We start from the raw sequence: 72,089 nt of genomic DNA on the forward strand, positions 1-72,089 counted from the left end.
GCTGCAGCACCCGCTTCCTCAATGGTTCAATGTCGTGCACCACTTTCTGCGTATGTACATGAAGGGTCTTGTTAATGAACCCTCCCCCTCCTGGAGCGCTCCCGAGCCAGTACTGGAGCTGACTGGCATTTCCACTTTGAGGGGCGTGGCTTGTGGGGTGGGGTTAGCCTCACGAGGGGCAGGGTTACCTCACGATAAGGGTGGAGCTAACCCCAGATAGCTTCAATCTGTATGGGTGAGCAGTTCCTGAACGCTGCTCCTGTGACCTGGAGACGGAGCACGGTGACCCAGGGGGGGTGGCAACAGGGGGCAAACGGGTAACGGGGGATTCTGCAGATTCCCTCCAAGCATTCGCAACGGGAATGCCGTGAAAAGGGACCCCCCCCCGGGTATCAAGTGGCCATGGTGGCCGGAGTGCCCCTTTTTAATGAACGATTTGCAGAGAGGGGGCAGCTTAAAGAAGTAGGGACTTTGCTGCTTTCTAGGGACTTTTGGCAGGTTTTGTACAAAGGCCAAAAGATAAGAGAAAAGGGAAAATGATGGAGGAGGGACAAAGATGGATGGCAGCTCTGCGTGGGTGACGGGAGGGAGAAGCGGCTTCCATCGCCGGGGCGTCACCGAGCGCGTCTGCTCATTAAAGCGTCTTCACCCCGGAGCTGACAGGCGTGGAGCGCCTAAACCCATATGACAGCCGCGTAGCGCCGGGCAGCCGATGCTTCAGTGCCGCCGGGGGCCGGGAACTCGCTTCATCTTCCTATGTATGGCTAAAAATAAAAAACTCCTAAATAAATAACTCAGAAATGATTGCGAATGCACAAAATATGGAAATTCCGGGATTTATTCAGCCGGAGCCCCTGAACGAGCGTTTCCGATAACGCGTATTACGGGGTGAAGGATTTTCCTGCTTTTATCACTGAGCGCCATTATATGCAAATGAACAGATTTGTAATTTGCATACGGCTTCGCGTGGCGATGAGGACATGGGGGATGTAGGGGCCGGATTGGGGATAACGAGACCGCTCTGGCACTTTAAGGCCAGTGGCTGCCAATGATGTGAGGGCCACACGTCAGCGTATCCCCTCGGCGGGGGCCACATTGCGGCTCCGAGGGCGGGTGTGTATGGAGCAATGTACGGCCAAGGCACACCGGATTTTTGACCCGCGTCACAGGCGGCCGGTCCACAGGTTGCCATGGTAATAAGAAATGCTTTAGTGGTCACCATAAGACCACTTAAGGGAAAGGTGGGATGCCCCCCGAGCGTGAACTCCGGGGTGGCTGCAGAACAGTCAGGGGCAGGAAGCCAGAACCTGCACAGTCCTCTGGTAATCAAAGGGTTAAAGCCCAGATTTAATATACCATCCCTGGGGGGGGGAGTGTGGGGGGGATTTATCATTTTTTGGCAGGGAGATAATAGATTTACAAAGATAAATGCATCTCCAGAAACACATAATGCGATGCATCGAGTCGTATTATGGATACATTAGACTGGAGAGAAGTTCATTCGCTGGAAATTGAATTACAGGTAATTTGGGGACTCGAGAGACCTCTACAAACATTATCACCCATTCACACAGATCCAAGTGCCGGCCCCATGAACCGCGCGAAATGTGTGTGGCAGATCCAGAATGTTGATACCCCTCAGAGCCAAATTACCCCCCCCAACCATATTTTAAAGCTGGGCGGCCCCTTTTAATAGCTGTAGCCTCTACCACTTCTGCTGGGAGGCGGTTCCACTTATCTACTAACCTCTTAGTGGAATGTAGGATCTCACTTTAAAGACTGAGATTTTGCTTAAAACACGAGACCCCCCCCCATCCAGTCTTGCCCCGGGCGCAGTAGTAGTTATTGATGTCAATTTGTTGGGCGTCCATGGTAATTGGTACAGGCGGGGGGGGATTTAAACGCGTCGGATCCGTTTATTATCCCGGAGTCGCTTCCTGCCAGAACCAATTACAAAGCGACGTGAAGCGGCTTCTACCGCGAATGGTTAACGATTGTTTGATGAATATAAAAAAAAAAAAACAGAATTAAACATCAAAAAAACCCCAAACTGACTCATTTTTACCGTCCAACCAAATCTCAGATGAAGATCAAATGCAGTTGAGGTTACCATGGCAACTTCATCTATCAAATTGCTCGTAACCTGCGTTCTTTATAAATATCTATCTGGACGCAACCTGCTGGAGGCTCCATCTTCATATAAAAGAGATATTGGGAACCCGCGTCCGGGAGCCACGCGTCTTTAAATGCCCTCTACCACTTCTGCTGGGAGGCCGTTCAAAAGCCCTTGTGTATAAAAGATGCTTTATTATCAGGCTATGGAGGATCATACCTGGGAACTGTCAGGGTCTCGGGGCAGATTCTCGGGGTCACACAGTCTGACTCCTTCCTATCCGCCCCCCCGCGGGGTTAATATATAATATATATAATGCCTGTGACATTAAACTGAGCGATAAAAACAATTCTCAAAGGTGATTTTTTTTTAAATAACCGATTATTAAATTGCCAAATTAAAGTCACTTTTATAAGATTTTCTCTTTTTTTTAAGCGAGCGTCCAGCAGGGGAAATAACTTATCGTTTACAGCGGGGGCGTCTTACGTATAGCGCGATCTATTAGAACACGCGTGTTATAAGCAGGTAGTAGGGGGTTTCATTTCCATAAAGGTTTAAAGCTCCATTTAGACAATGTACCTTTTAAAAAGCTCCCACGCGCTTATTCCTCCCCACGGGGGGGGGGGCTTTCTGTATCCGGAAAGGCAGGTACAATGGTACTGTATCAAGCGATTACTGCAGATGCGGAGGCGTAGTACCAACGGGCTATAGCTTAAAATCTTGGATTTCTGCGCATGCTTCATGGCATCATTTATATTTTGATTGATATAAAAAAACAAAACAACACAATATTAATAGAAATAATTCACTTAAAATTCCATTAAATTGAAATTTTTCCCCCTTCTTTAGTGTTCGCTGAAATGTATCAAAATATATTGTTAGTAAATCCCATTAAATCCAAATGTTTACGTTGAACCGAGTAGAATTTGTAAACAATGTAAACAATGTAAACAATGTGTCGAGGGTAATAGCGGTGTTTGGATAAAGTGACCACTAGATGGCGCATTGACTTCACATGTAGATGGCAGGGGAGGATCGGATTCTAAGTGGATCCAGTGGATTTGCAGGATCTACTCTATGGAGTAGGACCACGTAGTAGTAAATTGGGAGCAGTTTGGTTCAGGTTTCCACAGTTTTGGCCATCGTAGGTTCCGTAACAAAGTTTTTTTTAGTTTATGCGAGAGCCGGATCTACATAATATCACCGGATATATATAATAAGGTGTTTCTATAGCAATAAAAGAATATCGGGGGGAAAACGCTCGGTTTCTGTAATTTTCGGTACAACCCATCGGGCGTCATTTAGGATTTTCCTGTTTTCAGTAATAGGAGTTTAAAATAATAAAGCAAAAGGTTATGCATTTGGGTTCCCTGAATACGCTAATTCTTATTTAAGATATGGATTCGTTTGGGGAGGTGTTTGGCCGGCGCTCATCTGGTGTCACCTTCTAGCAGCGGAATTCCCTAATAACAAGGGGGGGGAATCATAAGACCACCCAATCAAAATCAGCTGGGCTGGACTGGGGGTAACAAGGTGGTCCTAACACTTTAAGGCCAGGTATAGCCAGCACCCAGTCTGCCCCTGGAGGATGAGTATAGAGTATTGTCGGCAAACGGCCAGTCCATGGCCAGCTATGTTATTTTAAGGATAGATCTAGACATATGCAACAGCATTACGTTATTATTCCTCCCCTCTCAGACTTTGCTAAATATTGACTTTGATTGCACATGAGATGCAGAGCACACAGAGCGTTGACCTGTTTATAATGATATTTTGGAAACAGAAGCTCTCTGCCGCTCAGGGACGCAGGAAAGCGATGTCTACGGCGTTAAAAAAATGGTGTTTTCTAACAGAATTGATCTTCATGTGTCAGAGTCTGCCTCGACGCGCAATTACACTCATTTGAGATGTAAGCGTGGAATGGTATACCCCAAACAGGGGCCGGGGCTGCCGAGACAATCAGAGGATAACCCAGAAACGGCATTAAGTTAAAAATATGGCCAAGTTCATTCAAATTAGGACAATCCTAGTTTTTTTAAATAAATAAATAAAAAAAGCACAGGTTAAATAAATAAAAAAAAGCCCAAACAGCATCGGTTGCTTGCTTTCCCCATACTAGGAGTGCCCAAAGTGCCCGTCATGGTGTATAAAGTAATGGGTCGGATGGGGCACTCATAAAATAATGAGAAATAAAGAGAAATTGTTTTTTAATGTTGTTCCAGATGACGTGAGGCCTTCATCCTTGTGGTCTCTCCCCCGTGGACGGGGTCTCTTCTCCAACAAGGTCCTCTCTTTGTTTTTCCTCTCTACCTCCGAGTCTGTTTAGCGGCTCTGGATTTCTTTTATCTCTTGGAGCGGACAACCTTAAAGATATTTCACTTTGGAAATGCCTTGTTACTGGGGCGAAAAAAACCCAGATTGAAGGAGGGATGACTGTATGAGAAATAGGTTCTCGTTGAGTTTTGACAGTCTCGTTACACCGTCGGCGTCGGAGCATTGTCCTTCACTGCTTCGGCTGGATTTAATAATAACACTGTCGGTACAGATGATGTGGCAGAATGACATGCAGACATCATTACCGAGGACAGTCATCTAGCAATATTTTATTTGATGTGTAAAATGTTCTGTGTCTAACAGGATCGCCGTATTTATTACACGGAACCAACAAATAAATAAATAAAACGGGGCTGTGTGGGGAGGAACAATGTATTCGCAAGATTCGTGACAAGGAGAGAGGATGTAAGTTTTGGTAGAAGAGCTGCCACCAGGTCACCTAACTCCAAGTGGGGGGGGGGCAGACCTTTCGTTATCGGCTCTAGTCTAGACTAGAAGGGGACCATAGTCATGTTCCAAAAAAATTAGGACACCGGTAAGGGTATGACTTTCTATCTAGCCATGAGAGTCTGTGCCAAGAGAAGATGTCCCATCTAGACCACTAGATCCCATAGAAGATGTCCCATCTAGACCACTAGAAGATGTCCCATCTAGACCACTAGATCCCATAGAAGATGTCCCATCTAGACCACTAGATCCCATAGAAGATGTCCCATCTAGACCACTAGAAGATGTCCCATCTAGACCACTAGATCCCATAGAAGATGTCCCATCTAGACCACTAGAAGATGTCCCATCTAGACCACTAGATCCCATAGAAGATGTCCCATCTAGACCACTAGATCCCATAGAAGATGTCCCATCTAGACCACTAGAAGATGTCCCATCTAGACCACTAGATCCCATACAGATGTCCCATCTAGACCACTAGATGATGTCCCACCTAGACCACTAGAAGATGTCCCATCTAGACCGCTAGATCCCATAGAGCTCCATCCTTGTGTAGAAAGGTTTATAACAAATGCGTTGGCCAAGGTCAGTGTGGCCCATAGTTATATAAATGATCTTAAAGTCCTCTTTTTCCAGAACGTGTTGTTTTTGTAGACCTTCATCGACATCTCATTCAGCGTGGCCGCTTCTGACTATGCTTTTGCTGCCCGGTCTCAACCCTATCTTGAATCTCATATTTTGTTAACCCTCTGGGAGTCTTAACTCTTCCTTAGAACCTAGGTTTCTCCAGCCTTAACCTTCTTATGAGAAAATTAAGAAGGTGGGGGGGGGGGGGAATCCCAGCACACTCCATATATTACCAAAGTCCCACCTTTGCATCAAAATGTGTAGGGATGCGACATACGCTTTGACCCTCCAGATCTTCATCAGGACAAACATTACAAAGGACATGATTTTTTTTTAATATATGGACTGTTTTGGGAACAATGGAAAAAATCTCCAATTTCCCTCATTGTATTCTAAATCCTATCTATTTCCGACCGGGTACATCTTGACATCTTCGCAAGACGCCGGTGGCACGAATGGAGCGATTTTAATAAAGAACCGCAGTCGCTGACAGCTGTAGCTCTATTGTTCTAAATTCGGGAAAACTGAATCATCTTTTTTGTTTTTTTTTAGATAATCCGCAGTTCTGATTTACAGTGTCGGGCTCAGCCTGCTCCGTAGGTGGGTAAAGATTAATTGATCCAACTGGAAGTATGTCATGGAACATCAGCGGATCGCGTGTTTCCCAGAATCCCTTCCAAACAGATACTAACCTGCATCCTTTTGATTTACTGACAATAGCTGCAAGATGATTGCGCTACGTTGTAAATCAACATCGTACGGATGATTGACTTCTCTCCGGTTAGAAATAATGCATTCCGAAGGTACAGCTAATTGACTGTGCAGAATTCTGGAACGTTATTTATTTCGTTCTGGGGAGACTAGACATTCTTCTTCTTTTTTTTCAAAATTAATATTAAGTAGAGAAGCCCCCAAAACATGAGGTTCTTTCAAAAGGATATTTTCGGGTTCTAAAGGGACAACTATGCATTGGGTTTATGTTTGGCCTTTGTGATCCCCAAGGAAATAAAGCAAGTTTGGGGTAACCCCTAAAACTACCAGGATAGTTACATTACTTGAAATTACATGCTTCCCAACTTTTCCTGTTCAATGACCATCTTTCCTCCCCTGATGCCTCTCTTTCCTCCCCTGATGCCCCTCTTTTCTAAAAGGTCAGAATGTTTGTTGGGTATGAGGGTATCACAGGGTTCTACAGCCCTAAAAGCCCCGATAATGTGTATAGAAACAGCAGAAGATATAACTAACAATAGAATCTTTTTATTAACGACTACGAGCATCTTCAGCTCCTCGGGGGCGTAAACCAATGGCACGAGGATATGATGTCATAAACTGGTGTCCCCAGTTAATCAACTACCAACAAAACAGAAAAAAGCTCTGTTATTAGAGGTGCCTATATCACACTTGTTTATTTACAGTATGGATTGAGGGCCAGAAGAGCTGTAACGGGGCTACGGGCTCATGGCGAGGGTATTACAAATCCAGATCACCAGAAGATGAATCAATTAAAGCAAATAAACAAGGCAGCAAATCACAATGAGGTGGTTATTATGGGGGACTTAAACTATCCCGACATAAACTGGGAAACAGAGACCTGTGAATCTCATAAAGGAAACCGGTTTCTGACTATAAGTAAGGATAATTATCTGTCCCAAATGGTACAGGACCCGACCAGAGGGGGCGCCCTACTGGACTTAATATTGACCAACAGACCTGACAGAGTAACTAATGTGCAGGTCAGGGGGCATCTAGGAAATAGTGATCACAATATGATACATTATAACTTGTCCTTCAATTAGGGAACTCTTAGAGGAGCCACAAGAACCATGAACTTTAGGAAGGCAAAGTTTGATCAACTAAGAGAAGCCCTTAACACTGTAAATTGGGAAAATGTCCTCAAAAACAAGAGTACAGACACTCAATGGGAGATTTTTAAGGATATCTTAAATTCTCAATGTGAAAGGTACATACCGTATGGGAATAAAAGAGTCAGGAACAAGAGAAAACCAATGTGGATAAATAAAAATGTAAAGGGGGTAATAAATGGCAAAAAAAAGGCATTTAAGCTACTAAAACAGGAAGGCAGTGAGGAAGCACTAAAAAGCTATCGGGGAAAAAATAAAATATGTAAAAATCAGATAAAAGCAGCAAAAGTGGAGACAGAAAGACTCATTGCCAAAGAGAGTAAGACAAACCCCAAAATGTTCTTTAACTATATAAATAGTAAAAAGGTTAAAAATGAAAGCGTTGGCCCCTTAAAAAGTAATGAGGGAGAAGTTATAGACGGGGATCAGGAAAAAGCTAATCTATGAAATATATTCTTCTCTGCTGTATTCACAGAGGAAAATGAAATGCCAGGTAATATACAGCAGGATGAGATAAATGCCCCAGTACATGTCGCCTGTCTAACCCAGGAAGAAGTGCAGTGCCGCCTAAAAAAAATCAAAATAGACAAATCACCAGGTCCAGACGGCATTCACCCCCGCGTTCTAAGGGAGTTAAGTAATGTAATAGACAGACCCCTATTTCTAATATTCAAGGACTCGATAGTGACAGGGTCTGTTCCCCAGGACTGGCGCATAGCAAATGTTGTGCCAATATTCAAAAAGGGGACAAAAAGTGACCCGGGGAATTATAGGCCTGTTAGTTTAACTTCTGTTGTGTGTAAACTGTTTGAGGGTTTCCTAAGAGATGCTATTTTGGAGTATCTCAATGAAAATAAGTGTATGACTCCATATCAGCATGGGTTTACAAGGGATCGGTCCTGTCAAACTAACCTGATCAGCTTTTATGAGGAGGTGAGCTCAGGACCGGATCGGGGTGAATCGCTGGATGTCGTATATCTTGATTTTTCCAAAGCATTTGATACGGTGCCACATAAAAGGCTGGTACATAAAATGAGAATGCTTGGGCTGGGGGAGAATGTGTGTATGTGGGTAAGTAACTGGCTCAGTGATAGGAAACAGAGGGTGGTTATTAATGGTACATACTCTGAGTGGGTGACTGTTGCTAGTGGGGTACCACAGGGGTCAGTTTTGGGTCCTATTCTTTTTAATATATTTATTAATGACCTTGTAGAGGGATTGCATAGTAAAGTATCAATCTTTGCAGACGATACTAAGCTCTGTAACGTGGTTAACACAATAGAGGACAGTGCACGATTACAAATGGATCTGCATAGGTTGGAGGCTTGGGCTGGGATGTGGCAGATGAGGTTCAACACAGATAAATGTAAGGTTATGCACATGGGGAAGAAAAATCCAGGCTGGGAATATGTATTAAATGGGAAAACACTGGGGACGACTGACATGGAAAAGGACTTAGGAGTTTTAGTTAACAGTAAATTTACCTGTAGCGACCAGTGTCAGGCAGCTGCTGCTAAGGCAAATAAAATCATGGGGTGCATCAAAAGGGGCATAGATGCCCACGACAAGGAAATAATTCTACCACTGTACAAGTCACTAGTCAGACCACACATGGAATACTGTGTACAGTACTGGGCACCAGTGTACAAGAAAGATATAGTGGAGCTGGAGAGGGTTCAAAGACGGGCAACCAGAGTAATAAGGGGAATGGGAGGACTACAGTACCCAGAAAGATTATCAGAATTAGGGTTATTTAGTTTGGAAAAAAGACGGCTTAGGGGGGACTTAATAACTATGTATAAATATATAAGGGGACAGTACAGAGATCACTCCCAGGACCTATTTATACCCAGGACTGTATCTATAACAAGGGGACATCCTCTACGGCTGGAGGAAAGAAGGTTTCTACACCAGCACAGACGGGGGTTCTTTACAGTAAGAGCGGTGAGATTATGGAACTCTCTGCCAGAGGAAGTGGTAATGGCAAACTCAATAAAAGAGTTCAAAAGGAGCCTGGACGTGTTTCTTGAAAGCAATAATATTACAAGTTATGGATATTAGATTAATAGGGACAGAACGTTGATCCAGGGATTTATTCTGATTGCCATATTTGGAGTCGGGAAGGAATTTTCCCCCTGGTATGGGGCAATTGGCATCTGCTTCATAAGGGGTTTTTTGCCTTCCTCTGGATCAACACAGTAGGGACACAATATGTATATAGGTTGAACTTGATGGACTTTGGTCTTTTTTCAACCTTATGAACTATGTTACTATGTTAGGGAGAGAAGACAATGCTTGCAAGCTGACGATGCGTGTTTATGAGATGTCTAATGTGTGAAGGTTGTTGGTATTTTTATTATGGGTCCGGGTTTATTAGGATTCTGTAACGTCTCCATACAGACTCCGCATTTGTTATTGTTATTATTATTATTTGTAAAAAAACTAGCTCCGAGAAGCGAAGGCGCCATGTAGGGCCATACAGGACATGACCCGATCTAGCAGCTACAGCCATTGGTAATCTCTGCTGTCGGCGTCTTTGCTTTTAGTCCAGGATAAGGAAAAACGGGACGTGATGAACCCTGCAACCCAAGATATCAATAATAAAATAAATAAAATCAAGCGCTGCGTAAACTGTTGGCGCTATATAAATAAAAGATAATAATAATAATAATAATAATAAAACAAAAAGAAAGCAGGTGGCCGGCCGACGAGGTCCTTCAAGCCATGCAGGTTTCATTGGGGTTTCTTGGTGGGGTCCATGGGACCTCGGTCAGGTTTCCTGGCTTCCTCCACCTTTGCAGGTCTCTTAATCCGCCTAAAGCCGTCTAGTCGGTCTGCCTGCTACTTGGATGGAAATAGGATGCGGGGCGGTGATATTAATACAGACTCGGCGGCGATATGACATGGATGGAGAGATCGGATTTTGAAAATACAGTCTCTACACACGATAAATATTACTCGGCTCCGAGCTCCCAATCAATATTTAACACAGGAAAGCAAAGTCTCAGAACCGTTATCCATAAATCTTCAAGGTGCTGATGACTTACAGATGACAGACATGACCTCCGGCATTGGAAGAGAGGTGCGTTTATCACGGGTCCCTGGATATCGGCTATGCCTATTACCTCTCGGGGGTGGGGGGGCTGCAGATTCACAGCGTGATGTATAATATCCCGTAATACCCAAATCAACCCAAGCGTGAGATGTAATCCGGGGGGGTGGTCCTAAACCTAAACCTGGGTGGTCTTCAGCCCTGGGGGTTCGGAGATCCTCTGTATCCGAAATGAACTTCGCTCTTAGACAAGCGGGCGAAACATAAAAGTGCCACCAATGTCCGAAAATGAAATGCAGCCACATGATTCTTGTATGTTTCTGATAGTTGCAATAAGTTGGGCCGTTAACCCCTTGTCACCCCTGGAGCCGCGAGGGTTCGATCTGTACGCCCCGGAACGGTTACTGAACACAGACTGAATCAGTAAAATGTATAATTGATGAAGGCAGCCGAACCATAATGCCGGCCGGTTAACTTTAAAGCAGAAGAAACTAATTGAATTTCTACCTGGCAGGACGAGGCGCCGGGCTCCGGTCTACGGCTTCGCTTCCCAGACCAGCGAGTCGGTTATCTCGTTAGAAGAAATGACAGATTAGTTAAAAATGGAGGACAGACAGCGCTAAGTAACTGTTATAGATTAAAAAAAGTCACTTTTGATGTTCATAACAACAACTTTTCATGGGCTTTGAACGCCCCTTGTGTTGAAATTGGGTGGGCATTGTACACCCCCCGGGGAGCTTTTGAACAATTTATTTTTTTTCCCTTAATTTTTATGTATTTGCAGGGGGTATCACCTTGCAACACAATTAATATTTTATTTTTTTTTGGAGATTATGGTCTTTTGGTCAGGTCCCAGTTGCATCTTGTTACATCGCATCTAATGAGAGACTCGATTGCGGTATTAGCTGATGGGTCTCTTTCAGTGTTGCAAGATGTACTGGCAGTCTGTACCCTGGAAAATGCCTTCTTCAAAGGATCATGGGAATTGCAGTTCAACATCTGATCTCCTAACACCACTATGGTCCACGGCAAGCAGAACAATAGAGGAAAATCTATTTTCATCATACTATGATGTAATAGGTGTCATAGGGTTTCATTTGTGGATGATTCTATAATATTTATTATAGTGAAGAATAATTTCCCAAACATAAATAAATAATAATAAAAAAAATGATGGCACCCATAAACAAAAAATGACAGAGCTACATATTTAAGTATATGGAGGAATCATAAAGAGGAAAAAACAGAGGTTTTCGTTTTCCTGAAGGTGACCTGATGTAATTTTTATATAAAAAAAAAGAAAATAGGGAAAAATAAACTTACAGTATGTAAAGTACACTGCATACAGAGGAATGCATAAACGAATCACACCGATTAAATATTCATGAATCCGAATGTATTTTGCTTAGATCGGTTGAGTAAAGAGGTTGTCGGAGAGAGTAGACGGCTCTGATGCGGCTCTGATGTCCTTTTTAACGTTGCATTGATAGCAGATGCAGACCTTCCTGTAGTAACGTTGGTTAGACACAGATCCTCAGATAGAAATAATGGCTAGAAGTAGACCTTCAAGTAGTAACATCTTCTAGAACCAGATCTTCAGGTGGTAAAGTTGGCCAGCACCAGATCTTCAGGTCATAAAGTTGGCCAGAACCATATCTTCAGGTCATAAAGTTGGCCAGAACCAGATCTTCAGGTCATAAAGTTGGCCAGAACCATATCTTCAGGTCATAAAGTTGGCCAGAACCAGATCTTCAGGTCATAAAGTTGGCCAGAACCATATCTTCAGGTCATAAAGTTGGCCAGAACCAGATCTTCAGGTCATAAAGTTGGCCAGAACCATATCTTCAGGTCATAAAGTTGGCCAGAACCAGATCTTCAGGTCATAAAGTTGGCCAGAACCATATCTTCAGGTCATAAAGTTGGCCAGAACCAGATCTTCAGGTCATAAAGTTGGCCAGAACCAGATCTTCAGGTCATAAAGTTGGCCAGAACCAGATCTTCAGGCCATAAAGTTGTCTAGAACCAGATCTTCAGCTAGTAACATTTGGTAGATGCAGACCTTCAGGTGGATTGCGGTTGGCTTGCTGCAGTCCTTCATCTGGTGGTATTGGCTATACCAGAATCAGGTACCAGAGCTCGTTGGGATGCCATGAAAATTCTGAAAGCCTCATTTTTATTTTTGGCAGGAAAGTTCCGATCTTTCAATTTTACCAGGTATTGGGGGGAAAAACGAGCTGTTTCACTGTATCACTCGGTTGAATTAAAATATAAAAGTTGTATCACACGTAGGCAACAACGTTGCCATGAAATGCTTTAAAAAGACCCACAATAAATGTAATTCTGTGTAAAAATGTGCTCTACTTCACGATGTGTTTGCGAACGGCAAACCAAGTGTGACATGTGGGATGTTCGAACAGGAAGCAGCCATGTTAATACAGATGACCTGGCATCGCGCCCTCGTGGAACCGGTTCTGTGGGATGAGCTGTACGTTTGTTCATGCCAAATCTTCCAAGCCTAGAATGAACTGCAAGCTATTTAGAGCATAAAATGGCTGGTGTGGCCTGCCAAAATACCCCCCCCCCCTTCCATAAAAAAAGAAACAGACGCAGACAATGGCTGTGGTTACAAAGAACACTAATTTGCCCCTCTGTTCGGTAAACCGACCGGGCTGGAAACAAAATGCGGATTCCATCATGGCCGGACTGGAAACGATCCAGCCTGAAAAATGCTTTTTTTTTTTCTATTTATTTGGTCACCATAGCAACCAAAGGATTTCTTTTTTAAAGCTTTTTCCATTTTTTCCTTTTATTTTTCTTAATTATCCGGTACATTATATTCAATCACCATTTTTTTTTACCTTTTTAAAAATATTTTACATTATTTTTTTTTTACCTTTTTTTTAGAGTTCAATTTCGCAATAAAAACCAAAGCAACCTCTCGAAGGGGTTTTTTTTTTTACAGAAAAGGTAAATATATTGCAAGAACTGCAGATGGTTATAAAATAGGAAATGATGCCGGGGTTATCTGCGTGTGAGCTGCAGAGAAACGCTGGATTATTACAGCCGTGGTGACAGGTGTATTATGTATTACACCGGGAGGAGAGAGCGGCGATAGGAAGAAAAACCCTCCGAGTAGAAGAATGTGGTTTGGAAGACAGTAGAAACGTGAGGAAATCTGATTAACCTGTTTGATGCCAGAGGGTTATGCAGAGAGAAAGTGAAGGGTCATCAACAAAGGAACTGGTGGTGGGAACAGGAGTAGGTCCTACTTTGACGAGGTGGCCAAGGGGGTCCTCAACATCTCCTCACCTTTAGGATGTATATTGACCTTATGGGTTCCCATATCTCCATGAAGACTCCAGTGGTTCCCCTGGACCAAGAAGATCCAGCCCTCCTATAGTTTTAAGGAAAGAACAGGCTTAGTATCCCAGAAGAAGACGGTTGGGGGCCTGGGGTTCCTCTGTGACCTTACAACGACACAGGCACCAACAAGGTTAAAGCAGGACACCTTGGGCTTTTAACTCAAATCCCATCTAGTCCTAAAAAAATAACTTGGGCTCACGCTATAATACAATCATTGGCGAGGGGATGAGAGGTCTCCCTGTTCCTTTAAAAAGGGCCACCCGGGACTATGGCCATGAGACATGATGGCCCTCAACACAGGCCAGACGTCAAAAAGCACCAAGAATGTCCCACCTGAAGATCAAACTCCATATATACTGGAAATCCAGATACTACCGCGGACCGCCGTATATACTTACAAAGGGCTTTTATTTATATCGGGTCCTCTAATAATCATGCCGCAGAATCATGCAAAATCGGGGCATTTCAATGAACGAACAGCTGAAGCTTTCATTATATATTAAAAATTGCACCGTGCGTTCTTCACGGCGACCAGAGTAAGATGTCCATGTCACCTAGAACAAAAAAATAAAAATGGAAGGTTTAAAATTAGCCTCAATTTATCTAGGATGCAAATTACAAGCTTGTAATGGAGCGTCACATTCAGCCGCTCTACCCGCGAAATTAATGACCACGTAATGTGCTGCCAGATCCATCGGAATTAGAATTTAGATGATGTATTATGGAGAGCCGACTGTTATATCATGACGGTAAAGCCGGGGAGACAGACACTAGAATTAAAAGACTTTCGGAGCTAGAGTTAAAAGATTCTTTTTTTTGTTCTTGATACATTTTGTGTCAAAGGGGCTACTTTTTAATCCTGTCCTGCATTCTGGCAGAAAGAAAAGCTCGTATCCGGATAAAAGGCACAAAGCGAAGGCTCGGCCGCGCTGACCGAAAAATCTTCCTCTCGCACAACGCTGGCCCTGGGTTATCATGAAGTTTTAATTAAGTCATAATCCCGCGGTTTGAGAGCCGGCATTACAGCGGGGTGACCCGACTTCTCTGTTCCGCTCATGGTTGGGGCAGTGATCCGTTCTGGAATTTCCCAGGATTGATTATGCCCTATTGTGGGCTATTGGGGTACCTGAGCGGGGCATTTAGAAGAAGAATAATGTTTTGGGTTTTTTTACCCCATTTGATTTATAAAGCCGTTTCCGGCTGTTTCTATACACATTATCGGGGCTTTTAGGGCTGTAGAACCCAGCGATACCCTCATACCCAGCAAACATTCTGACCTCCTAGAAAAGAGGGGCAGCAGGGGAGGAAAGAGGGGCACCAGGAGAGGAAAAAGGGCCACAGAGGAGGAAAGAGGGACATCATAGGGGAAAGAGGGCATGAGAAGAAGAAAAAGGGACATCAGAGGAGGAAAGAGGGCATCAGGAGAAGAAAGAGGGACATCATGGGAGGAAAGAGGAGCACAGTGATTTGTGGGTTTAAGAAGGTACTGTCTAAAACAGAGACACCTGGGAGATGTCTAATCCTTCTGTCGGTGGATCTGTCTCTCTCCTCTCCTGTGCTCTTGCATACATTAAATCAAGTTCCCGGGAAGCAGCCATCGAAACGTTGCTTGATGGAACGCACGCAATTAGTTTAATTTCCACTGCACCGCTTAATAAGACACGGCTTCTTAACTCACCGCGTCGCAGAACTGCTGATCTCACTTAAGCCACGAGAGCGATGATTCCTTCTATCAGCGAGTCGGGAAATAAATCACTAATATTTGCCAGATCCATGTCATATAATTAAACAAAAGTCCCGCGAGAAATTTCAGCTGCCGGGAAAACCGTCGAAGAAGCCACAAGGATCTTGAATAATCTCAATATTTTTCACGATTCCCGGCTCATGTAACGAAACCTTTATTTATGGAGAATTTGGTTCGTCGGAACAGCCGCCTGGAGGATAAACCGCGTCGGACTCATCCAATTAATTAATCAATGAAGCATTTTAATTTGACTGTATATGCAAATGCATTACCTGGGGACAGAAGGATTTATTTTGAATAATTATGTCTATGTATCAATGTTCCCATCTATATATTGATAAGGAGTCATTGGCCGAGGGCTTGTGGGCTATTACATCATTTGACACACTTATGCTCCAACATAGCGCATGGCACGATGCAAGGGTGGATATAACATATAGGTGGCCCATGTAAGGACTTTTTAGTTTACTGAGAGGTAGGTGGATAAGTGGAACAGCCTCCCAGCAGAGGTGGTAGAAGCTAATACAATTTAAGCATGCACAGGATAGGCAGAGAAGAATGGGGGGGGGGGCACTGATGCAAGATAGAGAAGAGAGTAAGTGGGAGTTAGAGGGAGAAATTTTTTTTTTTCCAAATAACAAAAACCCTCAAAATTTCTTGACCAAAAACGAGATTAAAAAAAAAATTGTCCAAATTGTTTTTGGTCCAGATGCACTTCTAACATTAATAAAAAACAAACAAAAAACTACTTATCTATGATGTAAGAGCCAACCCGAGAAGAGATTTCCTACGGATAAAAGTCTTTGATCCACCGAACGAGAATAAATCGCCCCCCTTTAAGCGTTCCTCCGCTTGCGATCAATTTTCTCGCATTTTATGGGCTTTTTACTTTAAAAACAGAGGGAAAAAAATTAACGAGTCCGTTCTCATTAAAGAAAGTAAAAAGAAAACGATCAACTTCCTCCACTTCAAACGGATCATTGTTCTATATTTAAAGAAACAATATAATTTCTTACACAAAATGAAACAATGTTACTTTCATGTGAGACGTGATTTATTATATTTTTTATATATATATTTTAATATAATAAAAATATAATTAATTATTGTTTAAAGTCATTGAATATTAATATGTATAATTTAATATAAATATATATTTTTTCCATTAAAATTCTAGCTGTTCTTCCGTGATGTCGTCTCTCCGGAGTTCACGCCGTCCTTGTTCGGGTTACTAGAGGTTACTAGAGTATGGTCTTTGGGTTCCAAGTTCTCATGACGTCGGGCAATGTTCATCCAGCAGTAATGTGTGTGAAAGTTGAGGATCGGGTTCCAGGAGACGCTCGCTGTGAATATCACCGGGTAACGGCTTGTTGTGTGTTGGAAATACAACGTCCTCAATGATTTTTATTCCCGGTCGAAGGTTGAGTGTCTTACGCAACTCACCGCGGAGATCACCTGTAGAGATATCAGCTACCAGGAGCCAAGGGTACTCTGTTATTGCCATAGTCCTCTCTGTATACGGTTAGAGACGGGAACCCCAGTGGAACTCCAGCTAAAGGGGCAGCCAGTCACCCTTGTGGGACGTATAAATGTTTTTGTGACTTTGTAGTATGTTGTGTTAATTTTGTTCCTATTTTATGTTTTTTTTTTACTGTGTGAGGATCTCAATACTCCAAAATCTCTGTGATCCTCCCCTGATGCCCCCTCTTTCTTCCCTTTTCCCTCCCCGATGCCCCTCTTTCTTCCCATTTCCCTCTGTCCTCCCCTGATGCCCCTCTTTCTTCCTTTTTCCCTCCTCTGATGCCCTTTCCTCCCCTGATGCCCCTCTTTCTTCCAATTTCCCTTTCCTACCCTGATGCCCCTCTTTCTTCCCATTTCCCTCTGTTCTCCCTCCTCTGAGGCCCTTCTTTCCTCCCCTGATGCCCCTCTTTCTTCTTGTTTCCCTCTTTTCTAGGAGGTCAGAATGTTTGCTGGGTATTAGGGTATCGCAGGGTTCTACAGCCCTAAAAGCCCCGATAATGTGTATAGAAACATAATAAAACCCATTATTCTTCTAAATGCCCCAGTTACAACAAAAACTGCCAACAGTACAGAGAGCCAGGTGACAACTCCCGCTCCCAGCCACACCTCTAACCACTAATGTGACCCTCTTTGGCAGTTTGGAATGTTGTATGGTATGCTGTAATTAGTCTCCATTTAGGACTGTTCCAACTAAATGAAGACTGTTGGCACTTATGAAAATTACTGAATCAACCCCTTCTAGTCGTTCACAGAGAGGTTATATACAAGAGATTTTATGCTGAAAATGTTTCTTAAATTAAAAATAGAAAAATCAATTTGCCGCCTGGGGCTGAGAGGGTGTGGGTGCGCTCAGCGTGAGAGACAGCAAAATATTAACCCACGTGAGGACAGCTCCGCTGCGGGCCAATCGCCCTCGCTCAAAAACACGCTACGTCTGGACTGAAGTCAGCTTTTGTTTCTGAGTCATAAAGGATGAGCTGTTCAAAAGCAAGTTTTAAAGTGATACGATCCTGAGGGAGAGGGTAGAGGGGTGGAACAGCCTCCCAGCAGAAGAGGTAGAGGCTAAAACAGTGGGGGAGTTTAAACATGCATGGGATAGGCATTTGGCTCCTGAATCAGGTGCATGGGACCCAGGTGTTAGCTTGTGTGAGTGTATGTCTTTAGCATGTGTGAGTGTATGTCCTTAGCATGTGTGTGTTACTGCATTGTGTTAGGGTGTATAGTGTCAGCATGCCTGCGTGTGTTAACATGTGGTGTTAGTGTGTGTGTTACAGTGTCAGGGGTGAGGAGAGGAGGGAGATTGTGTGTATGTATAAGTGTATGGTGTTTTGCATGTTTGTATGTGCATGTGTTTTAGTTAAGTGGAAGAAATACTAACCCCCAGGACTGATTGGAACAGGCTCCCAGCAGAAGTGGTAGAGGGTAATACAGTGAGGGTATTAGATATGCATGGGATAGACATACGGCTCCTGAATCTAAGACGAGACCAACGACTGATTAAGGTTTGAGTCTTTACAGCAGGAGAAACGGGCAACTGGACGGGGGCCGATCCGCCGGCGGGTTCTGCTTTCATGCTGGGGAGTAGCATACAGGGGTATAAAGGGTAGTTTTTGCAGGGAGTGGTATAAATAGGAGATGGTATATATTTTAGGGGATATGACAAGCTTCCGCCGAGTATATTTTTAGGTGAGGGGTTGTTTGGGGTCGGCGTCCCTGGTTGAGGGTATCTTGGTGCAACCAAGTGAGACGTCTGTTGGCCGCCAGCCATATATTTACCCCAGGGGGGTATTTGTGCTGAAAGCTGTGTATAAAAGAGGGATTGTCTTCCCTGCTAACCAGCGGCAGGCGGTGCGTGAAACCTCTCCAGCTTTTTTATTTTAGTAAATGCAGCTGTCTGGGTCACTGCAATAAATTACACGCGTGTCACATGGGACGCAAACATTTACACGCGTGTCACATGGCACAAGAAAGCCGGATCCATTCCCCGGGTTGGGGCGGAATAACGGATATTTTGTCTGCGTCTCTCTGATTCACTGCAGAATTCCCTCCAGTTTAAAATCCCCCCCTCTGGAGCCAAATCCTCCCAGTAAACACCAGCCACTTACTGGACGCTCTCCCAGTACACACCCCACCTGTTACTAGACTGCTCCCAGTACACACCCCACCTGTTACTAGACTGCTCCCAGTACACAGACCCCCTCAGACTGCTCCCAGTACACAGACCCCCTCAGACTGCTCCCTCAATACACCCCTCTCTCTCCCTTAGACTGCCAGCCCTTCACATGACACGAGGCGACAGCAGGGCGGGAAATCCCGTGTATATACCCTCCCCCTGTCACTAGACCCTGCTCCCTCCTCCTACACCACTCCCCCCTGTCACCAGACCCCGCCCCCCGAGTCACCGCCCTCCTCTCCTCCCTTCCTCCTCCTGCCCTTCCGTGATCTGCCTGCTGAAGTTCTGTGTAGTTTGGGAAGAATTACCCCCCTGGGTTTGTAAGAACTGCAGCCTCCGGCCCGGGTCAGGATCCCGATGCCACCCAAGTGACCCGGCCTGCAAATTACCCCACCTGCGCCTTGAGGGGGGGAGAGAGAGGGTGATGCTTCCACCTGCCCGCACTATCTGCCCCGCTGCCCCTGTCACTGTGATTGGCCCTCTTCTGCCTCTTCAGCAGCGCTTCAGTTCCGTGCCCTTGGCTCCTTACCCTGCCCTGCTGTCCTTTTAATCAGCCACCTGCCCCACCTGGCCTACTTGCCCTGGGCCCCCTAATCCCACAGACCCCCCCTCCTTATTCCCAGTCTCACACCTTTCAGTCTTCTCTTCCTTAAAATACCCCTCTCTTCTCTCCCTGTGTCCCCCCTCCCCTCATTCTGCCCCTTACTAAAATACCCTATTGCCCCCTTGAGTGCCCCTTATTGCCCCCATGGAGCTGTGGTGGATTTTCTGGCTCTCCCTGCTCTTTCTTCTCCCGCTCCTCCTCATGGAAATGAGCGATTTCTTCAAATTCCACATTAAGATCGCCTCCTATTGTGCCCTCTGCCTCATGCTATCTGCCCTGGCAGCGCCCGTGTGCCTCCTCAAAAGCGGGGGCAGGAACGTCAAAAACATGAGGCAAGTCCTGGGGGGTATTATGACTGTACGGGGGGCATTTAATTGGGATCGAACCCAATCTGACCGCACGACTCCGCCTTCCGGGGTTGTAATGACTGATTTAACGAATTTCTGAAATTTACCAAAATTTCTTCCTTACAGGTTTGTTTGTTTTTTTGCCTTAAATGCAAACTTTTATATATATATATATAACATGGGATTAAAATTACGCTAAAATATCTTCCTTTTAAACTTCCAGGATACTTTGAGTTTTTCTTTTTTAACTTAGAGAGTTGTAGATAAGTGGAGCAGCTTCCCAGCAGAGGTGGTAGAGGGTAATAGAGTGAGGGTATTAAACTTGCATGGGATAGACATACGGCTCCTGAATCTAAGACGATTAAGGTTTGGGCCAAATTCGATGTTTTCTGTGTTCCAAGTCGTTTGATGAAGTGCGGTCCTAAGAGCTTGCGATCTATTGGGCTTTAGGTCCTGGAGGTCAGATTAAGTTGTCGGTCGCAGAGAAATCGCCGTCCGGATATAAATGCTGCTCGCAAGGAGTCTGCTTTGGCAACGTTGAGAAATGACCCTCCTATACCTGCCGACTGTCCTGGATTCACTCAGTCAGTCTGGGGGTTTGGCCTGCTGTAGAACGTGTGTTATGTAAGCGCGTGTTTAGCTGTCTGCCAGCCCTCGCGGTTTCACGTTTGTTGCGTTATGATGTCATTATGTGTTTTGAGGTTATTTTGTTAGTGTTTTGCTGCCGTCGTCTGTTCCTTTCTCCCCGCCGGGGTGGCTTCCCGCTGCCACGTTTCCGTGAAGCGAAGCGATGTGAAGACGCGGCGGCAAAGTGTCATTTCCCTTCTTGTCTCTGTGATGTCATGATGATGACATCACACCTCAGACCCCATTTGGTTTCCAATTGTAGCTTTGCAGATTTGTTAAAGCCCCCCCAGTCATTTTATACACTTTAATGCATATCATAGCTGAGGTCTCTTTAAATTTTCATGGCGCCCCCATCCAAGAGTCAGGGGTGGGGGGTTTCGGCAGAATGACCCCCCAATATGCACCCCCCCCCCCGGTGTATATGCATGGAAAGCGCCCTTTAAATCGGGGAATCCGATCCACAGAGGATTTTATCCAGGGCTTTGTACCACCTTTTGGTGAACGGACGGGTTTTATAATCCGCGCGGCGTCCCCCGGCCCGTGCCGGCAGCGGGTAAAGCCAGTTCGGTGACTCTGGAGTACAACCGATGTCTGTTTGTTGCCCCTGGGGGGAGGGGCAGTTCTTTTTTATATACTGCAAGTTCCTAAAATAGTCGTTACGTCTCAGAATGTTAGTTTTTGATACTGTAACAAAAAAAAGAGGCGTGACGGGGAGGAATTTAGACGTCGCTCGCTAATATTCTATACAGGGAGCTATTATCAAACAGGAAGTGAGGGGTGCGCCCAAAAACTGCTTCCCCCTGTTTTTAGATTTTATTTTAAGGCAAATTTGGTGCCTTTTGGTAACAAACTGTAAAATCCATAAAGAGATTTAACAAAGTATCTAACACTAGAGGGTCAGAAGCTGAGATGGAATGGAAGAAAGTTTTAGTTTACTGAGAGGGTGGTAGATAAGTGGAACAGCCTCCCAGCGGAAGTGGTAGAGGGTAATACAGTGAGGGTATTAAACATGCATGGGATAGACATACGGCTCCTGAATCTAAGACGAGACCAACGACTGATTAAGGTTTGAGTCTTTACAGCAGGAGAAACGGGCGACTAGACGTGTTTTAGTCCAACTTCCCCTTTAATCATTCTGCCGTATTCTTCAGTACAGTCTGACGGAGGGAAATGTTTTGTTATTTTTCCTCCCCAGGGCCTGTTTGCGTCGGATGCCCTATGACTTTTTCTCGCCGCTCAATAAAAAGGCATTACCCCCGAGATAATTATTCCCGCGCAGAATCTCTGTGAGCGACGGCCTTTCTTACACCTGTCATTGTACAAGGGGAGAGGAAACACGGGATCGATGCAGGGGTCGAAGGTCACGGCTCGCCTACTATAAATAAACTAATGAATAGCAGCGAGCGATAACGCCGAATTACACAATATTAAGCGCTTCGCACTGATAACATGCGTGTTCTCGCTGGCTGTGGCTCAGCCGCTTTTGTCGCACGGGGAAGTTTTTCTCTGTGGCACCTCCTCCCCTGAGCACTTCGCGAGATCTTGTGTTACAAGACAGGAAGTGAACAGCGCATCAGAAAATGCCTTCCCCCCCCCCCCTTTTCGACAACATAAATCCCATCAAACCGCGGCCACCTCTGCCTGCATTTGCTCCCGACGCTAAAATAGAGCGGAAATATTGTTACAGATTGTATTTTCCCTGAAGAGACTCCCTCAAGCGGCTTTATAGAGCGCTAAATAGACCCCGACGTCTGGACAGCTCGCTAAATATTCATGCCGAGATCACGCGCCGTCTTCAGGGTAAATAACCGCGTCTTCCGAAGGTGATAAATTGGCAGAGACGAGAATGTCGCTTTTCTCTCTCTTTTTTTTTTTCTCTCTCTCTCTCTCTCTCTCTCTCTCTTTTTCGTCCGGGATCCTCTTCGCAGTTTGAGGAAAATGAAATATTTAACGGTCATTTACTGAAAGTAATTGCGCAAACAGAGTTCTGCCAAGTATCTGCAAATTCACCCAGCGTGAAGGAAATTATTTGGTGAGCAATTAACGTTTCAGGATTTAGCAATTCCTTTCTCGTTGAGACCTTCTTGAGGGATTTCGAGAGGCCTTTTAAAAGCGAGCAGGGATTCGCGGTTGTGAAACGAGACGGTCGTGCAGAGCGCCTTTCATTCGGGGCGTTTTGGGGGCCCCGACCTCCGGAGGGTTAAAATCTTTGTACTAGTTGGCCCTCGGAAAACTGAACCTATAAATGGGAACGGGGTCCGACGGGGACACGGAGGGGCCACTGTACAAAAGATAGACGTTTAGAGATCTCGTTATTGATATAATTATTAAAATATTTAAAATACAAATTCCGATGGAAGTAACATTTGTAAAATAGGGATTATTACCCTAAAACATCTTGTGACGGCCCCGACACATACCGTTCCATACCGACCAACCGTCCTGGTTTTTTGGTGGGACAGCCCTGATTGGTGGTCACTGTCCCGCTTTTTGAGGTCAGTGGGGGGATCAAGGGCTGGTTGTGAAGATCCTCTCAGAGGAGATCAGAGGATCTTCACAACCAGCCCTTGATCCCCCCCACTGACCTCAAAAAGCGGGACAGTGACCACCAGGAAGCTCTTAAATCAGTGGAGGCTCCTCAGGTGAGCTGGGCAGATGGACATGTCCCTGACCCCATCCGCTTCTGGTGTGGGTTCCTCATTACCCGCCCTCCCCCAACATAGGTGTCCCGTCATTGACTTTCCCGCTACTGGGCGTACAGCGTGGTTTTTGGGTTGAGCTACGACGGGAAAGTCCTCCAGGAACCGGCGTGAGACTTCATCATATCTTACAATTGTGTTTGAGTCACCAGCTTTGGCCCCATTTCATGCCTCGTCACCTACTTTTGATTAAGAAATAGCAAGTTCTGGAATGCGGATATGATCAAGAATCCACCAGCCATGAGCCGGCACTTAAAGAACCATCATCGATCGGCCAAGAGGGTTGGCCGTAACACCTTCAAAATAAGTTATATGGAGAGTCCGCTTTCCGTTCAATTTTAAATTCTTAAATAGGAAAATTCTAAAAAAAAAAAAAAATTTTATAAATATATTATTACTTTTGCGGAACGTTCCATCTTTGTGTGTAACATTTAAAAAACATTCTGTTCCGCAGGGTGATCAAGAGCTTTGTACGAACGATGAAGTATTTTTACGGGCTGCGCTTCGAAGTGAAAGGATTGGAGAATTTTAATGTCGAGGGTCCTTGCGTCATTATATCCAACCACCAGAGCGTCCTGGACATGATGGGCAAGTGACTTTCATGTTCATTTTTTATTTTTTTTTTATTTTTTATTTTTTGTTCAGTTCTGAAAATTACTTTAAGCCTTCGATTTAAGGGTTTTATAAGAAAACATTAATAATGTTTATTATTAAATAAATATTATTAAATGTATTATTTATTTATTAATTTAAAAATGTCCTGGAGATAAAAGAAAATAAAACAGAAAAAAATTTAATTATTATGTAATTAAAAAGTAGGTTTTTGGGATGGGGTGTAGATTGAAATTTGGCAGATTATGGCAATAATTTGAAGTGCACGTGAAATGGGTTTGGGGAGGATCAGAAGTGAGGATGTGTTTAATATTTTGTTTTTGTTTTCTTATATTTTTTTTGTCCCAGTTTATTAAACACAATATTATTAAATTGCCTTATGTAACGGAGTTATCCGGTTAAGTGACTTTTTGGAGATAATCCTGGCCGTTACTCCATCTGTTACGGTCCGAGGATTAGCCCCGATTAACTCCAGACATGGTGATACATTAAAGAACACGTTGGATTTATAAGAAAACATCTTCCTAAAGGATTACACCCCCCCCCCAAGAATTCAATTAAAAGGCACCCAAAATATTTCTTGGATGGCCAATTAAACGAGCCAGCAACCATTGTGCGACAAAACCAGTAACCTCACCAGTATCAAAATTACTTTTTTTTTTAAAGACCCTATTTTGTGCGAAACGCGTAGAACCAATTTTTAACTTTTTTTTCCCCCCTTTCCTGTCTCACATGTTTTTGACAAATATATATAATATATAATATATTTGCCTTTTGATTTAATATCCATTGTTAAGCTCATTTATTTTTTCTTGGTATTTTTTATGTAATATATAGAAAAATAAAATAGTTGTAATATAATGAAATATTAGTGTTCTGTATATATATCTTTTCCCAGTGCTGGTGACTCATTTTCACCGGAATTGTGAAACTTTTCTATTATCTCAAGCCACAAAGCTCAGTGATTGGCTGGGAACCCCCCCCCCCACCTGACCTTGCAGACAATCTTAATAATATATTTAATAACCCCAATAATGCCTTAAGCTCTCTGGCGGTGTCATTACCTCGAGGGTTTTTAATTATATAAACTTAATTACAAGAGATGTGGCCATGCGGATTTCGCTCATACCTACTTCTGTTTCTCTTGAAATATTTGTGGTGAAGACCTGGAAGCCTAAAGGCTTCATCGTTCCAGAATTCCAGGTTGATATTGGAGGCAGGGTAAAAAAATATTGCACATATTTTAAAATTGGCGGAAAAACAATGCATTTTCCCTGTATGACCTTATTGTTGCTGCGCATGACGTGTTTCTACTCAAAAAGTAGAAACACGTGTCAAATCCTCTCGATGCCCACTTTTACTGACTTTTTATTCTCTTACCAACCCAGGTTTGATGGAAATCCTGCCGGACCGCTGCGTACAAATTGCTAAAAAGGAACTACTCTATGCGGGATCCGTCGGCCTGATCACCTACCTCGGCGGTGTCATTTATATCAATAGAAAACGCACAAGCGACGCTAAAAGCATCATGGCGTCCGTCGCACAAGAAATGATAGACGACAATGTAAGTACAACAGCGTATGATAATCCACAAGAAATCCAGGCTTTAAAGGAACCATCGATTATTTTACAACGGTTTTTTACAACGATTATTTTAACGGTCCTTTACGTTCGTCCTTCCAGTTAAAAGTCTGGATTTACCCCGAAGGGACGAGAAACATCAGCGACGACTTGCTTCCGTTCAAGAAGGGAGCTTTCCACCTTGCGCTTCAGGCTAAGGTAACGCACATCACTGTTTTCTCCCACGAGCTGCATTTTGCCCCCTTCTTAACATGCAAAGCGCGTATATTTTGGGATTCGGAGAACACTGTTCAGAGAGACGCTTTGCATATTAAAACCTCCAGCACAAAAACCACAGATGTTCAACTCTCATCGCTCCTGCCGCTCATCGCTCCTGCCTCTCGTCGCTGAAGAACATTAACATTAAGGTGGATCTCCCAGCTTCCCATCACCAGCAGGTAGACCAACAAGAGCCCCACCGGCCACATGTAACCCGCAAGGCTTTTTGTTTGGCCACCCCCCTGTCTCATAGAGTCTGCTCCCCTACCGAGTGATTTAAAGCGGGAGGCAGGCAAAGTTTTGTTTTTGTAATTAAATTATGAAGAAAAAAAAAATGTTGACATTATTATCGCTTTAATACCAACGGAATCTTGGCACAAGCAGCAGAATTCTGTGTGGTCCTCTCTATTAAAACGTGGGAGAAATTGTGTTGGAAATAATTATGGGATAATAATAAACACTTGGAAGGTATGGGATTAATATGGATCACCCACCAGAGCTCTTTAGAAATTTAATTCTGGTCCCGCTTTTAAATACGGGTAAAAAAAAAAACCTATAAACCGCACAACGGCCAGTACGGGGCTGGTACGTAGATGGAAACGACGGCCATCGTTTCCGTGATGGAGCTGCAGGGACCATTAAGTGAAATGAATTGGTGGCTTCAGCGCCGTTCCAACAGACAGATGGACGTGTTGGGAAAAAAAAAACTTTAAATGTACGGGGTAATCAAGCCTTATGCTAAATTCTCTCACTGTATTAACCTCTACCACTGCTGCTGGGAAGCTGTTCCACTTATCTACCGCCCTCTTCGTAAAGTAAAACTTCCTTCCATTCCATCTCAGACCCTGTAGTGTTAGGTTCTGGTCTCTTGTTGTAACATTTCTCCTCCTTTGCAATAAACTTCCCTGCTGTCCTTTGCTAACGTTCACAAGATAGGTAACATTAAGGGCTTTTATGTACAAAGAAGCGGAAGTCAGCTGGCTCCGTATCCTATTGGCTGGGCAGATGTCCGCTGCAGCCAATAGGAACATTTAGGTCACCGATTCCGGGAGCATCAGGAGCTCTCATTGGTGCTGCTTTGTTCGCAGTTAAGAGAAGACCACCTTGTGCTAAAAAAATTGTTTGGAAATATACTGAAAATCTAAAAATATCTCGTGAAAAGGATCTCTTGCGTAACTTGGTGTTTTTTGTGTGGGTCGGGTTTCAGGTTCCTATCATCCCGGTCGTCTATTCCTCTTTTTCAAGCTTTTACGACAAGCGGAAACTCCTATTTACAGGAGGTACGTAAATACACAATTCTCATTCCGTATGCTGAACACCTCTGGGATTTGTTTTAAGCTGCTACTGCCACCTTCTGGGCATTTAGGGTATTACGGCGCTTCCCTAATTTATATGGGTGGGAGCGCAGCCCTAAAAACACTATATCTCAGAGATATCGAGAGCCAGCTCAATGTTGTTTGCTGCAGGAATCTAAAAATATAGGGGGTTACACTACAGTATCATAATCATAGTATTCAGTCCTGTTAATAGATTCCGATACATAGCATTTGACGGCAGATCGGCCCCATTCGGCCCCCGTCTAGTCTGCCCGTTTCCCCTGCTGCAAAGACTCAAACCTTAATCAGTCGTTGGTCTCGTCTTAGATTCAGGAGCCCTATGTCTATCCCATGCATGTTTAACTTCCCTTCTAGCTCTGTGTAGTAGGTTCTAGATATGTATCCACACGAGTAGATATAAAAACCAGCCGGCCAGGATCTTCTGAAATGGAAATGTCCTTGGTTGTCTTCTTTTGACAGCTTTCCTTAGCAACAAATGTAAGTGTAGGTCATCGATACAGCCAAAACTAATGGTCTTCGATGTTCTAGGTCGAACAAAATCAAGCCAACTTTGTGTCACCTAGAACATCGAAGACCATTATTTTTGGCCATGTGTAATGTGAAATAACCTTCTTTTTTTTTTTCTTCCAGGAACCATCAAAGTTGAAATCCTTCCAAAGATTGAGATATCGGGGGTGACAGAAGCGGACATCTCCGACCTGACGGAGAGCTGTTACCAAACCATGAGACAAGTCTTCTTCAGGCTGTCGGACAAACCCATGAAGTGTAATGGACCGTCAGCTCACTAAACGACGTCGCAGCTTAAGGAACTCAAGCTATCAAAGGCTTGAACTTGACGATCTTGTTTCCCGAATGGACAATCTTTTTGGATTCTTCCAAAAAAAAAAAAAAAAAGATAAAAAATTGCCAATTCAAGTGCCGCACACTGTGTTTTAAATATTTCATGGAAGCGCAAGTTGGTTTAGAACTTGCCAAAAAAAAAGAAACATTATAGCCTATTTTTGCTATCCTGGTAAATAATTTGAAATGTGTACAAAAAATAATATTTTGTACAAATCTTGTATATTAAGTTTTTTTTTTCCTTTTGTGTTAAATATAAAGAAATCATACTATTTTTGTAAATTCAACAAATTTTTATTCAACAAGCCAAAGAATGATCTCCTTTTTGTTAAAAGGTACGTATCTAGAAATAATAAGTTACCAAATCCTGCAATTTTTTTATTATTATTAAATGACGTGAGATTTAAAATCTAAAAATTCCTAAAAAAAATGTGTTTTTAATTTGTTAAATCTGTGTTAAGAAATTTCAGTAGGTGTTCGGTGGGTTTTATTTACTCTCACCATAGATTAAAGCCCCCCCCCCGCCATTTAAAACCCCTCTTCTCGAGGGCAGATGGAAAGAAAATATCCCCTTTTCAGAGAATCTAGAATTCTGATCAGAATTTTAGGAATTACCTGTAATAATTGAAATGCGGGCCCTTGAAGTTGGCCGGCCGCATCTGAAATCTGCATTTTTATTTTTATTAAATAAAAAATGCATAAAAATGTACAATAAATCCCTTATTTTTTTAACGTTAAATAAAAAAAAGTTTATCAGAAATATAATTATTTGAGCAAAGTATTCGGTTACTTACCAAACCCGGTTTAATAACCTCAATGTTTAGGCTGGTTATCTGTATAGCTATAGAATATATATTAAATTATGTAATTAAAGACATATTATAATAAATCCCTTTTTGTTTAGCTTTAAAAGCAAATTTTTCGGTTGTGTAAACTATTTTTCACTACTAATTTTTATGGTGAATAAGTAATTTCAGGTTTTATGGAAAGCAGGCCAGATTTCTCATTTTTCTATATATTATATATCATTTATTATGTTGATAACAGAGATTTAATAATAATAATCTTCGTCCGCCTGTCACTATCCGAACCTTTGCTATAAGCGACTGCTCGATGTCTTTTTTGTAACCATTATACTGTTTTGGGGTATTTCATCCCCAATCAAATACTTTATTTTGCACGTTTTCTATCATAAAGTACCTATTATAAATAACACATTATACAGGGAACATGACAAGCAAGAATATATGCAAAATTCTGTGTTTTCTCACACTTTTAGTATTTTTTTTATGCCTGGATCAATAACTTCAGACATTTTGATATATTTATTTTTTTCCGCTTTATTTGACGTATTTCATGCTAATTTTGCTCGTTTCTGTGGATTTTGGAATAGCTTTGTGCCAGCTTAATTTAGAATAGAATATTATTTTATTGATTAGAACCTGTATAATTGAAACAATCTGTTAGAATGTTCCGTGATCAAGCACTGATGTAAATATTTCATGCAATAAACCGATCAGCTGTTCTCTGTATCGTGGCTTTTTTGTTTGTTTGCCGGTGTATTTGGTTTTGAGGTTTTTAGTTTTAAATGTAACATTTTGAACGCTGAGATGGGTGGCAGTCTGTGGCAGAACCAGCATTTTCTAATTAATTTCCTTTCCTGAAATTCTCTCGTTTCTCCATCCTGACAAAGACTTCCCCGACCAAAAATAGGGGAGAAATGACTAAAAGGGGAGGGGTAATCATGCAAACAGGAAGTTGAGATGGATGATCCCATGGGACACACAAAGGGGGGGGGTCTTTTATTTTTAACTCAATTTATTCAGTGTACGGAGATGTAGAATTTGAGAAGATCCAAGTGTAAGTTGCTTTTAAGAGTGACCATGGCTTACTAAAAATAGCCCGGGTGGGTCCAAGTGACATCACAAAGGGGAGAAACAATTTTGTAACATTGAAATCACAAAAAATTCCCAAACTTTTTTTTGCACGTATCCAACATTTATTTTTATTATGTTCTCTTTGAAAATAATATACAATGTATTCTCAACTTTCCACCAGAACCATTTAAAATATTTTCTTAAAAAATTCATATTGTACCATTTTTTTTTTTTTATATTTTGTTTTGTTTTTAACACTTAAAGTAACAAAATGAGTTAAAAATATATGAAACCGATCAGCGTCAAAAGGATAAATATTTTTATGGCCCGTGGAAATTGTTCTCCATCTTCATCTAGCCAAAAAAAAGCCAATTCACAAGATCCATCACATATAATATGATGGTTTATTTATGGTAATTATGGGGGGGGGGGGGGGCTTAATTAAGAGGTAACGACACAATATTTGCAAAAAATGTAGAATTTTAGAAGAAGATGAAAAAATAAAAAAAATCAGTGACCTATTTTTTAATGAAGTTGTCTCCCAAAAAAGTTTAATCGTATCAAAAAGTATTAAATATATACAGAAATTAAACCTCAGAGTTCCAAAGTGAATACATTAATATAATATATATATATATATGCATATTTTACAACTTAAATGCAATGCAGTAGGAAATATCTGCCCCGGATAAAAAAAAATTATAGATGAAAGAAGAAGCTCAATAAAGTTCTTCTGGGAGGCTGGTGAAATTGACTTAAATAAAAGAGAAAATATATTTACATATTTCAAAAGATTTTTGTTGGTTTCCCCCCTTTTACGATTCTGTTTTGTTGGAATGGTATGGTCCAGGGCTGGAGAATTACAGCTGCCAGATCTGCATTAAATCAGCAGATATTTAAAACTTAACAGGGAAAAAAAAAGCAAATAACCCCCCAAAATATTTTGAGACGATTAAATGGCGCCTCCTTTTTTTTTTTTTTGCAGAGGAAAACTTTTAATCACTTAACGCTACAAGGTCTATTATTTTAGTTGGTGGGTTGGTTTTCAGTGCCGTCACCGGCGAGGTAATTGGTGAATTGGAAAAACCATCGTTCAGGGTCATCCTTTGCCCCATTTAACGTCTGGAATCGTGTATTTTTTGGTGTCAATCAAAGCTCGTTTTTGCAAGAACCTAAAAGAGACAAAAAGTTTGATAAACTACTGAACAAAACTGGTATAAAGCACCAGAATACGGATGTCCTAGAAACAGACGTTACTAATAAAGTAATATAAATAATATATGTAAATATATAAAATAATATAAATGATAAATATATAAAATATATCATATATGTCAATAAATAACATAATAAAAATATATGTAAATATATAAAATATATAATATATGTAAATATAAATATATAAAATAATATATATCATATATATAAATATGTAATACATAATATATGTAAAAATAATTACATAAAATAATACAAATAATATATGTAAATAAATATATATATATATAACTATATTATATAAAAAAAATATATATATAATAAAACTTATATACAATGCTCCCAAGTATATAAAACAGCAGGAGCACCTAAGTGCTATCAGGGCCGAATTAGGGCCACTTTAAGGCCAACAGCCGCCGAATTATGTAAGTATGGCCCTACCGCCCGACATGAAGTGGGGTATTAAGTTACTGGAATTCAAAATTCCCATAAAAAAACCCAAAATATTTCTGTAAGCCGCGGTGTTAAAAATGTGGTAACTTAATATCTGATGTCTGGGCTAAATTATCCCACCTGTTTACAGATATATTTCCAACAATAAACAGCATTCCGAGAAAAATTCCCCTAAAGGGCTGCGCAAGAGCAAACGCTTAATCCATCTCCCTGGGGTGTTTCAGGGGTCAGGGGGGCTTCATATTTTAAGTCATTTTAAGTTATTGCAGTCATAAATTTTAAATAAACCATTAAGTCCGGGTTGCAAATTAATCTACAGTTTTTAGGGCTTCCTGCGGTCAGAACATTCTGCAGCAATTAGCCTCTCCGTCCTGTTACAGCATCGCAAGATAGAGCGTTACGCGCTTAACCCTGTAGCTCCTAGGTGGAGGGAAGTTTTACTTTACTGAGAGGGTGGTAGATGAGTGGAACAGCCTCCCGGCAGAGGTGGTAGAGGGTAATACAGCGAGGGTATTAAACATGCGCGAGATAGACATACGGCTCCTGAATCGAAGATTGGAGATCCAGGAGAGAATGAGACGAGATTCCACCGCATACTCACAGGTCTCCAGCCGTTCCTCTAAGAAGGAGATCTGTTCGCTGAGAGAATCGATCCGCTCCAGCTGTTGGATCGAGTGCGTCAGGAAAGCTACGGCGTCTGAGCCGTCCGAGGGGCCGGAACCGGACAGAGCATGAAAAGGAGCCAGTACCATCTGCAGCTTCTATACGGAGAAGACACAGGATGTTATCGGGTCGCTGCATTCATTGGTTTAAATAAATATATATATACAGAGAGAGAGAGAGAGAGAGAATTCCCAGCATATCCAACTGCCAAAGACAGGCACTTTTGTTTTAGGGGTGTGGTTAGCGGTAGCACTGGGGGCGGGGCATTATCGAGACTTTTTGTGTGACTTTGTGGCCTGTTAGTAGCTATTGGTGTAACTCAGTGGGGCATTTAGAAGAATAATGGGGTTTATTTACCCCATTTCATTTATAAAGTCGTTCCCTGCTGTTTCTATACACATTATCGGGGCTTTTAGGGCTGTAGAACCCTGCGATACCCTCATACCCAGCAAACATTCTGACCTCCTAGAAAAGAGGGGCATCAGAGGAGGAAAGAAGGAGATCAGTCCTTGAGGGATCAAAGAAGGACTGGCCAAACTGAACAGGGACACTTCGAAGGTATGGGAGAGTTTCGCTGTATTTACCTGCTCCAATATCTCGACCTTGTTCCGGAGCTCTTGGATTTCTTTGCTTGTTGTATCAGGAACAGCTAGTTGACGAGTAAAAGAAGTTATAACTCGAATCAACAGGAATAACTAAAAACGTTATCGACATAACTAATAAAAATAAGTATAAAATATGTAAAAATAAAAAAAAATTAAAAAGATTTCAGCTTTAAGTTTAAATGATCTAAGTTACTTTGTTACCCAATAATTTGCATTTTCAGAAAAAAAAGTAATTGCGGCGTCTCTGTCGGTAGTATCGGCGTCTGCGCATTATTACTCACGGTACGAGTTTGATGTGTCACAGCGCGTACCAAAAGTAATAATGAACAGCTGCCAACATTGCAGGTCGTTCTTCGGGGGACGGCGCTCTGACATCATAATAAATAAATCCATTTCTGATACTGGCGGCAACGAAACAACATGAAATGGATCAGAAATCCAGCGCAGATGGGGTTAATGTTGTAAATGACTATTGTAGCTGGAAACAGCTGATTTTTAATGGAATCTCTTCATAGGCGCACAGAGACCCTTTATCACTCCCATCACTCCTGTGTCCCAATGGCCCTTTATCACTCCCATCACTCCTGTGTTCCAATGGCCCTTTATCACTCCCATCACTCCCGTGTTCCAATGGCCCTTTATCACTCCCATCACTCCTGTGTTCCAATGGCCCTTTATCACTCCCATCACTCCTGCGTTCCAATGGCCCTTTATCACTCCCATCACTCCTGTGTTCCAATGGCCCTTTATCACTCCCATCACTCCTGCGTTCCAGTGGCCCTTTATCACTCCCATCACTCCTGTGTTCCAATGGCCCTTTATCACTCCCATCACTCCTGTGTTCCAATGGCCCTTTATCACTCCCATCACTCCTGCGTTCCAATGGCCCTTTATCACTCCCATCACTCCTGTGTTCCAATGGCCCTTTATCACTCCCATCACTCCTGCGTTCCAATGGCCCTTTATCACTCCCATCACTCCTGTGTTCCAATGGCCCTTTATCACTCCCATCACTCCTGCGTTCCAGTGGCACGTTGTGTTCGCTGATCCAAGTTTATTTAATGCTGAATGTCCCACAGTTAATTCTTTAATTACATAAAACTATGCGTCATCCCTAATTTTTCAGGGAATGATTAATTATTATGTGATCCACAAGCAGACACTGATGGGTCGTTGTGAATAAGCCTCTGAGGTTACTGTATCACCCTCCTCCTGCCACCAGGGGGCGCCAGTACTATATATAGGGCCGTTACCTGTCGCATTCGCCGGTGGTTGCGTCTCCGGGGGCAGCTCTGTTGGTTTTTCCACTTTGAAACAACTCCTTCCGTCCTCCGAGAGGGTAAATCCTTCCAGGCACTGGCACCGGAAGCTCCCGGGGGTATTAATGCATGCTTGGGAGCACCGATGGCTTCCGCTCTCGCACTCCTCGACATCTGAAATAAGACTAAGGTGACTTGGGACAAGAGGAAGGCGCTCCGAGACATTAACGACTATGTCACTGTATACAGGCACGCGAAGGGTTAATGTAAAGATGGAGTCTCGCTATTGTTTTCCGGTTACATTTTTTTGACACTCACGTTGTTGGATTTGTCACAAACGCTGTCTTAAAATAATAAGATGTTTTAAAAAAATAAATAAAAGTCTCGTACCCGTCTGGCATTGGAGTCCGGTCCAACCGGCAGGACACCGGCACTTGTTAAATCCGGTGCAAACCCCTCCGTTTTGGCAAAGTAACCGGCATGACGCTAGGAGAAAAAGAAATCATGTTTGGTGGCATCTTCATATTATATTTTCCAATATGAAACCAAAATGTAAAAAGTTTTACTTTACTGAGAGGGTGGTGGATAAGTGGAGCAGCCTCCCAGCAGAGGTGGTAGAGGGTAATACAGCGAGGGTATTAAGCATGCATGGGATAGGCATATGGCTCCTGAATCTAAGACGAGACCAAGGACTGATTAAGGTCACGTTTACAGCCTTATGTCTTCCGGCGGCTGTCATTTTTATGACGCTCTTCACTCTATAATCACAGCCTTCTGGTTTCTTCAAACATCAAAGATGAGAGTTGGTACCGTGTTAGCCGTAGAATTACAGGAGACAAGTGGAGTTTGAATGATACAAAGCTTTTTGCTGTCCAACTATTACTAAAAAAAAAAAATACGACCTTCATTGGGCCTGGAGCACGCGGGACGGGAGTTTGGTCTAAGGGGTTAAATCAGTTTTCATTGGGAATGCAGAGCATGGTAAGAATGTAACAAAGAAATGTCTCTATAGATAAGAGCCATTGTGCGATTGTGATAACTTATTTCACCTAATTCTACGGATATCCTAACCAATCGTGGCTTCCTTGACTAGGCTGGAAAGCTGTTCCGGGCATCTACTACTCTTTCAGTAAAACGGTCACAAATTACACAAATGACCTTCCCGCTGTTACATTGTTTTTCTATGAGCTACAAATAACTAAAATTTCCTGTTGCCCCATAAAAAGCATTCTTCCTGAATTTTGGGTCAGCATCTGGTTTGGGGATCCAGGTGCTAAATTCTCGTTAGGATTCCTCTCTGTTGTAAAACACTTTGTTTATTTATATGACAAATTTATGGATCAGGGAAGTCATTTAAAGGTTAATTATTAGCCCAAAACAGTAAATGTGGGAAATGTTCAAATATAATGTATTTACCTGCAATTCTCTTACCCAGCTGTAGAGGGCACCAGAGAGACTGAACCTATATATATATATATATATATATATATATATATATATATATATATAATATTCTTTATGGGAGTTTTATGGGAAGGATTTTTTCCCTATTATTTGTGTTTTTTAGAATATTTTTTTTATTGCTGCTGTGAATAATTGTATTTATTTTATTTTTTTATTAAAAAAATATTTCCCCCTATTTCTGAGCAGAGATGATCGTTACCTTTATTGCAGCTGTGGGCATACGTTTCCGTCTTTCCCCAACCGGGGCAGCAAGAATAAACCGAGAAAGATGTTTTCTTAGAGACTTGCCGGTAGGAAATTCTGTACGTTGTCCTGAAATACAAACGATGAAAAACGTAACTTAATGCATCCCAAAAATGCATAAAAAAATAAAGTTAAATTATATTTTTCATTGTTTTTTTTTATGTAAAAAATGTTACCAACCTGTACGTACTGCAGAGCTTGTGCCCCTCGCACAGCGTCATCAGCGGCCGGTAAACGGGTTGCACGAACGATTGCGTTACGGACGCCGTCCTATCCTGGCCGGGGTACGAGCAAATCCTACGACTAAGAGAAAAAAAGTGTAAAAATCAAACTATTACATGAAAGAGTTAAAAAAAAAAAATGCATAATGTATAATGGGTACAGCGCTCAAGTAATTATAAAATATATATATAAATCTTTAATAAATACATAAAACATATATCAACAAATAAAATTAAGAGATAGATATGCTATATCTCAGCAACAATAGTGACTTCCTATCCCACAATGGGTTAAAAAAAATTACAATAGTTTAAATTAAATTATATATATCGACCATATACAGTGATTTACAGTTTATATTTTAAAGAAGTTACAGTAAGTATTGCAAGGGAGGAATGAGGGACATAAGGATTTGGGGTACAAAGAAGGACTGTCCAAACCGAATAGGGGCACTTAGGAGGTACGGCGGAGCTCCTCTGTACCATCATGTCTTAGCACGTGTTACGTATCAGTTATTGTCCGTATTGTAACAGCGCTAGAGAATCTACTAGTTTCACGTAAATAAATGTAATGTTATGCAATGGGAATCCTAATTGGATTTATTTTTTATTATTTATTATCATTATTATTTTTTTTTTAAATTAAGACATAAAATGTAATTATTTTTGTTTCTCCGTCTCACTAAAAATATACTTAAAAAAAATGATAAAAAAAAAACAATCGGGAAAGAATGTAAGTCTGTCCATCTGCAAGTGTTTTTGGAGGAACGCGTGTTTCCTGTAATACATGAAACGCTCACGCTCTCCAATCAAATCCTTTCTTTATAAGGTTAATACGCCCTGACAGCCAATGAGTATGGGACGCTTGAGGTCATTTGGGCAAAAAAAACCCCCAAACAGACATAATACATAATAGTAACACTTAACCCCTGCACTGCCAGACAGAGGGTATTAACACCACGCAGCCGTATCCCCCACATGGCCCCTCCCTTACCGGCTTTTACTGAGCCGCTAATTACGGGGAATCAGTGTGAAATTTGCAGTAATTATTGCGCTCGTTACAGATCTCGATACGGAATTATCTAACCTTCCACGGAAATAATCCCTGATGAGCCGATCCGTATCGCAAATTACACGTCTTTTATTCATTGCTGTGGCTCTTTTTTCTCCCCCTATCTTTTGAGTTTTATGATTTCAGAATGGTGGTTTTTTTTCACGATCCAAGAGGGTCAGTTTTGTTCTAATGGGTGTGGTTAGAGGTGTGGTTGGGGCGGGGCTACTGGTGTAACTGAGTGGGGCATTTAGAAGTTCTAGAATGAATGTTCCGGAAGCCGGGGGGACAGTGCGATCAGGAAGTAAAAGATTTGTTTTTCCAGACTTTGGGTTATTTCGAGGTAAATATATCCGTTAACATTGATCACGTCTGCCAGGAGCCCCCCGAGCCTCCTCTTTTATAGAGCAGATACCGGGAGACGTCCGTCGCCGTCACCATCTTTATATTGTGATTATTAACCTCTGCGCCACGGGAAGCTCCCGGTGGAAAGAGAAGCTTTTTCAGGTCAGAGACGTCTTCCTGAACCGGTCCGATAAACGCAGGACATTTTCCATTTAATTTCACGTGCCGTTATATTCGATTTCCCAGACGCTTATTAAAAGGAAGTAGAGCCCCGCATTATGCATTTTTTAAGCACCTCTGGCCCCTCTGGCCCCCAGGAGCTGGTCATCCGAGAGCCATTGGTCTCATCTTAAATTCAGGAGCCGTATGTCTATCCCATGCATGTTTAATCCCCTCACTGTATTACCCTCTACCACCTCTGCTGGGAGGCTGCTCCACTTATCTACCACCCTCTCAGTAAAGTAAAAGTTCCATCTCAGCCTCTGGTTCAAACATTTCTCCTCCTTTGAAATCAAGTACCCTTTCTTACCCCGTATGTATATAAGCGACCCCATTCCTGCGGGGTTCCCTGACGTGCGGGGGGTATTACTTTCTGCCCCGTCGGGGGTAAGTTTGCTGTGTCCGTGACGTTTGAGAAATCCTAAAAGTTCGGGAGGAATTTGGCTCCTGATGCCCCCCTTTCTTTAGTGAATAGCCAAGGAGGTAGCATGATTTTGGGGTGAATTTGGAAAGGTTTGGGGGCTTATTTTTTAATAATCAGAGTAATTTGGATATTAAAGCCCTTCTGGCCGCCTCCGCTGTGAGGCTGAACTTGGCCTCTTTGCCTGTTTCTCATTAAGAGGATTTCTGAACGCGAGTCACACAAAGAACGAGCCGACTTACCCCGGGCGGTAGAAGTGATCGGTGCCGGACGCCCCGAGGAGAAGGGCAAATCCCGCCAACAAACAGCTGACTCCCCACATTCTCTGCCCCGGCTCGGCGTCCCCGCTGTGACGGATCGCCTCTGCTCTCCCCCCCGTCCAGCTCCTGTACAGAAGTCCGTCGAGGAATTCCCTGCAACACAAAAGCGCATAAAGCCTGTTAAATTCATCCATATCCCTCCTCCAAGTGGTCTGTCGGAGACCCCCAGACTAATCCCCTTATCCTGCCTGCAGCGTCGGGGCGTAAAATACCAGCAGAAACACAAATTCATTCATTTATTTTTAATATATTATTATTATTACTAATTATTATTATTATAGCACCAACATTATCCGCAGCGCAGTACAACCTCATTGGGTTCCAACGCTCTCAGCCTTTAGTAAACAATCAGCATCCCAAATCTATCTAGCGCTGGGATAGCATACAAGCCAAGAGCCGGCTGAGGTTCATAGGAGTTGTCAGTTCAGCATCCTGTTGAGTAGCCCTGATTCTACCATGGAACAGCCTCCAAGCAGAGATGGTTGGGTTGCTGCGACAATATCCATCCCAGAGACGTAAGGGCAGGCTGTGTCATATGACAGACACGAAGGGGTTAAAATTTGAATCTCTCCCAGTTAAGGGACCATTATGAATTTTTGGGCCAACGCAGAGAAAGACGTAACGTCACATAGGCTCTCGAGACCTCAGAGGTCTCTTCTACAAATGGAATGGCAAACTCAGGAGTTGGCCCGTGGCAATGAAAGGGTTACGGAGAACTCGTAGTCATTGCAAGAGTTCATTCAGACACATTGTCTCATTGGTTTCCATGGGAACTGCTCCGAACCAAAAAATAAGAATTACTGGCTCAGCATCAGTCAGACTGGAAAACCAGGGCTGTCCAAACCGGCCCTTCCCGGGCTCTCAGGACAGGTGGAGTCGTAACTAAACAGGGAAGGAAGATTCAGAAACTTTACAGGGGGGGTTTCAAGGGGGTTATTATTAGTTATTGATGTCTATAGCGCCATCATATTCAGCAGCGCTGTACAAATTTAAAATAAATTCCCAAATAACACGACCTTGCCGCTGAGAATAAAAACGTCTCATAAACATAATCTCCAAATACTGTGACAGGGAGGATAACAAATAACCCGGGAATCCGATAATATTTATAGATTCATGAAACATTTATATACATGCATTATATACATACAAAACGTAACAAACCAAACCAAAAAATCTATATTCTTAGAGAGGGTTGGTTTTCATACATAATGTTTCTGGCATTATATAGAGTAGTATATATATATATATATATAGAGAGAGAGAGAGAGAGAGAGAGAGAGAGAGAGAGAGAGTACTATATAGAGTATTATATAGAGTATTATATAGAGTAGTATATAGAGTATTATACAGAGTTTTCCTTTTTATACATAATTATTATATAGAGTATTATATTGCGTATAGCTTTTTATACATACTGTATATGGCATTATATAGAGTGGTATATAGCACAGTATATATAGAGTAGAGTATTATATGAAGTATCATATAGTGTAGTATATAGAATATTATATAGAGTAGTATATATAGAGAGTATTATATAGAGTAGTATATAGAGTATTATATATATAGAGTAGTATATAGAGTATTATATATATAGAGAGAGAGAGTAGTATATAGAGTATTATATATAGAGAGAGAGAGAGGGGAGTATAAAGAGTAGTATACAGAGTATTATATATAGAGAGAGTAGTATATAGAGTAGTATATAGAATAGTATATAGAGTAGTATATAGAACAGTATATAGAGTAGTATATATATATATATATAGAGAGAGAGAGTATTATGTGTAGTATATAGAGTAGTATATATAGAGAGAGTATTATATGTAGTATATAGAGTAGTATATATAGAGAGTATTATTTGTAGTATATATATATATATAGAGAGAGTATTATATGTAGTATATAGAGTAGTATATATAGAGAGTATTATATGTAGTATATAGAGTAGTATATATATAGAGAGAGTATTATATGTAGTATATAGAGTAGTATATATATAGAGAGAGTATTATATGTAGTATATAGAGTAGTATATATAGAGTAGTAGTAGAAGAAGAGAGAGAATTATATAGAGTATCCTTGCGCTCCACTAGATGGAGATCTGCACAGATAGTAAAACTATTAGAAAACAAGTAAATTGGGAGATAATTACTGAAAATTAATGAAAAATATATATTTTGTCCTGAAAACAACTTGCAAACCAAAATCCCAGACCAGAGAGGCCACATCAGTCCCTCCTTTAAAATGCATCATCCCAGACTAAGCCACAGGGGTGCAAAGAGTTAACCCATTCACTGCCAAGGCTGAAGGCACAGCATGCAATAGGGACAGTCATTAAAAAAAAGTGACAAAGTGTGTGTGTGGGGGGGGGTTATTAACCCATTGCATGCTGGAGGGAGGGGAAAACAATAGTGGACACTGTGGCACCGACAGGGTTAAACACTACATGCATTAGTTAATTTTGGTGAATTTGGTTAATTTCACGTTTACTCACTTTTATTCCAAGGGAAGAGGGGGGTCTGGGTTTTATACACCTTATATGATGAAGCTTCTAATTCCTTGGCTAAAAAAACAAGATTTTGGTGCCTCTGGTTCACAAATGTTATTTTTTTTATAACATAAAATGATTTCCTCGGACTCTTCCCTCAGTTATTTGAGACACAGAAGTCTCCCTGCGGACGGTGAATGTCTCGTAGAATAAGCCAAAAAAATACACCAGTACTTAGCAAAGGACAAGGTGGGGGGGTAAAGGGTCCCCTCCCCCAACATGCCTTCAGGAAAGCCCCCCCCTCCCATTGGACGCAGGGGTAGGATTTCCATAGCATCTCATAGATGGGTTACCACCTGACCTACACCCCCTTTTAAACCATTTACAGACTGGGGGGGGTGATTCTTAAACTGGGGGTCTGTTATCTGTCCGCGACGCTCTTTAGATGTTTAAAGAGACCCCCTAAGTACCGTTGATACAAGTCAAGGACCAGGCGATTACTTAAACGGAGAACAGATCTCTCCTGGGCTTGGCGTCAGGATCTAAAATAGTCATTTTTTGGGGGGTAGGAATTCTGCATTTTAGGAGATTCTCGTTATTACTCGAAGTTGTCCGAGAAAACAGATCCGGCGGGTCGGTTCTGGTTTTAGCACGGCAAGGGTTAAAAGCCGCAGAAGCCTTGGAGCCTAACCTATGAGGTGCAAGTCGACGCATGCGCCTTTGGAAGACATTAAAAGTCATAAAAGAGTGAAAATGATGCATTATTGTCATTAATAAAATTTAACGTAATTAATACAATTTAAAAATATATATATTTTACATTTTGTATTTTATTTCGTATATTTTAGCTTCTTTGCAATGTCGCCACAGAAGCATAAAATCAGTCGTTGGTCTCGTCTTAGATTCAGGAGCCGTATGTCTATCCCATGCATGTTTAATCCCCTCACTGTATTACCCTCTACCACCTCTGCTGGGAGGCTGTTCTACTTATCTACAGCCCTCCCGGTAAACCCGAATTTCAGTAAATAAATAAGACAGTGAGCTCTGTCTGCCTTTAATGCACTTTTAATAACGGAGGGAAGGTTTAATCCTATCGTGTAAAGTGGATTTTATTGCAGCTTTTAAGACGACGTTAAAAAAAAATCTACCGTTTTCTGTTTACATTCCAGAAAACTCGCTTATTTTAACTCAGGCCTTCTCATGAGAAACTGGCAGATTAATAAAAGGATTTATGTGCGCGGATTAAGCCCAACCGCGGATGAGATTGAGCAGTAGTCATATGAAAAAAAACATTAGCCGGCTGCCTGTTCACCAAAGACCACAGCTGCTGCACAACCTCTTAGGAGGAAACCCGCCACGGCCTTAAAAATAGAGCTAAAAAGAGTTTTTTTTAAAAAAATAAAAATTTTTAGTATTCAAGCAGATATGTACAGCTGCCACCATGCTCAACCAGAAGCCGAGGCCGGCTGGGCGTAATGGGAGTAGTAGATCATTAAAAGACCACCGCAGTTAAATATCACTCTAAGTGTTTATGGGGGGGGGGTCGCTTTCACTAATAACAACTGCCACGTTCTAATTAAGAAATGTTTTGCTTCTTCTTAAAAGGGACCCTCATTCATTCCGAGCGCTCGTACGCCCCCCTCTCATTACCCCCTGGATGATTGAAATGCAGCTGTCTGCCCCCAAAATACCAAGGAATGGGGGGGAATAACGGCGTGAAACAATAACATATACACAGTGCGCACATCAAAGGGCAGATTAACCTTTTGAAAGAGAGCGAGAAAAATGCAACCTCCATGGCATGGAAAGGGTTAACGATCACCCCCTGCACTGCATGAAACGTCTTTTGAGTAAAGACTCAAACCTTAATCAGTCGTTGGTCTCGTCTTAGATTCAGGAGCCGTATGTCTATCCCATGCATGTTTAATACCCTCACTGTATTACCCTCTACCACTTCTGCTGGGAGGCTGTTCCACTTATCCACCACCCTCTCAGTAAAATAAGACACACCAAAAACCTTGTATCAATAGGGAATATTGGGAATTATTCGAATTATATTTAAAGACGGTGAAATAAATGTCACATGTGATAGACGTCTTTTTTGACGCGTCGACGGGAATTACGGTCTATAGAACATTGCTGGTGGATAATCAGGACCAGATTCCGAAACGTTCACCTACAATTACAATCCGCCGGCGTCTGTCTCTTTTTATTGCCATAAAACGCACTTACTTTTATATTCCCTGGAATCCGTCAACTGTCCACAGAAGACCCACGATCCTCACGTAACTAGACGAGAAGAAAAAAAAACGGGTTAAAAAATAGAAATAAAAAATAAAAAACATGATTTTATCGAGAGAGATTTGGAATTATTTTTGGAAAAATCTACATCTTTAGTAGATTTAAAAAAGAAAAGTCAATCTTTGTTAAATTGATAATTTAATTGTTAAATGTTAATAATTATTAAAGTTTTTAAACAAAAAGAAGCATTACAACAAACCCTAGTCCTGATGCCCCTGCCACTGAATGGGTTAATAATAGATCTAGAAATCTAGACTAGGTCTGTCCTCCTAATAACCTTGAATATTTGTCATTACATTTACTCAAAAGTTACATTTTTTCTCCAGTGGATATTTTAGTTTTTCTTAATATTCCATTCCATTCCCAGAGCTGAACCGTGGCTCTAGCGATGCCCGTTTATAGCGGGCGTTATATAAACAGATTTTTTCCCCCCTTATCTCTGAGAAAATAGTTCCAAAGCAATTTTTTTCCAATTTCTAAAAAAAATTCGGACTGCTGGCTGAGATTCGTAACTTTTTTACCCGCCCTGGCTATAAAATCTATGCCATCTATCTGGTGACCAAACGCGCTAATTGAAAATCGTATAGGTTACTCCCAAACACTTACGTACAAATAGGATAAAATAACCCAATTTTTCGCAGACAGTCTCGATTTTTGTTTCAATGTATGGATTCGATTAAGAAAAGCACTTTAGATAAATGGCATTCAGATGTCCCCCACTGGCAAGATACGAGAAAGTTGGCGGGGAAGAAAAATTAAAATAATAAAACGTAAAAAAAAAAATAAAAAAAATTTAGACTTAAATTTTTACATTATTTTAAATTTCTTTTTTAAATTCTCTCAGAGACCAATAAATTCCCTGCTAAAATTCTTTGCTTGAATTACTAAAAAAATATATATTTTGAAATAAGAATATTCATTTTTAAAATACATAAAATGCATTTTGTAACAAAAATTTTTGTTCATTTTTGTAACAAAATTTTTTGTTACCCCTGAAAGGGAGGAAACATTTTCTAAATATCTTTAGAGAGGTACAGAGACACCTATATTTAATGAGAGCTTGATTGCCGTGGCAACGATCCGCATTGTAAATTTATTGAGAGTAGATCCAACAAGACGTTGCGTAGATCGAGAACCACTAAAAGATCTAGATGTTACAATGGAAAGAACTCCTGAAAAGCTCTAAAATAAAGTCATAAAAATACTTTAATGTGGTTGTCGGCCAGTAGACTATAAAAAAAAAGTTGCTTTCTAGAGTGGGAGAAGTTAGAAAGTTTCGGAAGAGTCTAGAATTCACCGAGAAGAAAGGCGCCTACATTCTGACCTGGAATCTAGAACAAGGAGAAGAGAGCAGTAGTCGTCTGATGATAAGGATAAGAGAAAATGTTCTATTAATAAGATAAGAATGGAGGGGGTATTACCTGTCGGGAAAGCCGAGTGGATCTCAAACTTCCACCCCAGTGGTTTCCATGATGGGTGCGTCTTGCTGGATGGGGTCAATAACCCCTGGTGAAGGACCAACCACCCCATCGTCCCAATGCAGAAGCGAGCGGAGATGTCTCCTTCTTGGACCCTTCTTCTTGCTCTGTCTTGAGCGACCCCGGTGCTGCTATAAAGCCCTAGCTGTGTTACTTGAAATGTCCGAAGGGATGCTTTTATGCTCCTCTTCCTGTATAAATCAGGATTGGGTTGGACAATCCGAGAGAGGAAATCCTGTATGTGTTTCGGGCTGATAAAGACTTTTGTTAGAACAAACACTTGAAGCTTGCACACACAGGACAAGGGCCTAATGAGATTGCAGTCAGCACCCAACTCCTAAAAACACCGTATGTTTTGGGGGTAGGGGGTAAGGTTAGGTCACCTGTCCACAGCGCACACTTCCATGTTTGTGTTAGGATTCAGATGTCAAAAGAGGAAATGGTCCATAAAGACCAAAGTCAATGAGAATGCCCCATCATCAAAGTCAATCCTAGATGTAGAGTTGGGATGTCCACCAAGCTAGATTAAAAAAGTCATAGAGGTTATCATACGACTTTGTGGCAGCGTTCACCCACCCGTTCATTAATACATTAACACGCGCGGGATAGACATACGGCTCCTGGAAGACGACACCAACGACTGATTAAGGTTTGAGTCTTCACCACGGATAGGCAAAGTATCAACGGTTTCCGTGGCAAAGTTGGTGAAGGCCCATAGAACATCATTAAATTGTCCACCACAGACCCTGGCAGGCACCTACAGCAGGAAAAACAGGCGACTAGATGGGCCGAATGGGGCCGATCTACCGGCAAGTTCTATGTAGACAACTTTGCTCTGGACAGGGTTTACCTGGAAATTAAAATGTACTACAGAACAACGTCTTTAATGGGAACAGCGCCATAAAGCAATCATCACATGGTGGTTTGGAGTCAGGGGGCGGGACTTATACATCACATGACAACCTGCCATGGTGACCCCCAAGTTTGTAGATAAGAGACTTTAAGATTTTTTTCTTGTCATCATGTATTATTGGGTACTCTTTTTTTTCAATGGAAGAAATTCCCCCATTAACCATTTGTGGCGGGGGGCGGGTTTGGGGGCAAATCCTTAAATTTGGTTCTAAATTCATCGGAAGGTAACAGAACTTTCCTTAGAAATGCCAAATCAGGATACCACACGGCAACCAACCGCCAGAGTTCACTATTGCAGCCATCTAGACACTGACCATATCTGTGCCAGATGCCAAAAAATACCCCCATGGCCATAATTTGCCCCCCTCTACCTCTTCAGTGTATTAACGCGCAGGCCCTTCTATTCATCTCTTCAGCCTCACGCCCCGTATCCTGGTTTATTTTTATAGCCGATTACAACATACGAGAAACATTTCCCCATCTTTTCCTCGTTTGCTTAATGAACTCTTGGCCGGTTCACTTGGGGTCTAAAAAAAAGAGAAAAAAAGAGAAATGTTTGCGTGTTCTGTGTCACGAAAGTCCCGGCGTACGAACGAAAAGGAAATTATACCGAGAAACGCAATGCGATTCTAGTTAACTATCAGAGAGTGGCAAGTAAGCGGAACAGCCTCCCAGCAGACGTGGTAGAGGATACTGCAGTGATACAGAAGGTGATAGAGATCGTCATGGAAAACTTGATCCATAAGTTCAGAGGAATGTGATCCAAAGGCTCTGCAAGACATAAGGGGCAACACTAGGCTCTGCCGGACCTAAGGGGGCTACACAAGGCTCTGCTTGGTATAAGGGGCGCAACGCAAGGCTCTAAAAGGTCATTGCCATAAAGTAAAACGTAAGACAATAGACAAGGAATCCTGCTCATTGAATAACATTATTATAGCGATTGTTCCCCCCCCCAAATAGGCCTTGGCCCTGATGAGTACCAGAATGATCTTTGTGTCATCATCATATTTTATTGCATCATCACATATGTTTATTATATCATTGTAAATGTCCAGCATCGCATCATAAGCCCGCCCCATCTTGAATTTACCGGCGTGGTACGTTTCTAACCGTCTGGGACTCATTTTTCCTATTACCTATTAGTGTGATGTCATAACTAATCTGAAATTAAAGTAACCCAGTAACCTCATATGGTAATATATATTTTTTTTCTCTGAAAAATCTCCAGAATTGACCTTCCAACGGAAACTCAAAGCAAAAGTTTGCAGCCCTGCGGCAAAATACAGAATAAAGATCTGGCTCCGGCTCCAGAGTCCCCCCCCCCGAAAAAAATAGAACAAAAACGCCAAATGTGTTCAAGCTATGGACGGGCAAAAAGTTTCAGAATCACCCTTAAAAAATGTAGAAAATGAATTGATGTTGAGTAAAAAAATATATACTTTGGAGTAAGGAGATAATTATTAGGCCCCACCCCCTAGCTGGTGTTTTGTTATGATGTCATAGCTCTTGAGTCACTAGTTGGATAACAGTACATGGACTCCAGGGTGTCTGATAGGACTTGGCTTTAGTCTCAATGCCACCAAAGATACCGTTAGACCCTCCACCCTGGGATGGAAAAAGGGGCAAATGCATATGAGGGGTTCCCCATACATCTGCAAAGGGGTCAACATTTAAAGGGACCTCTTAGCTATCACATGCATTAAAGTACTTATGATGGCGGGACTGCCGCTTTAAAACGTCTCCTCTCCTGAGCTCTCCATCTGATCCAAATTTAGGAGACTAATTTCTAAGTGCGTTTGATGTCTGCCCCGCCGCTAATCCTCCCTGCGACATCCACTTATGTGGTTGTGAGCTAAAGAAAGCCCCCCCAAAAGCCCTCAAAAATTCAATTGTGATTTAGAATTCCAAAGCATTAATTGTATCGGAATGCCTGGAATTTTAAGCAAACGTTCTCGATTTTGGCGCTTTTGGAACTAAGAAAACAGCATCAGGAATAATTATTTTAATCATCTAAAATTTCCCTCTAGATCATAATTTCGCTGGGAACACTTTATCGTCACATGACACAAAAGCAGGGAGTGGTTGTTGCCATAGAGACAAAAAAACACTCCTTAAAAGTTTCTGTGTTGTTTGTTTTTTTGTGATTATACGTTCAGAGGAAAGAATCCAATGACTGATCTGCCAAGGTTTATTTGCTTAACATACTGGAGAGCGCAATCAAAGTCTTAGTGGGACAGCACCTTTAATGCAGAGGGGTGTTGGTCTCTTCCGTAGACTCCTGGGTCACCCCAATATAAGCCAGATACGGAACTGTTTTCCATGAATCATTTTTAGCGGCCCCCCATTCCAGCCCACCGCCGGCTTTCCGGTTCTCGGCACGGCTCAGAACCTAGAACGTTGGATGGAAGTAGATATGGAAATCGTTGGATCCCTTTTAGAAGACGGTTCCTTCGGTTGGGCCATCTGTTCATTCTCAGGCTGGGGGGGGGTTCTGAAAATGATTTTATTTCAACAAATGGTAAAAAAAAATGAATGTAGAAGAATTTCTGCAAAACTCCATAATGGGGGAGCGTGGACGGAGAACGCCTTATGGTGTAACGGCATCACGTTCCAATCGCAGCGCGGATTTAGAGGTTCCGTGTATCAGGACGCTGCGTGATAATTCTAAAATCCACCTGTTTTTACTATTATGGCTCGTAATTTCTTCCAGGTGGCTCCCGCATGTGAGGAGTCGCTACAATCCAACCATCTGAGAAAAGCGAGGGGTCCTGCCGAGGTCCCCATCCAGACATAGAAACACAAGCTGGAAGATCGGCCCCATCCGGCCCCCGTCTAGTCTGCCCGTTTCTCCTGCTGTAAAGATTCAAACCTTAATCAGTCGTTGGTCTCGTCTTACATTCAGGAGCCATATCACATGGGCATAGCCCCTACGGCTTCTGCTGGGAGGCTGTTCCGTGGATCTACAACACACCCAGTAAAGTAAAGCTTCCTTACATTACATCTAAGCCCTCTTACCCTCAAGATGAGGCTTGGCGAACGCGTAGAGGTGTTCCCCAAATCATCGTGAAATCACAGCTATGCTGATCTCCGGCTCCTACAATCCCTTTATCAGCCTGGCCACGAAACCCCTATCGACACGTATTACACGCTAACACTTCACGTATGATCACAGAGTTTTCCATGTAATCTTCTTCTGCGGGGATGACTTCTCTTGACCTCAATCTTTTCCCACACTGGGTTACAATGAATCCACCTAACGACGTCCACCCAGTTCATTAAATAAGTTAAATTCCATTAATTTGAGTGATCTGCACCTTATGACTGATACAATGTCATTTCAATGTCATAGTTAAGCCCCTCCCACCGAAATAACTATTTGGAACCTACGAGCCCAATACTGCTTAAAAACACCAAATTTGTGACAATATGAAGTACAAATGTAAAATATTATATTTAAAATGTTAACATAAATTATGCAGGATTTGGGTCGTTCCAAATAGTTAATCGCGCATAACTAGCATTTTCTTGGGAATAATTTCTTCTAATTTGAGGCTTCAGGAAAAGGAAACCTCAATAGCCTTTGTTAAGCATGAACTCGACCCAAAATAGTTTAGAGTTCCTGAGGATTTTGGTGGCCCCTGATAAACTTTGCCTGATCGGCCATTGATTAAATATTTGAAAGTGGAGCGTTGGCCGCTCCGGACGGAGATGTATGCCCCCCCCCCCAATCTACTTTACGACTTAGTAAAATGTGTGGAGCGTTTTGCTGCGTTAGCTGCTAAATTATTATATTTCCTTTCGCTCGGTGGATCAAGTTCACATGCTCGAGAATCTGTACTTCCTGTCAGGCAGGAAACAGGAAGTGAGTGCAAAAGCAAGATTTCGGCTCTGTTTTTTTTTTTCCCCCCAGAACAATGAAAATTTCGTTCAGGGAGGAAACGGATGTGCGTCAAACGGAAATTCACATTTTTTGGAAGGGATGAGAGAATGACCTTTAATTTGAATTCCTTAAAGAATAAAGTCATAATGAATATTGGAATGCATCTGGTCCCGGCCGCTCTTTATAAATACAACAAAGTGAGGGTTTTTTTTTCCGTTTGGCTTCTTCTGGGGTAAATCCAGCCCCCCCCAAAAAGATAATATTTCGCTCGGGAATTTATTTTTTAGTGGATGATCACAACGCTTGAAGGTCGGCGACGGTTGAGTTCTTAGAAAGGTACAAGCGTAAGACAGAAAGGATGAAATCGGTAGGGTGTTGCTGCTCTGTCGTATGTTCCTTGGCAGCCAACGCGGCTCAACCTCATGGTGACTAAGGCTAGACAAATATAGTTTACGAAACGAATCGGAAGCTGGAATGTCCAACAAGAACTGGCTCATTGTGCGTTGGCATCAAGGTCCATTACCTCCAACGCAACCCTCTAGAGCCTGTAGTTCATGGCATTGTCTAGGTCCTCATCGGTAGATCGATTACGGTTCTTCCGTCACCGTAGGTCAACGTCTACCTACGGCAAGAATTTTTGGGGGGATTTTTAGTCCAAAAACTGTTGGAAAAGTTCCGCTTCTTCATTGCCTGCAAAACAATTGGGTTGGGAAGGTTCTGAGGGGTTTTTGGTGAGCTGCTGGAAGACCTAGGTGAAGGCCAAAATGTAAGGTCCTAAAAAGCAAAATGACTCCTTTAGAATTTTGGCCCAAAAGACCCCTATTAGACCCCCCAACGGCCGTTAAGGTTTTAGACCTGATGTCTTTGGAGGTTTGAGACCCTGATATCAACTTGGACCATTAGACCCCAACATGTTCTGAAGATTGTAGACAATCAGTAGACTATTCCACATCTCAAAATTAAAGAATTCCAGATTTATCTGAATTATAAAATCAAGTATTCCGCTTTTTTTATTGGGTTTTACCCACAAACCAACAGAACACATCACTTATATTAAGATATTTCTGCTTATTTTCTTGCGTGGGAGGCAAAAAACAAAATCCCATTGAAAAATCTTTGCATCGTATTGTAGGACAGGATCGTCGGACAGAGAACCTCTTATGGTTTGGCCTGATTTTTATCCGTTTCTCTATTTGTTTCCTTAAAATCAACTCTCAGGGCTTTAAACTGAACCAAATTATTTTTAGGTTTCTCACTTTTTGTAAAACAAAATACATGTTTGTTTAAAAAAAGGGGAAAATTCTACCAAATTTGTTTCCCACTTATTACAATCCACTAATTTTAAACTAAAGTGTTTCCACTATCTAATATTTTGGAATATGATCTAATTTTCACTTTAACTTTTTTTGAAAATCTAAAATAATCTTTCTCCGTTGAAACTTCTAATAATTTAAATATTTGTCTATAAAAGGGGAACATTCTACCAGACTTGTTTTCCAGTGATTTAAATCCGACCAGTTGCAAACTCAAGTGTTTCCACTTTCTAATTTTGAAGAATACAGTCTAACGTCCGTAACTATTTTTATATTGTTTATAGCAAACCCCAAAAATAATCCAATATTTGGGTAAATTCTCTGTTTCTACAAACAAATATTGGTTACATTTTGAATCCAGAATTTATTATGGAAACTGTTGGAAGTAAAACATTCGTGAATCCTAGAGAGCTCAAAATATCCTTATCTCTCAGACCATTTTTCCTGTCTCTTCTCTAACAAAAGAAGTTACAATTAAATCAAAAGAATGTGTAACTGAGTTATGTTTTTATTTAAAATATCCCCAAAAAATACATTTATTGGTTCTTTAACAAAATTCAATTCATTTATCCAGAAAAGATAAAAAATGGGGTAAAAATAGTGTTTATTTATTACTATGGTTCTATATTTCCAGTCTGGACCCAATATACACATTGGTCTCGTCTTAGATTCAGGAGCCGTATGCCTATCCCATGCATGTTTAATCCCCTCACTGTATTACCCTCTATCACTTCTGCTGGGAGTCTGTTCCACTTATCTACCACCCTCTCTATGCTTTATAAATCTTAATAAATAATAATCTGTTTAAATTGTATGATTCAGTGCTGAGTATTTTCAGTTGAAATGAATGAGAATGACGTAATTGTGATATAAGTCAGCCTAAATGTGACCAGCCCAGAGGTCTTTCCTGCCATTTATCACATGTAGATGGGTCTAGTACCCAAAAATGTGGCGTGTGATTAAAGGGACAGGAAACTGGAGCCCATGAATCTTCCTCTTAGATGGATATGGTAGGGTTTCTTTGATACCTGACACTTTCCTTGTTGGGAAGTCAGAGGGGATGTCCCCGAGGTGCCATAACCCAAAGACTATGCCCTTTGGAATGAAAGAAAAACATTGAGTTGGAAAACCTCAACAAGTTCAAATTGATACACTGGACACCTTTTTTAAAGTTTGAACCACTTCTCAATCAGGGTTATCATTAGTGTCAGTAAGGTCCATGGACAATATCTTCTGGAGAGCCATGTTGTCCTAATATAACAGATGTTATATATCTTCTGGAAAGCCATGAAGTAGGGCAACAAGTAGATTTTGTGATGAAGCTGGAGTCCTAGACGGGTTCCCCCCAACTTCTCGAAGACCACCCTCCGGCATTGAAAGAACTCAGCTGGTTGGTTGGAATGCTCCTTCTCTCTGAAATGTCCTACATGTTCCAACGAGATGATGTCCATATGTGAAGAGCAAGCACGTTGACCAAGTTCTTCTGTGATGGACACAATCTCAGAGCTACCCTCACTCAGTATTAGAGAAATCTTGACTTAGATCTACGCTAAAGTTCCTTGTATCAGAATGTTCACAAGTGTCCAGAATTTGTCCTAAGTGATGCATACATTACAACGTTCCAGATATGGAACCTCTCCTAGATATACCTACGAAGCATAAATAACCCACAAGTCACGCTTACCACAGGCAAACTGCTTCTTCACATTTAGAATCATTTATGGCTCATAAGGTTGGCTTAGCTGTTACTTAGTCATAATAAGAGCTTAACAGCTAAAATAACCACACAAAATACCCCAAAATGAATTATTATTATTTTATTATCCTTTATTTATATAGCGCCAACAGTTTACGCAGCGCTTAATACAATACATAAATTCAAGGGGTATGACAAGACAAGAATTGACAGACTAAGACAAACCGATACATTTGGTGGAGAGAGCCCTGCTCGCAAGCTTACAATCTAGAGGGAAAATGGGGTGACAAACATAAGGCATAGAGAAAGGGTGAGAGGTATTGTGGGGGTTGTATCGATGACAAGGAAGTTCTAGCAGCTAAGATGGTGCGGCTTCTCTGAATTCAATAAAAGTCATAGAAAAAAAATGTAAAGAATGTAATGGTCACTAAAGACCTTGATGCCATCACAAAATCATTTTAGATAGAAATATTATGATTCATAAAGAAAGCTTCTGAAATAATTCTGATTAATATTATTATTATTATTATAAATATTATTATTTATTGATTTATAAATCGAGAATGTGAGATTTTTTTTTAATGTTCATAAAAGTCTTCTTATCCACAATGGCCCCTAGTTAGATTTGTATAAATTTGTCCCTATTTTTTAATATTTGATATTTAAAAAAAAACATAAAAACCTTAAAAATATGCCGGCCAATTGGGCCCCATTCGGCCCGTCTAGTCTGCTTGTTTCTCCTGCTGTTAAGACTTAATCAGTCGTTGGTCTCATCTCAGATTCAGGAGCCGTATGTCTATCCCATGCATGTTTAATACCCTCACTGTATTAACCTCTACCACTTCTGCTGGGAGGCCGTTCCACTTATTAACCACCCCCTCTGTAAAGTAATATTTGTACGATATTACTTTGTATTCCGTGTTACGGTCAAATTATAATGCGTGGCGTTGCATGCGTACACAGCCACCACTCGGACTGGAGGCAGGAAGCGAGTCGGGGGAGATGAGAGTTTCCTGCCTTAATGGAGCCTCGAAAAAAAATACGGAGCGGCCCGAGTGGACGACAAAGATAACTCCAAATATCTCTAGCATCACTTCCGGCTTTTGTTCGCATATACACCGAGACCTTCCTGAGCTCGCAGGCAGCTACTACAAAGGAATAGGCAGCCTACACACATAGGAAAAAGATTAACCCTAAAATGGCGTCAATCATTATTAATATTATAACTGAGATTTAAAGCTGCCGTTCCACTTAGAAATCAATGTCTCTTTTTGTGTCAAATGACCTTTAAGCATTCCCCGTAAAAATTCTCGATGAGGCCAAATTTTACATGATTAAAGATTATTTCACGTTTAACGTTATTTATAATGTTTTTAATGCTGTGTTTAGTAGAATTATGAAAAGAGAATTTCTAACGAAACAGCTATACAACTATCTATATCATCCTGCATTTACACCCTATATGGTATGATGACATCACAGAATAAAAGATTTCCACTCCTGAAACGACATCCAAGTCCACTTTGGAATGGTTTGCCAATAATCTTTTTTTCCAATCGTATCGGGAGAATCCAAAGGCTCCAGTGTTTGGCTAAAGTAGTCATGGCTTTTTAATTAATTCATGTTATGTTTTAATTCATTCGCTTTATGTATATGTGTATATTTGTACCCATTTTCCCTTTCTAGGATTGTGAAAATTCATTAAAAAAAAAATGTATTTCTGAAAATTAATAAATAAATGATATATATATATATATTCTTTTTTTTCCAGAAATGAATGTAATGAATTCTTACAAATAAAATAAATAAATATTTTCATTTAATAAACTTCACTTAAATGTACATTCTTGTCAGTTCCATGCCTCCAAATTAAAAAATTCTGATTTCATTATATGTCTATTCTAAGGCTTCTCCCCTGATGTGTAGAAGTTAAGGTTTTTTTTTCTAAGGAATTTGTATTTTTTTTTCCCTTCCACCTAAAGAAAAAGCCATTTCGCAGCTTTCAGACACAAAGGCGAAGTTGGAAGACAATAAAAGAGAGTGAATGTATGAAACGCACGAAAAATTCCGAAAAAAGCCAGATACCAAATCGGAAATTATAAATTAGGTGTTGAAAAGTAACTTGCAGCTTTCTGCTAAATGAATGGGCGCTTTGTTCTTGTTTCTATACTTAAAGGGAGTATTTACTTAATAAACATGAACAATATCATTTTGCATCATATATGAAGTGCTTAGTAACATAGAAACCCAGAACCTGCCGGCAGATCGGCCCCATTCGGCCCCCGTCTAGTCGCCCGTTTCTCCTGCTGTAAAGACTCAAACCTTAATCAGTCGTTGGTCTCGTCTTAGATTCAGGAGCCGTATGTCTATCCCGTGCATGTTTAACACCCTCACTGTATTACCCTCTACCACCTCTGCTGGGAAGCTGTTCCACTTATCTGCCACCCTCTGTGTAAAGTCAAATTTCCTTACATTCCATCAAAGTAATTGACCCTTTATGGGGGTCTTTTATGCGTGGGGAATCGTGGGTTCTTGTGTAAGGCAGTGACGGCAGCGATGTATGCTGGAGACATGTGACTTCTGGGTAGAGAGCAGGATATCGAGAGAAGCCGAACTATAACCGTTTTACAGGCTGAAAGGAAACCGGTTCACACAACTATCCAATCTTTCGCAGCAGAGACTTCCGGGGGGGGGGGCACACCCCACTGACAGATTCATTTTTTTAAATGTTATATAATATAATATATGTTTTAGCCTAATAATAAATTACTGATTTCCGTTGGTGTGGTCTGTAGAGTAAAAAAAAACATATGCACGTGAGCTGGATTGTAGACAGAGATTTTTCCATTATGGACATTATTTTTCCATTATTACGTTTTTAAAATATAGTAAATATTCCTAATGTTCTTAGATCAGTGTTGATCACCGTAGCCTAATCTAATGTTTTCTAGAATACCACTAGGATTATATGGAGAGCGGGTTTACCAAAGTTCTGATTCCTTTACTAGTTACTTTTTAATATTGTCTTTTATTATTATTATTATTACATGAAAGAAAATATCATTAAAAACACTTATTTTTTATATTTTGTTAAAAAAATCTATCTGATCCCCCAACCTGTAACTGTAGTGGGTGGCTCTTAAAAATTCAAAATGGCTTCCTACACAAACAGATTCTATCTTAATAAAACATTAAAAAAATATATTTTTTTTAAATTATATTCCTACATTATCTCCTGATACAGCTCTTCGTAGAATATTATTAATAGATATCCTTTTAAAGTATTGTTTCTTGCTTTTAAGTGACTGTTGAACATTTTTTTTTTTTTCTCCTTGCATTGCTTCATCTTGATCCATTGTTCAAAAATGCAAATTTCTGCAAAATGCAATAAAAAATCATAAATAATAAATGTATCGGTGCTCTGGCGTCGTTTTATTACACCTCCGACGTGTCGTGGTTATGGTGCCAACAGCTTGAGAAAAATTAATTCATTTGAAATTCCTTGCAAACCGTGGGGAATCCCATTAAGCGGACTCGATGCCGACGCTTTGAATATAAAACTGAAAATTACCATAAGCAGATATTCTGACGACAATAAAATTAATTTATTTCTCCAAGACAATGTGCAGGTAATTAGTTAATGTGTCTTTTAGTAAATTAAAATGTCGTATGGAGTAACAGATCTGAGCCGCTCGCTGATATTTCAGAATCTAGAACGGAATACGGAATAATTAGGAATAATTAAGTGACCTTAACGTAAATTTTAAATTCCCACAATGCATTAAATTCACTAAATCGCCCCTAGACAATTTAGTGAAGACAATTGAAGACATTCCTCAATTCTTAAATTGATAGAAAAAGGTTCCATGGGTATTTTGGACTAGACAGAATAATCAAATAGCATCATTTTAGATAGACGTTAACAAAAAAACAAAGTAAACAAAAAATGTTAACGTAAACTAAAAAAACAACATGAAAGGAAAAGAATATTTTATTATTATTTTAATTTTATTATTATTATATGATTTTGAATAGGTTTTAATGTAATGGAGCCTTGCTGTGTATTTGTCGAGTAGCTTCCCAGAAGACAGGTTATGGGCAGATGGAGTTGTCCTCGAGATGTTTGTCCGAGATGAGGCTTTGCCTGATATGTTGCTCGTTGAAGATCAAAGATAGTCATCATGAGGATTCTAGGATATTGTTATAAACACACATTAATATCCAAGTTTCTGGTTATTCTCCACAATAACATACCTAACAGCCCACAATGCATGGCTCAGCATTCCAAACGTGTTGCGTGTGCCCGTAAACTTTTGATCTATGCATTCGCTAGCTGATGCTATTCCACGATATGGGCAATGGGGACGTATAGGCAAAAGGCACAGACCGTATTCGATTTTACAGCTCTCTTGGTTCAGGCCAGGGGAGATCAGAGGGTCTCCAGAACCGGCCCATGATCACCACTGCCTGGGCAACGGGGCAGCCCCGTAATGACATTGCCCAGCGTTCGTCACTGTCCCTTGAAAAGCAGGACTGTTGGGAGGAATATCTCGCTTTAACTGTCTCCCCTACCACTCGCTTCCCCCTTCACTCAACGACCTAATGTAACGTCTATTAATCTCTACTCAATGGTCATCCATGGAAAGAGAGACGTAGAGTCTTCTTTTTTCCATAGACGTCCATGTTTTTTTTAGCCCCTGAAATATGCCGAGGGGGTAAGTCATGTATTATTACGCAATCACCCAGATGTATATAAATCACCGTTTTTTGCACTTTGCCTGGTTAATGAAGCCCAGACTCCCAACGCACTTGAAGACTTTCAGCTGTCTGAAGAAGGTGCCTCCTCTAATGGAGAAAATATCCAGAAAAAAAGGAGTTTTTCCTTCGTTCTCTTGATCTGAGGATTCATTTTTCTTAAGAGGATCCACATACAGGGCTGTCATACACGGAGATTGTTAATAGCGGGATTAGTATCGCAGGCTTTTTCATTTCATCCTTACGCTGAACGTCAGGGGGTCTTACGAGGATGAGCACCCTGGGTGATATACGGTAATCGTCTTATCTGTACGCGGGATTAAAAGCAAACAACATGAACGCGAGACAATGTAACAGACGAAAGAGATACATCTGATCTTAAAAATTCCATACTTACTTCCATAAAACATTCCTTGTACTCTATAGAATGCGAAGCAAATAAGCCGCAGCAGATCCGGCATTTAATTCTTTCCCCGGATGGTTTAATCAGCATAAAAAAAAACATACAAAAACTTTTAAGAAGTTTTAGCAGTTTTTTTTGGTAATTGCTTAGGTGGACCTCTGGCACAGAACGTTGGTGTAACATGTGCCTTCGTTTGGCTTGGCTGGCTGAGAGTGATCAGATTTGTACTACATTGACGGCATAATGGGACTTGGCTTCCTGTCCCTGCTGTCTGTTAACATCTCTGGCCGTCTGGCTGAGATAAATTTAAACAAAAACACACACACAAAAAAATCTTTTTTAGGCCGGTCCGTAACCTCTTTGTTCTCCGGGATATAAATTGCAGCGGGCTACCCACAATGCCCCTGGGCCTGCTGCTTTTGAACAATAGGAAGCGTCCACTTCCTGCCCGATGGAAATTTTTATTCCTCTCGCGATTCTGAACAAATAATGCGGGGAATTCTTTAACCCCTTCAGCCTTACACATGTTTCACTTCCTTCACTTTATTTTTATCCCACTTCTGCCACCAATTTGGGAAAAGAAGAGGGGAGTTTGTTTCAAAGGAGGAGAAACGTTAGAACAAGAGACCGGAATCTAACGCTATAGAGGCTTCGGTGGAATGGAAGGAGGTTTTACTTTACTGAGAGGGTGGTCTGCCTCCCAGCAGAGGCCGTAGGGGTTAATACAGCGAGGGGATTTGGAAGTGTTGTTATCCATACACTTAGGACACATTCCTGCAAACGCCTAAAACAGATCATTAAGTGCATAACAAAGTGATAACTCCATTTAGCGACTGAGAAGATTTATCGGGATGTGGGCCGCCGCTGTACATCACTCGGATGAAGTAAATTCCATCATCAGGGGAGGAAGTATTCTGTTGGGAGGGTTTAAAGACGGAGGAACATCTGTTACAGCTCAAGGTCTAGTCGTCATTATCTAGACGACTTCATCAGCAATGTAAAAATATACCACAAATGTAGAATAAATATCTGTGGCATACGGAACGCTATGAAATGCTGTTATAACATTGGGAGCCCATCCGGCCCCCGTCTAGTCTGCCCGTTTCTCCTGCTGTAACGACTCAAACCTTAATCAGTCGTTGGTCTCGTCTTAGATTCAGGAGCCGTATGTCTATCCCGCGCGTGTTTAATACCCCTCACTGTATTACCCTCTACCACTTCTGCTGGGAAGGTGTTCCACTTATCTACCACCCTCTCAGTAAAGTAAAAATTCCTTCCATCCCATCTCAGTCTCTGACCCTCTAGTGTTAGATTCTGGTCTCTTGTTGTAACTTTTGTTAGGAGGTAAGAAGAAGACTCTACGTCTCTCTTTCCATGGATGACCATTGATGACCGTTGAGTAGAGATTAATAGACGTTACGTTAGGTCATTGATTCTGAAGAGATGCTACTGCAGCAGGGTTATCACAAAGCGAGTGATGGGGGGGGGGGGGAGATTTACAGCCATACCGTATACCCCTCCTTTTTATTATTCAGCAGCTATTAGAAGAAGCTCCCAAAAAATCAGCATCTGGGTCCTCCTCAATCTAATGGGGTCTCTCCAGCCTCCTCTTGGGCTTTCAGTAGAATTTGCTCGTCTGTCGTCAGACATTTCAATGTTTGATCGCTGGAGACCTTTCTTATTCCCAGAGAAACCTCTCAAAATGTATCCGTCTGAGAAACACACACGACATTCATCAACGGAACATCAAGAAAGTCGCATTCTAGAGATGTATCTCCACGCAGAGCTCCTTATACTTGGGAGGTCTTCTTTTATTAAGGAATTGGGTGAAAACACAGAGGAAATGAAGTGAGAGAGAGGACGAGGAAGAACCTAAGGAAGGCGAGAGGAAGCGTGCAGGAACCTCACATTTTAGATGCTATACCTTTAAGACAAGGTTGTGGGGACGAAGGACTTTACAGAGGACTTTAAGGCCCCCTCTTCCTAAGACTTTTTTTCACCCACTCCATACGCATACAGCCCTCAGATGGAGAAACGTTGTAGATATCAAAGCGTAAACGAGAGTTTGTGTCTAACCTAACGGGACAATTCCGAACACTAATGCTAAGTAATGAGGTGTGACAATCGCAGGACACATTGGCATTAATCGGGGTCAAAGGGGTCAGAGTTCGATGTATAGGAGCCGCAAGGAACTGGCACCAAATGAGTAAAGAGTCCGAAGAGCAATTCCTGTAAGATCCCAGGTCTCCTTGAGTTATTATCACGCTGATAAGGAAGATAATTCTCAGGGGACGCTTATCTTTCAGGGATAATAGAACTACCCAGAAGGTAAAAAAAAAAATCTTACCATTAATAGAGTCCCTAATCTGTGTGACGGCGGAAAGGGGAACAGAATGCTGGGAATGTCACCAAATTCCATGTTATGGAAATGGGAATTACTGTATACAGCGCTGGGGGTTATATTACTGTATGCAGCGCTGGGGTTATATTACTGTATACAGCGCTGGGGTTATATTACTGTATACAGCGCTGGGGGGTTATATTACTGTATACAGCGCTGGGGGTATATTACTGTATACAGCGCTGGGGTTATATTACTGTATACAGCGCTGGGGGGTTATATTACTGTATACAGCGCTGGGGGGTTATATTACTGTATACAGCGCTGGGGGGGTTATATTACTGTATACAGCGCCGGGGGTTATATTACTGTATGCAGCGCTGGGGTTATATTACTGTATACAGCGCTGGGGTTATATTACTGTATACAGCGCTGGGGGGTTATATTACTGTATACAGCGCTGGGGGGGTTATATTACTGTATACAGCGCTGGGGTTATATTACTGTATACAGCGCTGGGGGGTTATATTACTGTATACAGCGCTGGGGGTTATATTACTGTATACAGCGCCGGGGGTTATATTACTGTATGCAGCGCTGGGGTTATATTACTGTATACAGCGCTGGGGTTATATTACTGTATACAGCGCTGGGGGGTTATATTACTGTATACAGCGCTGGGGGGGGTTATATTACTGTATACAGCGCCGGGGGTTATATTACTGTATGCAGCGCTGGGGTTATATTACTGTATACAGCGCTGGGGTTATATTACTGTATACAGCGCTGGGGGGTTATATTACTGTATACAGCGCTGGGGGGGTTATATTACTGTATACAGCGCTGGGGTTATATTACTGTATACAGCGCTGGGGGGTTATATTACTGTATACAGCGCTGGGGGTTATATTACTGTATACAGCGCTGGGGGGTTATATTACTGTATACAGCGCTGGGGGTTATATTACTGTATACAGTGCTGGGGGTTATATTACTGTATACAGCGCTGGGGGGTTATATTACTGTATACAGCGCTGGGGGGGTTATATTACTGTATACAGCGCCGGGGGTTATATTACTGTATGCAGCGCTGGGGTTATATTACTGTATACAGCGCTGGGGTTATATTACTGTATACAGCGCTGGGGGGTTATATTACTGTATACAGCGCTGGGGGGGGTATACAGCACTGGTTTTATATATGTTCTTTTTCCACTCTCTATAGAGACCGGCTTCTGGGGTTTGGCCCTCGTCACATCTGACGGTCTGTTCATCCGTCATGGTCTTTCAGATGTTGAAAAGCGTCAGATTAGGTTAAAACGAATCAAAACCAGGCGCTGTCTACATTTTCATGAATATTATTTATGTTGCTTTTTGATGCTTGGGAATCGCAGACATTCAGTGTTTAACTCTTTCAGTGCCAAATCTACGATAGTAAAGCAATGTTGGCTCCCTTGAGCACAGGGTAAGCCAAGCTAAATAAGCTAAAACTCATACCTCTCAATTGTCCCTGTTTAGTCTCTCCTCCCCTGATGCCCCCTTTTTCCTCCCCTGTTGCCCCTCTTTTCTAGGAGGTCAGAATGTTTGCTGGGTATGAGGGTATCAGAGGGTTCTACAGCCCTAAAAGCCCCGATATTGTGGATGAGACTCACAGGAGTTCTAGTTCCACAATATTTGCCAAACCACCCCTGCGTGTTTAACACATACCGGTTAAAAGCTTAAAACCGAATCTATTTTTTGTGTTGCTTTACATGAATGGACCGTTCTCAAACGCTGCAGCTTCTGCATTCATTCTGTTTTCCTACTTTTACATTTTTTCCGCCTGGGTCCCCAGAGAGGATTCCCATCGGATCAGGAAAATTCCGTTTATCGTTTGCAGGTCCCAGCGACAAGAAGGTTAATTATGATTGAAAATCTTCCTTTAAAAGCCCAGCATCAGTGTGTTTAAAAAAAGCAAATGACAGATCGACACTTTCACTGAGTTTCGTGGGTTTTTTTTCGGTTTAACGCATGTTTATAGAGTTTAATTATGCTTTTAGAGCAGATATACACCAGGGCACTTGGAATCGATCTGACGCGGTGGGACCTATATGTCAGGTCGACCACCGTATATATATGTAGAGTTTAGAATTAACTTTGCCTATCCTGCCTAATGTATTAATCAATATAAAATATTAATATATATATATATATATTTATAATATATAATTAAAATGCAAAATAATCAATATATATAATAATCAATATATATATATATAACATACCGTATATATATATATATATATTATATATATTGATTATATTACATATTGATGTTATGTATCGCAACATTATAAATATATATTGTATATAATATTTATATATAATATAATATATAATATTTATATAATACATATAATATTTACTATATTGTATAATATTGATATATACAATCATGAATGTAGTAGCGTCCAGTTTCGGTACCTCTTTACAAAATAAAACAAGAGACACTTCTTTATTTTACAAGCTTTATTAAATGTCAGATATGGAATTATTTGTCCGCGGTGCGGACTTGAAATAACTTCAGCACCGCGACACTCAACCTTTATTAACATGTTACAAAGTGTCAAATATTATTACCACAACCAATTTGACACAATATATATAAATAACATAACCAATTGTAAACATTTTAATAACCACTTAATAACCAAATCAGTAACCTGCTGGTATGGGCGTGTCCACCTGTATCCCTGCTGGTATGGGCGTGTCCACCTGTATCCCTGCTGGTATGGGCGTGTCCACCTGTATCCCTGCTGGTATGGGCGTGTCCACCTGTATCCCTGCTGGAACTGCCGGCGTCCCCTAGCGCGGCAGTCACATGACCTTACGATTCACAGAGGCGCCTGCCCCTGGAGTGTCCTGCACTTACACCTCTGTGCACCACAAGTAACCGCACCTAGAGGGGTAACTCCTGCACCGTACCAGCTTAAAACCAGAGTACCCGGCAAAATTGCCAAAATCAGGGGAGGGACGGGCGGGAAAATTTTCTTTAAAATGGTTGCCCCTATAGGCCACGACCCTTCCTTATATACCCCTAAGGGAGGGTAATTACCCCCTCCCTTCTGCCCCTGCACGTGCCACTAACTTAACACTTTCAGTGCCAAAATTTTCCTTAGTCATGCCTTAACCCCTTCAACAGGCCTGACCATGGGTACCTCGTCCGCACTACATTCATGTGGCCCCTCCGTCCAATTTCTTTCCCTCCGGGGCTGTTCTATACTAATAAATTGATTATTATGTGGTGAGCTTTACTATATCTCCCCAAATCAGAGTATAGATTAAACATGAACAGGTGCATTTTATTTATTAATATATATATATATATATTTATGAAACATTATTTCCCCTTTAAGTTACAATGACAGTGTGGAAATTTCTTTAACCTGCGCGATGACCTCTCTCTCCGTGGTCGGCCCATCCGCACCTGGATAAATAACATGTAATATTTGAATTACGCTCCACGTGGTCACTTTCCGCGGGGCTATCAGCCATGCTTATGGGCAGCTCTCTTTCGCCTCTGGTGGGAGACCTTTGATCACCCCGAGTCCGAGGGTCGCTCGAAAGGAACATCTGTTGTCACAAAGCTCAGCGGGACCTTAGAAACGGGATGAATGCACCAATTCAGCAAATCGACAAAAAAATCAGACTGACAGACATGCAGACGAGCCGAATCAAAGGAAACAGATGCGCGAAAATGAAGACGATGCTAACACAATGGGATGGGTGCCTCGGTTTGGTTTGCTTTGTGTGATGTCCCCAAAATTCTGAGAATTCGACAATTTTTTGTGACGGACGGGAGAATGGAAAACGAACGTCTACAGAGAAAGTCTAAAGGTTATACAATTATAATATTCTAATTCCGAGTTCCGGGTCTCAGTGACGATTAGCCATTGACCTCTGCGTTTCCCATGACACCTCGTAGAACCAGAGACGTCCGATTTTCCGCTTGCATTGGACACGCCACCGGCTGAGTCTACCAACCCTCCTCGTAACATAATATAAACTAATAATATTAGAAATGGGTAAAAGGGGGTTCTTTCTGGGAAAAAAATGTGATGATGTCATACATATGTACCCTCAGAAACATTGACACCCGATAAGAAGATATGAGAGATGCTCAGAAGACCATCTTTATTGGACTCGAAGTTGACAGAGAGAACATCTAATTTTCTAACCATTTTTTTGGGTGCAGAAACCCAAAACCAGACTTAATTCAATCAACGTAGATCGAGTGTGTTCATTGAGATTTTAATTAGGGGCAATTTGTAATTTCCCGAACGTTTTTTTAAACCCCATTGAGTCTACATTTACCACGTTCCTCCACCATTGTCCTTCAAACAAGTGTCGTCCGAAGACGAATGTCAACCTGGGATGAAAGCCTTCCATTAAGTGAAAGGACTCGAGTGACCCGTGTCCTGATCTTCTCATCTTTTGGCCGCCTTTTAACCCCACACCTTTTGGAAGTGGAAGGAGATCTATCAATCACTGCCAGATTTTCATGGCCCTTCAGAAAGTTTTTATCTCTTCTCAACCTTGTTGATGGGAACATTCTGAATGGTTGGGTTGATTATTCTAAAGCATTGGTCATAAAATCAGAGAGAACTTCAGATTTACAGCCATTACGCCACCAAAATGTTTCTTAATGTTGGTTGTACAGTTTGACTGCAGCCAATGAAGCCTGCAACGGATCTCAGAAGAAGAAATGGTCATCATGAGTGAGCTTTTAGGAATCCAGGTTTCCACTCATGGAAATGTAATAGAAACCTAGTATCTGCTGGCAGATCGTCCCCATTCGGCCCATCTAGTCGCCCGTTTTTTTTTGCTGGTCTCGTCTTAGATTCAGGAGCCATATATGTATCCCATGCATGTTTACATACACTCAGTGTACTAGTGTCTACCACTTCTGCTGGGGGGCTGTTCCACTTATTTAGTTATTGCATTTGATTGGTGGAAATTATGTCTGTGCAAAAAAATAAAGAAATTCTTTAAATTAGCCTTATTTCGGGAGGCGTCAGACTAAATTTGTTATGCTATTGATTGATAAAGTGTCCGTTGTTACAGGACATGTCTGCTCGTTGAGGTTGACAAGACAAAGTCTTAAGACCTGGAGTTTATTCTCCATCAGATCCCGTTGATTGCAGACAGACTTCCTCTTTTTTGTTTTTCTTCCTGTTTAACATCCAGGGGTCTGTGGGAAGTTTTATCGAGAAGATGTAATTTATGACTATTTTTGGTCAGTATGGATCAGTCATCGCTAATGGCCCCAGCAGCTGGACTTTAAGGACAACAAGGATATGGAGAACAATAAGGAACATAATCTTACATATTCCTCTGTCTTGTCATTGATGCCCCCCGGACTACTTACTACTTAATATAGTTAGGGTTACCCCCACCTGCAGCACAGGAGTCTCAGTAATGGTGTCCAGAGAAGGTTTTAGTGAGTTAAGATGCAGTCTTACCGATTCAACTCCTCACTGTTCTGCCCGACGATCTCTTCTCTGTTCCAACTTTCTTACGTTCCCCTCACTGTCCCAACTGTCTAACATTCTTGTAACTTCCCCAAATGCCTGATCTTTTCTTCACTATCCCAACCGTCGGATGTTCTTTTCACTCTCCCAACCGTCGGATGTTCTTTTCACTCTCCCTACCGTCGGATGTTCTTTTCACTGTCCCTACCGTCTGATGTTCTTCTCACTGTCCCAACCCTCAGATGTTCTTCTCACTCTCCCAACCGTCTGATGTTCTTCTCCTTGTCCCAACCGTTGCATGTTCTTCTCACTGTCCCTACTGTCTGATGTTCTTCTCCCTGTCCCAATCATCTGATGTTCTTCTCCCTGTCCCAATCATCTGATGTTCTTCTCACTGTCCCATTCATCGGATGTTCTTCTTGTTTTCCCAACCTTCTGATGTTCTTCTCTTTTTCCCAACCGTCTGATGTTCTTCTCACTGTCCCAACTGCTCCTCGGTTGCCAAACTGCCAGGCATTTTCCATCTCCTGTCCAAATCATTCTCAGTAGAGAACTCTCTGTCTACTCTGTTCTACCTGCTTGGTGTTTCCCATCTTACAACTCTATTTAATTCCTGAAACGTAATGACATGAACTCAATTTCAATTTTTTTTTGTTCAAATTACACATAACACCTTGGAATATAGATAAAAAAACGCCATATCTCTATCTCTTCACCGCCGATGAAGCTCATAGATTTCTTTCAGCTGATATCCGAGAAGAGTTCCTTCTTATATGTTTCAGGTATTGATCCAAAAGGATTTCTCAGCCTGTAACGGTGGGGTCCGTAGAGACAATCTGCAAACATTTGCCCGCGGCTCCTTCGCAAACTCATTTCGAAGCGAACTAACAGAGCGGGATGCGATCTCCTTCTAGATGCTGATGGGAAAATGAGTTTGTTCATCGAAACAGTTTCGAGTGCGTTCAATGGAACAAAGCGACAGGGAATAAAAACCTATGAAAACATTTTTCTCTCGCTTAAAACCAATAATTTTTATCGCAAAAATTGTGCCTCTCTTTATGTCTCAGAGCTCTGCGGAAATATTGAAGAAACTTCATTGCCGGCTATTAACCAGCTGTTAATCGAATGCTGGCGAGTGTATAACGCTTTGAGTTAATTAATCAGCGTTACTTTTAATGAATGGCGTTAGTAGCAAGAACTTAATGGCTATTTTTACCCAATTTAATGCACAATTATTATGCAATCTTATTAGAAAAAGTCTAATTCCACGACGTTTGGGAAGTGACATTTTTAACATTTATAAAAAAAAATAGAAAGTTTGTACAATGTGAATATTTTTCTCCTAGACCACAGCTCTGTATACGGTAATATAACCCCCCCAGCGCTGTATACAGTAATATAACCCCCCAGCGCTGTATACAGTAATATAACCCCCCAGCGCTGTATACAGTAATATAACCCCCCAGCGCTGTATACAGTAATATAACCCCCCAGCGCTGTATACAGTAATATAACCCCCCAGTGCTGTATACAGTAATATAACCCCCCAGCGCTGTATACAGTAATATAACCCCCCAGCGCTGTATACAGTAATATAACCCCCCCAGCGCTGTATACAGCAATATAACCCCCCAGCGCTGTATACAGTAATATAACCCCCCCAGCGCTGTATACAGTAATATAACCCCCCAGTGCTGTATACAGTAATATAACCCCCCAGCGCTGTATACAGTAATATAACCCCCCAGTGCTGTATACAGTAATATAACCCCCCAGCGCTGTATACAGTAATATAACCCCCCAGCGCTGTATACAGTAATATAACCCCCCCAGCGCTGTATACAGTAATATAACCCCCCAGTGCTGTATACAGTAATATAACCCCCCAGCGCTGTATACAGTAATATAACCCCCAGCGCTGTATACAGTAATATAACCCCCCCAGCGCTGTATACAGTAATATAACCCCCAGCGCTGTATACAGTAATATAACCCCCCAGCGCTGTATACAGTAATATAACCCCCAGCGCTGTATACAGTAATATAACCCCCCAGCGCTGTATACAGTAATATAACCCCCAGCTCTGTATACAGTAATATAACCCCCAGCGCTGTATACAGTAATATAACCCCCAGCGCCGTATACAGTAATTTAACCCCCAGCGCTGTATACAGTAATATAACCCCCCAGCGCTGTATACAGTAATATAACCCCCCAGCGCTGTATACAGTAATATAACCCCCCCAGCGCTGTATACAGTAATATAACCCCCTAGCGCTGTATACAATAATATAACCCCCCAGCACTGTATACAGTAATATAACCCCCAGCGCTGTATACAGTAATATAACCCCCCAGCGGTGTATACAGTAATATAACCCCCAGCGCTGTATACAGTAATAACCCCCAGCGCTGTATACAGTAATAACCCCCCAGCACTGTATACAGTAATATAACCCCCCAGCGCTGTATACAGTAATAACCCCCAGCGCTGTATACAGTAATAACCCCCCAACACTGTATACAGTAATATAACCCCCAGTGCTGTATACAGTAATATAACCCCCAGCGCTGTATACAGTAATAACCCCCCAGTGCTGTATACAGTAATATAACCCCCAGCGCTGTATACAGTAATATAACCCCCAGCACTGTATACAGTAATATAACCCCCCAGCGCTGTATACAGTAATATAACCCCCCCAGCACTGTATACAGTAATATAACCCCCCAGCACTGTATACAGTAATATAACCCCCAGCGCTGTATACAGTAATATAACCCCCAGCACTGTATACAGTAATATAACCCCCCAGCGCTGTATACAGTAATATAACCCCCCCAGCGCTGTATACAGTAATATAACCCCCCAGCGCTGTATACAGTAATATAACCCCCAGCGCTGTATACAGTAATATAACCCCCAGCACTGTATACAGTAATATAACCCCCCAGCGCTGTATACAGTAATATAACCCCCCCAGCGCTGTATACAGTAATATAACCCCCAGCGCTGTATACAGTAATATAACCCCCAGCGCTGTATACAGTAATATAACCCCCCAGCACTGTATACAGTAATATAACCCCCAGCGCTGTATACAGTAATATAACCCCCCAGCGCTGTATACAGTAATAACCCCCCAGTGCTGTATACAGTAATATAACCCCCAGCGCTGTATACAGTAATATAACCCCCAGCGCTGTATACAGTAATATAACCCCCCAGTGCTGTATACAGTAATATAACCCCCCAGTGCTGTATACAATAATATAACCCCCCAGTGCTGTATACAGTAATATAACCCCCAGCGCTGTATACAGTAATATAACCCCCCAGTGCTGTATACAATAATATAACCCCCCAGTGCTGTATACAATAATATAACCCCCCAGTGCTGTATACAGTAACGTTGTTTAAAAACGTTTGTTTTATATCATTTTGTTGCAATTAACTCCCTTTATCTGCAGACCTGGAGCCACCATTGTTATCAGTCATGTGACTGATTGGGTGACTTTCACTTTTCAATCACCACACTGAGCTAATGCTTTATGGCAATGCTAATGAAGTCTGTTCCTCCATAGACTTCCATTAGTCAGAGTGTTCAGAGTGTCCAGCTGGGTGATTTAGACTGAGTCATTCTATTGTTCCCCATAGACAGTAGGAAAAGGAGTCGGGTGTTTGTCTAGTAGATTGGGGTCAGATAACAGAGCGAGAGCTCGAGGAATAAAATGATTTGTTGTGAGTCCCCTTTAAAACCTAAGAAACCGTATATAGATATACTAACATTTAGAGACGCGTATTCACCTTCTATCTATTAGTTTCTACAATAATATTATTGATATTACCGGTATTATTTATTACACATCTAGTTGGGGTTTCTACATCACTCTTCTCTGTTATGATGTCACAGATACGTAAACCTCTTTATTGTGCGGAATCTGTTAGACACGTGTAAATAAAACAGAATTAATCACACCGGTCATTAGATACCAACCAATGTGGGGTGTCGGATCTGCTCCGTGTCAGCGTTTCGGGGCCCTCCGGGCCCGGAAGTTTTTTACTCGAGGCAGACGGCCGAGATTAATGTCGGCTTAAAATTGATGCCACGACGCGGGTTTGGAACGCGCCGTTCGGTGTCAGAATATTAAATTGTATTAAATTGTATTTTTGAAACCCAGAGAAGGGAACAGGAAAAAACATTATTTTAACAAAGTTTGGGGCGGTAAAGAAAAATATTGTTAATAATGTTTCTCGTACCCACCGGGGAAGAAGAAGAACAAATGGCAGGAATAGCGAATAAAACAAACCTGTTTTGTGCGGTTGTTGGACGCCCTGCAGGATTTACAATCTCATCACTTGGTGCCCCACGGCAAAGAGATGTTCAAGGCGACAACTGGCATGAAAGTAATGATATCTTATTTCTAATTAATTTCTTAAATAGGAGATGTCTCTGTTTTATTTTATATACAGCAAAGTCTTCTGAGATTCTTTGCAGCTCTTTTACTGAGAGGATAGTAGATCAGTGGAACAGCCTCCCAGCAGAAGTGGTAGAGGGTAATACAGTGAGGAGATTTAAACATGCATGGGATAGGCATACGGCTCGTGAATCTAAGACGAGACCAACGACTGATTAAGGTTTGAGTCTTTACAGCGGGAGAAACGGGCAGACTAGACGGGGGCCGGATGGGGCCGACTTGCCAGAAGGTTCTACTCTGCTATGCTTTGAACTAGAGGTGGTGCTGCCCCCTGGAGGCTGGAGTTGATACTTCAATAGTAATTAACAGAGATGAGTTTGGTGACCAACCCCTTGCGAGCGTAGATTGTCAGCTTTCAGCCTAGTAAATGAGCAGCCAAAGAGTGAAACACACTGACACTGTTAAAAAGGCCTCCATCCCAACCACTTAGAGGTTAACTGGGATAAAAAGCAAAAAGATTGAAGCAGGGAAGCAATTTATCTCAATATTTCCTGATTTTTTCTGGGAATAATTAATTATCATGTGACAACAAACATTGAAAGAGTCCCATTCTGTGTCCTTCTTTTCTGCCCCTTCTCGTTCTTCCTGCCAAATATTTTCTTTTATCTCTTGTGTGGGGCACGAAATAATGTTTTTGCACATTACAATGAACTTACATTCTTATTTCCTCTTTTAAGATAATAATAATAATAATAATAATAATAACAATAATAATAATAATAACAAAAATAATAATAATAATAATAATAATAACAATAATAATAATAATAACAATGACATATACTGATTTTAGGGAAAAACATTTTTTTTGGAATGGCATGTATTGCAGTGACCTCTTGTGGCCAAAACAGGTACCTGCAATGATGCTCCTAACAACACTAAAGACCATCGAGGTCCCAAAAGTTTATACAACTTTACATCTTTTCCTTCATTGATCCAATAAAAGGGATCGCCTTCGAGTAAAGACTCGATGTTTTCTTGGGCCGGTACAACTATATCCATTTAGCTTCTTACAACATCAGCTAGCCATAAATATGTAAGGAAGTTTTACTTTACTGAGAGGTTTGATTGAGTCCTGAGCCTTTACATAAAGAAAAATGGACTAAACGGACCGAATGATAGACATTTTTACGGCCGGAAAACCATTCGGCCCCCCGTCTAGTCGCCCGTTTCTCCTGCTGTAAAGACTCAAACCTTAATCAGCCGTTGGTCTCGTCTTAGATTCAGGGGCCGTATGTCTATCCCATGCGTGTTTAAATCCCCTCACTGTATTACCCTCTACCACTTCTGCCGGGAGGCCGTTCCACTTATCCACCTCCTTCTCAGTAGAATATATCTTGGATTAAAAGGAGATGTTAAATGTAAACTTCCACCTGTTTATGTTTTATTTCAAGATTCCTGTTCGAGGCGAGAGCATGCGAGCACATTCCCGACAATGCCAGCATTCATTATTCTTTAAATGCAGTCGACTTAAGGCAGGGCACAGACATGGATCGGGTTTATGGGGACTCGTTAGTGCGATCTTAATCCACCCTTGCATATAATTACTCTGGAATTCTTTCCTTCTCTCCCTAAATTCTCCAATTAGCTCTTGGCAGGGACTTCAAAATGTTTCAGACGCTATCAGCCAATACCCCTGGGTGATGAAAGAATTCGCTGAGGGACCCCGGGAGATCTAGGTGAACAAAGAAAGAGAAAAGGAAATGTTACAAAGTATCCTAGGTTGGCCGGAATCCTTGGGGTTATTAGAGTGTTCGGTAACAGATTTTGGCAACGCCGTGTATACCAAACTCATGCCTATCGGTTCTCTCTCGGATCGTTTTGCCTTTTAATGAAATCCGTGTGACCTCCTTATAACAGAAAGAAAGTTCCATTACATTTATTTACATAGCGCCAGCAGATTCCGTAGCGCTGTCAGTAAACTAAATAAAAATCAATAACAGTAACAAGCTGGTACAAAAGGAGAAGAGGGACCGGCTCCCGGGAGCTTACAATCTAGTCGGTGGTTGAGGGGTAAGTGAGA

The 72,089-nt window shown here is 41.6% G+C and overlaps 2 protein-coding genes across 2 annotated transcripts; one reads left to right on the forward strand and one right to left on the reverse strand.

Annotated features, from left to right (window-relative positions):
• The first annotated feature begins 19,987 nt into the window (after positions 1–19,987).
• LOC149281847 (1-acyl-sn-glycerol-3-phosphate acyltransferase beta-like) lies at positions 19,988–28,092 on the forward strand. The gene is made up of 6 exons (XM_089499010.1): positions 19,988–20,175; positions 23,971–24,104; positions 25,517–25,692; positions 25,812–25,907; positions 27,175–27,247; positions 27,935–28,092. The coding sequence occupies exons 1-6, from the start codon at positions 19,988–19,990 to the stop codon at positions 28,090–28,092; spliced, it is 825 nt and encodes a 274-aa protein (XP_089355136.1).
• A 3,078-nt stretch (positions 28,093–31,170) lies between these two features.
• On the reverse strand, positions 31,171–38,505 carry LOC149281848 (epidermal growth factor-like protein 7). Its single transcript, XM_089498989.1, has 8 exons — positions 38,426–38,505; positions 36,107–36,229; positions 35,883–35,995; positions 34,610–34,705; positions 34,214–34,393; positions 32,940–33,004; positions 32,294–32,453; positions 31,171–31,193 (listed from the first exon to the last, which is right to left on the reverse strand). The coding sequence occupies exons 1-8, from the start codon at positions 38,503–38,505 to the stop codon at positions 31,171–31,173; spliced, it is 840 nt and encodes a 279-aa protein (XP_089355115.1).
• Between the last annotated feature and the right edge of the window lie 33,584 nt (positions 38,506–72,089).

This window comes from Sceloporus occidentalis, unplaced genomic scaffold (genome assembly GCF_023333645.1).
Source record: "Sceloporus occidentalis isolate IW3139 unplaced genomic scaffold, rSceOcc1.0.p SCAF_127, whole genome shotgun sequence".
Lineage (NCBI taxonomy): Eukaryota > Metazoa > Chordata > Lepidosauria > Squamata > Phrynosomatidae > Sceloporus > Sceloporus occidentalis.

Coding starts and splice junctions, on each gene's coding strand:
- LOC149281848 (XM_089498989.1), bottom strand. CDS start 38,505: ATGTGGGGAGTCAGCTGTTTGTTGGCGGGATTTGCCCTTCTCCTCGGG. Junction 35,996..36,106: donor AAGCTCTGCAGTACGTACAG/GTTGGTAACATT, acceptor TTTGTATTTCAG/GACAACGTACAGAATTTCCT. Junction 34,706..35,882: donor TGCCCACAGCTGCAATAAAG/GTAACGATCATC, acceptor TTTTTCTCCTAG/CGTCATGCCGGTTACTTTGC.
- LOC149281847 (XM_089499010.1), top strand. CDS start 19,988: ATGGAGCTGTGGTGGATTTTCTGGCTCTCCCTGCTCTTTCTTCTCCCG. Junction 25,693..25,811: donor AAGAAATGATAGACGACAAT/GTAAGTACAACA, acceptor TCGTCCTTCCAG/TTAAAAGTCTGGATTTACCC. Junction 27,248..27,934: donor GAAACTCCTATTTACAGGAG/GTACGTAAATAC, acceptor TTTTTCTTCCAG/GAACCATCAAAGTTGAAATC.